Raw genomic sequence first — 72089 nt, 5'->3', positions numbered from 1 at the left:
GCCCTGTGCTGTGTGCAACAGCTATTTAACAGTATGGAATGAGCAGCTAAAGAGGAAGGGCTCCTAATTACAGTAGTATCCCACTTGTGTGTGTGTATTGGTGTGCATAGCAGTGTTCGGTAATATGTACATTCATGCATGACATTATTATTAAACCTGTAACATCCACTACACCACCCATATCCATACCTTACAAGGACATGTGATGTTACTTACTATACATGTACTTTGGAAACTCAACACACTATGAGCTCTGTGCCACCTGTGATAACTGCCTAATACTGTACTACCACTAACTAGATGGGTAGGTATTTCAAACTCAACCCTGGCAAGTGAGTGTGTGTGTGTGTGTGTGTGTGTGTGTGTGTGTGTGTGTGTGTGTGTGTGTGTGTGTGTGTGTGTGTGTGTGTGTGTGTGTGAACAGTATTCTCCGTGTGTTGGTTCAACACAAAACCCTCTGGGTGTGCGGGATTTACAAATATGAGGTGTGTTCCACCCACTACACTTGCCATTGTCCACTGTACAAGAGCTGCTGATGTCAGCCACCATACACTTACCTGCATACACCCTTCAGCCCTATAAGCTATGTGGCACATGCAGTAACTGTTATACAGACCTGTTAATTGTGTACAGCTGTACCCTGCATATGACACACTCAATGTGTTACCACATTGCCATACTCCTTGAAGATAATGTCTGCATGGCCACATCTTGCTGACACACTGACACTTAGAACACAAACAGAATACATTATGGAGACCACATTCAGTCAGCATTAATAACAATAATGCAGCATGGCTGGACAGCTACACAATCTGATGTGTAACCTTTAAACATGCTGGTTGACAACACTTTACACAGCATTATATTGCTAAACTGTACTAAATTCACCCTGTGCATCAGAACCATATTAGCATGTCCCTGCATTGATGGTATGGATGACAGGAATGTGGCACAGGTATCATCATATGTACAGGGTGTGGTGTGGGTTTGTCAGTGGCGTAGGCTGAACCATTTGGTTGACATTGTGTGTGTGTGTGTGTGTGTGTGTGTGTGTGTGTGTGTGTGTGTGTGTGTGTGTGTGTTTGGGGGGTGTTCAGTAAATGGGCCATGCAGAGGTGGTGTGTGTAAGTCTGGAGGTGACTTGGATGTGATGGTGATGTGTGTGTGTATGGATGCACACAGTCACACCATGTTGCTGCCCTACACAGGGGTATGTTGGACAGCTCTGGACTGTACATGGCAAGGTGTACAGTTCACCATCTCCAGTCATGGACATGGGAACTGGGCCTGCCAGGGGACCCACTGGCACCACCAGGCCCAAGGCCAGATACAATACTACTCCCCGATGATGATTGCTGTCTACTGGATCCGCATCCCTTTTGGGACCGGCCAGGACCACATGCCCATGGCCTGCTGCATTGTAGCATGGACAGCAACCCCCCTGCAGTAATAATGCTGGTACTGCCACTACGGGAGCGAGAAGTTGCATGGAGCTGTGGACCATCAGCTGTTTCTGGTGCTGTCCTATGTCCACGTGGCCAATGGCCAACTCCCACCACATGCTGTAACACAGACACTCCATGGTCGAGGATTGCCACCATCTCATCCAACCATCTATCCATGACCTCAGCAAAATAACAGTGGGCATCAGCAAGATCATGGATGTCGTCACGCATGACAGGAAGAGTTGCATTCATGACCCTGAGAATCTGTCTAGTGTTACATTCATTATGTGCCTGTGCCTCCATGATGGTCAGAAACATGCATCTGATGACACCTGCAGTGGCACATGTGACAGGGGCATGATGGGCAGCAGTCATCCTTTGAGCACCCCTGTCCATTTGCCTGTATGGGACCTCACCTCTTATCTGGTTATGGCTGGTATCTACAGACACACTTGCCATAGTCACCACACATGCCTGTCCCATGCAACCACCTGCCAACTGTCTATTATCTATGGCCAGTGGTGATGGGGTATGTGTGGGCATTGTGACTGTGTGCGGGGATGGGGTGGACAACAGTGGGATACCAACTAATGGCACAGATTCAGCCCCTGACAACCCTGCCTGTGCCTCACTATGACTATCATCATTGTCAGCATCTGCAAAGACACTGACATCAGTTTTCAATAGGGAGGGACCCCGACCCCCATCCCTACCTGTGAAGTGAAGACAATATATGTAAATTAATACCTGTACATTATGGTTGGCTGCCACGTACACAGGCACTTACAGGTGAGGTGGCACAAAGCTATTATGCAGACCTCACATTACCCAAAAGGTGACAATGCATGACACACAGCCCTCAACATCATGCATTGCAGCCATTCTTAATCCTTGTTACTAACAATATACATCTCTGGGATGCATGAGTATTGTTAGCAGATGATGTCCATTCCCCTGGCACACACTGACAACTACTGTACACCATACCTCACAACTGTACAGATCATTGAAGAATGTGTAGATGTCTGGCGCATATGTTTGCTCTGTTCCTCACAACCCCTATGTGTTTGTCTGACACATTACTGAGATCATATGAGGATTGATGTCACTAATTACTGACATACATTTGATTTGCAGACCTCATCACCAGCAGTGAATGTATATTCAAACAAATCCTCTTACACCAACAGCCTTCTAAGCTTAATGTGAATATGATAAATGTATACAACCTTTTTAAAATGCCAAGCTCTTGTATTATATAAAATGAGACCACAATACTGCATTCAAAAATGTTACCAACCTAAAATGTGACATATGACCTGTGCAATCCAATTGAGAAACAAACAAATGTGTTAGTTTTGAAATATACTGAGTGAGATCCGTATGATATTGTGGTTGCATAAGTGTGAACACCCTTAAACCAATGCTTTTTTGAAGCACCTGTTAAGTGAACTACAGTAGTCACTCTTCCCTGGGAAGGGGTATATCAGCAATGCATATCTTGACTTGGCATTATTTGGACAGCCTTCCCTGCAAGGGTCCCCCAACTCTGTCAGATTGCAAGGCCAGCTCATGTGCACAGCCAGTGGAGGTCACACTGGGGGTTTCTATTGGTGTTAAGTCTGGGCTTTGACTGGCCCAGTTCATACCCTTGATTGTATTCAGGTGGAGCCATTCTTAGATAGCTTTGTACATATGCTTCAGATCATTGTCGTGATTGAAACTGAAACCCCTCTACATCCTCAGCCATCTTGCAGATGCTTGATGGCTTTGGCCCACACATAAGTGTTATTTGGAACTATTCATAATTCTCTTCATCATGCCAACTAGCCTAGTTCCACCTAATGAACAGCAACCTCAAAGCAGGGCACTGCCACCAGCGAGCTTCAATGTGTGGATGGCAGTCTTCAGGTGAAGTGAGGTGTTGTTTGTGCACCACATGTAGCTTTATGGATAGTGGCTGTAAATTTGAACCTTGGTCTCATTACACCATTACACATTCAACACATGCTTTTGGGAGACTTGATGTTATGTTTTGCTACTTGTACACAGCCCTGGATGGTGTTTGGTGTGGATAAATATTTCTGTCTACTGACCCTACCCCATAGGCCAGACTTATGCAGCATCCAGGTGATTGTTGCCACATGTACTACACAATCAGTACTTGCCAAAGATTCCTGCAACTCCCTCGATGTTGCTGCATGTCTGCTGGAAGCCTCCCTGACCAGTTTTTGACATGTCTCTTCATCTGTTACAGAAGGACATCTGTTTTTTTTCAACAGCACTGTTGTCCCATATTTAATCCACCTTTTGATGACTGTCTCCACCGTGTTCCATGGTATACGCAATGCTGTGGTAATATTGTTGTACCCTACTCATAACTGATGCCTTTCAAATATGAGATCCCTTTGATGCTTTGTAAGATGTGTGCAAGCCTTGGCTGCTTCTGTTACAGGCAACTGAGCAAATGTCATGAATACTCTGCTCGGACAGCGGACTGTTATTCAGTGTTACATTGAGTCCCTGTACTTAATGGCAGGTGTGTACCCATGCAGAGTGAATGCTGTCAGTACATCACAAGCTGCTTCCACAATATGTTATTTGGTGGGTGTGCACACATATGAATCCAGTGTATTGTAAGGTTTGTATACCCCATATTTGGTGCTCTAACATATTTTTTTGTTTTACAAGTTAATTGTTCATGTTATGGTCACATTACAGGTTGGAAAAGGTGTGGAATGTAATATTTTGGTCGCTCATTGTATATATCAGAAACACTTGGCATCTTAACAGGGGTTTGTATACTGTTGTGTCCACTGTATAGGATGAATGTTTCAGACATGTCCCTACCGTAGCCCATTTGTCCCCCTGTTTTGTTGGTCTCTGTCCAGATGTCTTACACTGACAGGTTGTGAGGTATGCTACAGGAATGTTACATACCCTTCAGATAGGGCCCTGTGGTGACCACTGTAATGCACTGCAGTTAACACCACCACAAGTGAACATGCACATCAAGCAATATGGCTAGGTGTGACAGTTGTGTGCATGGCAAATAGCATGGCCTTAATATGCCTGGGGTATTGGAAAACCACAACAAAACAATTCCATACTCACCAGCTACAGGTGGCTGTCCCACTTGTAGACCAGAGGGACCTAAGTAGTTGTGGGAGAGAGGTACTGTTAGCAGATTCACATGTGGCCTTGGTATGGGGTGGAAGCAGAATTTCTGCACATTAACAGTACAACCCCAATACTACAAAATATGCTGCCCATCACCATAGATGTGCACTTCTGTACATTACAAAACCCTGTCCACAACTGCTATCTTATCTTACATATGCATGTAGATAATCTACAGATACAACTATGTATGCTACAGTACTCTAGTAATGTGCACTGGGACCTTACCTGCTTGTTCCTCATCCATTGTGTGGGTGCCAAACACCTCCACAATGCTGGATTCTGGATCCTGTTGTATGGTTGGGGTGGGTGCCCCAAGGCTGGCGAGGAGCTCCTCAATGGGTGTCAGTGGGGCCTGCATGGCTGAGACCCACCTGTGGCTAAGCAGTCTATGGCTATGGCAGCAGCCCTTCTCTGGTCATTGTGTATGAGGTCAGTTGCATGATGCCGGACCTCCTTTGAGGTTCATGCGTGCATGTCAACATCGTTTACCTGGAGGACTAGGTCTTTCCACAGGGTGGTCCTCTCCTGCATATGTTGTTGGCCACAGCCAAACATGACTCCATGGTTATGGATGATGGTTTCTATTATGATAGTTGTCTCAGCCTCTGTATACGGTGGAAGCCTAGGATGCTGCATACCACCTGGAAGACATAAACAGGAAAACACATCACAGGACCTCATACAGTTGTCAACAGTATGGACAGAAATTGCACATCGACAGTGGATATTTGTTGCTACCACTCACAACTACACCTTACCCCTCTAATCTATCAGCACAATATCAGCTTACATTGCACTCCTGGCCCTGATGTGTCATATCCTCCCCCAGTGATGGACAGTTAATTGCATAATCCTCTATTCTCCATTCATTCCTGTTGTAGAGGGATGACAGTGGCCATCCTCCATGTGGATGGGGTATGGATGGTGCCGAGTCTGTGTTTGACTACAGTGTGTGATGGAACTGTGAGCACATGGCTGAGTTCATGTAGGATGCAGACAGGGATGTTATCAGGCCCCATGGAGACTTTCTGTTCTTGCCTTTCAGTAGGCAATATGTACCTGCTCATTACTGCTGAGGGGAGGGATGCGGTTGATTTACATATCCCCTATACAGATGGGGGGATGGGGGGATGTTCACACCTAACCTGTCTGATGGAGGTTGCCTATAGCCATGGCATGTGTGTGTATGAGGTGTGATTTACCACCAGTACAGGGTGAATTGTGTTGTTGCCTCTGAGACTGACAGCATATGTGGAGGCACCCTTGTGACTGGCCTTGGCAGTGTGGATATGTCTGATTTGTACTTATAGTTAGCCTTACAGGGAGTCACCTGTGACCTTACATGCATGTTCAGATAGAGGTGGACATGCTTCCAAGTTGTTGCCTGCACCTATATGGCCCTGTACAGCCAATATAGCAACCTATTATGTGGTTTGTGTATTGCTGCTGTCCACCAAAGAGGATTACTCTACCTTGGTGGAGGTGGGTTTTACAGGTCAGGTATTGCTGAGTCTATACAACTACAGTGGATATAAAAGAGTACACACCCCTGTTACAATGCCTGGTCTTTGTGCTATCGTAATGTGACACCACACTCTTCCTTGCAGAGACAGATGTTATGGTCATAGGTGCTGTTTATCAGTACAAGTCTTTTTGAGACATATTCTTTCAACCTCCTATTTCTCATTATTACAGACCACCTACTGCATTAAATTACATGCTTACTTGTTTCACATACCTTTTTTTTTGGAAAGTACACTGGGTAATATCGTCAGGTATGGTATCTTGACTTGCAGACTTTCTCTCTCTCTCTCTCTCTCTCTCTCTCTCTCTCTCTCTCTCTCTCTCTCACCTACAGGTATAAAGCTGGTTTGCAGAGGTGGCAGCTTGATTTTTGTAGGTAATGTTCATGACCAGGTGATGGCCTGTGCCCCAGTTGGTGTTCCCCACATGCTAATTGCATGTACAGCAGCTGTGTACTTATTCCAATAGCCAATGTCATGGCAACACACTCCTATAGGTTCATAGTTTCATAGGTAGGTACTAGGCTATCTGCCCGAAAGCATTTATAAGCCTAAATGGAATGTGTTGGCTTTCGCCACCCCTTAGATTAGTTCCCTGGGCCTCTGTCCAGCAGAGCCATTAAAGTGATCCCTGGGGTAAACTTTCTGTTTCCCATCCACTCGTCAAGGTTTCTCTTGAAGAGGGTTAGCGAGGAGCTCTGCCTAATGTAGTTTGGAATCTTGTTCCAGAGCGTGGGAAGTCTCTGAAACAGGAATCAATCCCTCCAGCATGTCCTATTTATTGTTGCGGTGAGGTTTAGATCCCTGGAGCATGTGGCTCAAGGGGATATGGCTTTCTTTAGGTGGAGCATGTCTATCAATTCTGTGTTGGAGCATACCTTGTATGTCAGGCAGAGATCACCTCTGAGTAGGCAGTATGCAACTGAGTACAGCTTGAGTACTTCATGTGGGCATTGACCCTTTACTTTGTCTGTGAGGAAGACATCCTGGAGGTGTGTGAGCTACACTGTTACAGACGGAAGGTGGGAATACCTCTTACAATAAGACTTGTGAAAACAGGCTAACTAAATGGTGGAGAAGGTTCATGACTTAGGGAGAGAATGTGAGTATTGCTGTTATATGGTTTGTATACTGCTAGTTTAACAGGATTTGCCTGGATATGCTAGTTCTGCATGGATTTCAGTCTAATAAAGTTATGTGTCTGCATATCTCTCAACTGTAGGGCTATCCACATAATGGTCAGAGGTTTGCCTGTTATGTTTGGTCTGTTCCCCAGACAGGTGTTGTCCTTGGCAAATCAGTAGCATACCTTGGTGATTGCAATCACTAAATGCCAACATGCGTTTGTCTTTCTCACTTCATATCCCTCAGAAAAGATATGTCACAATCAACCCTGTAACACCAGTAACTTTCTCAGTGTATAACAGCAACAGTTCAACTATGGACCTGTTTTTGGGCCTCTGTCCCCCAATTATGTCAGGCTTTGTCCAGATGTCATGCAGTAAGAGGTTGATAGGTATTGTCTATCAATATTTAATGCTATCATTCCTGCTATCATCCCAGTGATGTTGTGGAATCCCACACATGTTGTAGGGTAGGGGCCATAAATATGAGGGCAAAGGCTGGGCAACATGTTGAACCCTGTACAGTCAAGAGGTTGGTGTATAGAGAATGCTCTTAGATGCCCTTGTAACAAATTATGTGTGGGGAAGAGTAAGAAGTGTTTTAAAATTAGGATGTTAGAACATGTGAGAGAAATTACTAATATGAAAGAAGAAAGTTCTACAGCTGTACATTTTAATACATTTCACCATGGGGACAGTAGTGGGTTACAAGGTATTGTTTTGGAAAATGTTTGTTTCTCAGTTTGAACACTTATAACAAAACAATTGTTATGTAAAGAATCAATTTAAATTTTAACATTTGATACTTTAGCCCCTAGGAGGTTAAATGAGGAGTGTAATTGGAGGCTGTTTATTTAAATATGTAATTATGTGTTAATTGCTTTTGTAGTTATGGCAAGTATGTTTTGTAATGTTTTAATACTTGAAGGCTTTGGCCAAGACATCAGATTATATTAAATATGTGTGGATTACTGGCTGGTTGTTTTTCTGTTTACTGTCTTCAGTTATTTTAGTTGTTTTGTTAAGTTGTTGGTGTATGGCCTATCCTGATTTTGTAGCAGCTTACTGTGTACTTATTATTTGGACTGTGTAGGGGGGCAGGCAGATGTCAGTGCCATGGGTCCTTTTGTATCCAACTGTGCATGCTGCTCCAGTTATGGGTGGTCTATCAGCAGTATATGTTTGTATGGACATTTTGTGACATGTCCCATAACACCCCACAATTCTGGCTACACTGTGACCTGACATATTATATGTAGGTGTACTGTGTGACTGTCATTGAGGGTATATCTGTCCACACAGCCATTATACTGTAGTATTTGGGAGGCTTAACTGCATGTAGCTGTGACTGTGGAGCAATTGTTTGTTTGTATGCACTTTCATACCTCTGTTTGTTTGTCAGTACAGTTCCATTCCTGTAGTGCATGTTGTAGTAGCTAATGCATATGCAATTCCCCAAAGCTGCTTTGGGGTAGTGATGTATTGTCTTGACTGTAGTTTGGATGTTACTTGATGGCATGCTTGTCAGCTCAGTGTAGTTTCCCTAATGTTACATAGCTGCAGTCATAGGTCTCAAACCTCCAGGTATTCATAGGAAAAACAGTTGTCTGGCTCATACATTTGGTCTGGTCCCCATGACAGGTGTGTATTGCTGACAATTCAATAGGATGATGTGTGGAATGTACTCACTACATAATGACAGGCAATTGATTTATCAGACATCTGATATTGCATTCAACATATGTTAGGACAGACAGTGTTACTGCAGCAACTTCTGCAGTTTATCTACCCAATTATTTCAAACGTGCCCCTATTTCCATACACCTGTCACCCCACTTTGTCTGGCTTGGTCCAGATTCCTTGTACTAAGGTGTTCTGGGGTATTACAGCACTGTATGTTATAGAGAAATAACATAAAAGCTCCACATATGGATAGTCGCATAAGAGTTAGCAGTAGCAGTTTTATACAGTTACATATAGATACCAGTACAGAATTACAGTATTACATGCATACCTAAAAACTTATATATATATATATATATATATATATATATATATATATATATATATATATATATTTGTCATGTTCGTTTTTATATGTTCCCTTACATATATCTGCATCCCCATACATGTATGGATATATATATATATATATATATATATATATATATATATATATATATATATATATAGAGAGAGAGAGAGAGAGATATAGATATATACACCTCAGTATTTATTGCTAATATATCTATATATTGTTATCTCTATTCATAACTATCTCTCTATATATGTATATGTTTCTTTTCATATCTATATTTGTAAATATCAATCATTCCTGATTCCACAGTGTTTCTTCCCTATTATAAACAGGCTGTAATGCGTGATATGTTTGATAAACATCTGAAAGTTCCAAAGCTCAGATGGCTTAGTGGTAAATTGCTTTGGCTGTTGTGTATAGGAACCTGATTTCAAGGGCTGTGTATTTTGTTGCTGGCAAAACAAGGATTGATGGAGACAGAGAGATTAAGTCAGTTTTGAGCAGCTTTAACTGGGTTTGCATGACACTAAGTGATGCTAATACACAGTCAAATGGATAGGCGCTTACACCATTTAGGCTTCACTTAGAGGGAGGCCTGGGTTGGGTCCCAGACATACTGGGGCCCGGTGCCATGGCCAGATGAGGTGGGACAGGTGGATCCACTGGGATCTGCCTTCCCAGAAATGCTATGGTGTTCAGGTTTTAAAAAATATGTTGGTTAGTCATGAACAACATATTTCAAATATTAGTTATAACAGCATGCATGGGTGTTCCAACTGACTCCATAAAACAGTTTTAAAACAGTTGCATAGCAAACAGAACACATGCATATATGGAACCACAGTAGGCATTATAATGGCATCCAAGTTACATTGACAGCAACAGGCCACCAATTATAGTATTTGAATGAGGTTTATTACTATTCAAGCAATTCAATATTTGTAGGACAATAAAACACAAGTTTCAACAGTAGGTTTGGAGAAAGACATACCTATTATTTATGTGTATACATTACTGATGCAGATAGGGGTAGGGGAGAGAGAGAGGGAGAGAGAGATGGCAGTTAACAGCTGTATGGGCTTCTATTTTATTTGTATACTGATCAGTACTCTACTTGTTACTCTCTGGGTCTGCCCTCACTTTACATGTACCTATGGCCTGGAGCTGGACAGTGGAAGTCTTGTACTCAGAGTATATTAGTAATGCCTTCTTACAGCTACTACAAACATTTCCTTACCTTGACAGATCTGTGGAGAAAAATTCTGTTAACAATACCTGACTTTTTCTACACATATTCACATATTGTTGTGTGACAATATGTATTCAGCTTATTACCACTGCGAGGATTTGAACTGTGTCTGTTTGTGCTAAAAAGGTACTCCACACTTGTGTTTCATCACAGTGCACTATTGAGGAATTGCTAACTCTTGTGTGACTTTTTACTCCCTACTACTCTCTGGTTTGTACAATCTAACCTTGTAGTTCTGACATTCATGGGCAAATGGTTCTTGTACTGTGTATTCATACTTTGACATATTACAATCTGGAAAGCAATGGCTAACACAAAGCACTGCTGAAGGGGATAAAAATTAGATTTTACAAATTACTATTCAAAGTTCTGATTGCGGTGCATGGCACATTTCATATAGTTGTTCACCTGTTTTACAGCTCCACAATCTTTGCAAGATGAGCCTCACTTCATTCTTCCTGTCAGAGACATGGTTGCTGTGCAGAACATGTACACATTTATATTCCTACCACAACATAATAAAGTAAACACAACCATCTGGGGTTTTTACTTTTACTGAAAGTTACGGAGAGCTTTATTGTTAAATATCCTGTACATCACTACTAATCTGCTAACGGTCCTTTATTAATTACACACAGTGCACACTTTACTTACTGGCAGTTGACATTCTACTCCTTTCTATTTATTTGCCCTGAATACCGCAAGCTAGATTTGTACTCACCAGCCTCCCGGTGCAGCCTTAGCATCCTGTTTGCATGTGCGTCTACGTTCACAGTCCTCTCATCTGCAGGTGTACAGGAGATGAAGAAACATTTATGCATACCTACCAATCACATACTCAGGCTGGACTTTGAGGAACAATAAGTGATACTGACACTTACACAATTCTGGAACATTCTGTGCCAGTGCATCTTGGATCCACTGGTCATAGACCTCCCTCTTCCTACGCTTGAGGTCAGCATAATGGTGCCAGACCTGTTCACCAGTTTGAGGGATGCCAGTAGCACTGGTGAGATCATGTGCTAGATGGTCCCAGGCCTATACTTTGTATTGTGAGCCCTGATACTCATCCTGCAGTAGTCTCCCTTCATGGTCTTTCAAAAGGAGTCCAACTATGACCCTGGATGCCCCAACGCAGTGCCCGAAAGAGTGTACCCTCACTGACATCAGCCATAGTTCCTGCAGTGATCCGCCACAACTGGTTATGGCTGTATTCTCACCTGCGAGGGTTAAATAGGGCTGAATTCTCACACTTTGCCATAATTGGATGATTTTGAATATACTGAGCTAAGCTGAGCGATGGGCAAACCCACTTAGCTAAGGTGGTAAGTGCTTAAAGGGATAGATGTTGAGCACTGTTTACGAATGCGCAAATGCACTTAGCTGGACTACTTATTACTAAGCATTTACATTTCAGCAATGCTTACACCAGGTTAGCATAGTTGAGTACTGCTTAGCATTGCTCACATTTCATTTTATTAAGTATCAGGATTGTGGGATTGATTCCTCATTACTAACATATTATAATTTTGTTTACCTTCCATGACATCCCCCTATGTGCTTTCATTAAATTATATTCTTGTGTGACTATACAGTGTGGGGGACTTGTGTTTATATGGGAGTTTTGCATCTTTTCTACACTGGCATCTCACTTTTGGACCTGCTACACTATTCTGGTTGACAAAAAGCAGTTGCTACATAATTCAAGTTTACAAAAATAATTTTAACACTACTTTCCCATAGAAAAGTAAGTTGCCTGTTTTGGTAAAGCCAGGTCTCTAACCACTACACTACCTCAGCTTGTAATTCTCCCCTGTATATTTGCATTTATCTCCTCGGGATGTTTAAGCTATGCTAAGTGGGCAGCCATAACGCACACACACACACACACACACGCACACACACGCACACACACGCACACACACACACACACACACACACACACACACACACACACACACACACACACACGTAGCTAAGCTTAAAAATTCCTTAGGCTTGAAAAAAAAGGTTTATGTTATTTTCATATTATTATGTTATATAAGTGAGCCTGGTGGTGTTCTGACAAGTCATTGAGGACTGCAATCATAGGTTCATAATGTCATTCATTTGACTTTCAGGCTTCTATCCTTCAGGGATTCCAGCTAATACATATCCTATCTATCAACTTTCTAAGTGTGTGAAGGCATATTTTCAGGCATGTCCCTAATGTATTATTTATTCCCCCACAATCTGTGCCTTTGTTAACATGCACTGCTGTAAGGGGATACTGGTATACATTTGCTTTCAGACTTCTACGCCTACATAATTCATGGTAATGCATGACCAGTTCTCTATAAACATTCTATATTTGTGGGGCTCTGTTTGTGCTTTTTCACTTATGAGGAACTTATCCCATTATGTGTGCATTTGCACAAATCTCCTGCTTTAGCAGGTTACAAAAGTGTCATGTGGCACTTTAGCAATGCAGAGAGTGTATCACAGAACCTGTCACACACTCCCTGCATTGCTTTCTTGTTGCCGTTTTTATTTCAGTGTCTGTGGACACTGAAATGATAATTTTTTTCATTTTGGTGTCCATGAACACCGAAATACTGGCATAATATTAGAGCAACGCTCTAATATTATGCCAGTTCAGCTTAGAAAAAGTGCTGTACGGCACTTTCTGAGTGCAGGTGGTGTGTTTAGTGTCCGTGCACTACTCGGACAGGTGCCCTGTACTCGCTCACAGTTTGTATTCGTGTAGATTAAACAGCAGCATGCCTTCATTAATATGCAAGGCACGCTGCTGTTCTAAATGGACATGAACCACTCCGTGCAAAAATAGTCTTATTCTTGCACGGAGCTTCGTGAATCTGGGGGATTTTCTTTGAATATGGTTTTCAATGCTGTTTCAGTGAATGTGAGTTTCAAAGGCAGAGAAGTTTTAATGCAAACTCTGTTTTCATTGTGAGACTGTATTGCTTTGTTTAGCAAATGTCTATCACTGTCTGTGCTATAAAATTTGAAATAAAAGTTTTAAACTAAATCCAAATATCTGTAATCATTATAGAAGTAAAGCATAAAACAGTATGTACATTGAGAGTTTTGAACAGTGCTTATGGCAACTGGAGAGAAATAGCCAAGTAATGGGACACTGGAATGGCTACATGGGTGAGACTGAGTGGGGATGGGGGGGTTCTCTGTATTTGCACATCATGCAAAAAATTCTGCGGGCACTCATATGCATATGATATTATATATATATATATATATATATATATATATATATATATATATATATATATGTATAGAGCTATAGTTATCTATATATATATATATATATATATATATATATATATATATATATATATATATATATATATATATATATATATATATATATATATATATATATACATATAGCTATATGGGTCTACTTTACATGGTCAGCATTTCAAAAAGTTGAAGGCCATATGACCGAGACCATATGATTGACTTACCTTCACATTGCTAGTGGGGGGCAACCCTGCTGAACCCCCCCCCGTGTGCTCCCCCGGAACTTAAATATAGCAACTCCGAGATCACACTACAGTGTGGAAGATGGAAATTTTTCCATTCCACACTGTATGGAGATGCCCATTCTGCATGGTCAACATTTGGAAAGTCGATCATATGGTCTCGGCCATATGGTTTTTGACTTTTTGAAATGTTGACTATGTGAAGGGGAACTATATATACATATATATATATATATATATATATATATATATATATATATATATATATATACACATACATAAATATATCATGGACTACTTAACACATGTTTTCCTGGTTTCTGATTTTTTGAAACTGATTTAATGACTGCAAATGAATATTGTTACAATGAGTTGTCATTTCCTTGTAATATTCCACATAGCAAGTAGCCTTTTTCAAAGTAATGGAAGATTATTATCCACTATCATCCTTAATAATTTACTGTGAGAAGTGACTTCAATTATTGTATTATTAAGAGAGAAGATTTTATTTATTTTTTCATGAGGGAGGATTTGGAGAAAAAAGAAGTATTTTTTTTTTTGGGGGGGGGGGGGGGGGTTGACCAAATGCTACATATGCTTACTGCCAACTTTTTGTTTACAAAAAATAGCTGCCCCCACCTGTCTTTTTACATAAATATTGTAATTATATGGATTAGCAAAATGCTTCTCATGACAAAGACAACTTTTGGACTGTACTCATTTATTGCTGGAATTACAAAAATAATTTCCTGTTGCGTTGATCTTTTTAACACTTGTGTTAACTTCTTTGTTGTTTGTTATCTTTCTTGTGTATGGTTATAGTTAATAACATTTAATTATTGGAAAAAAAAAAACTAAATAAATATACAAGATTATCTGTAGCACACCAACCAGAAGTTTCAGTGATAATGTTGTATATCAGATACTATAGGTATTATGGTGTTGTATGGTGTCTTCTTGCACTTAAAAAAAAAATGTGCACTTTATTCATTTGCTTTTACTGTATTTGTGTTTCCTCCTACTTTATTTTGCTTTTCTTAAAAGTACTCAATTTTATTTATTCTGCTGCATTTATTACTGCTTGGTCGTAGCCTGATTACATTGTAGCTGTTATTCTAAGTCTTTTGGTTTAAGCACTTGGGCTTCATACAGGCTGTTTTACATTAAGAAAGTTTATGGTCTGTCTTGTTGTGGCAGGACAGGTAGCTTACATCCTTCTAAGCTGGAAATTGCTGATTGAAAGCCTACTGTCTGCTCTTCTAAAAGTGTATTAGTTCTGGCTTAAGCACTTGGGCTTCAGGCCAGTTATTCTACATTAAGAAGGTTTGTGGTCTGCATTCTTGTGGGAGGAGAGGCCGGATTCTGCCCTTCTGAGCTGGGAATTTCTGGTCACAGGCTTATTGTGACTGCTTATTTGTACTGTTTCTTTCTAAAATTGATGTGCCTTGTTGCTGTAGCATAGACCAGATTCAGGCCTGCTGAATCTAGCTTTGTTTGTATAACTTGAGCACTGATCTAGGCCATCCTTTTTTGGAGAAGGTTCCCCTGCACCCTAATAAGCAGGGGTGTGCAGTTAGAACTTGTCTGATTAAAGACTGATGTAACAGGGCTCAGTTTTGAGCTTTTTTCTGGTTAATTGGGTAACTTGTATAAATCAGTTTGTTCGTTTTCTATTTTTTTATATGTGTGTGTATATATATATATATATATATATATATATATATATATATATATATATATATATATATATATATATATATATATCAGAAATTGCACTTTATTCATCTGCTTTTACTGTATTTGTGTTTCTTCCTACTTTATTACTGGGGGCATTGACTACAACTCTGATCTGCGATATATAACAATAAGTATGCTTTTCTGTGCTTTTAAACATTTTTTGAGTGTATCTACTTTATTTTCTCGAGAAAAAAAAATATATATATATACTTGTTTCCTGCCTTTCTAAGCTAGTAGTCCAGTTTTCAAGTTAGTGCTGAATTCAGGGCTGTGTTACAAATCTCTGTGTTTGCCCATACCTTACTTGGATATAAGGAAGTTTCCCTGCTCACCTGTGAGAGAGAGGAGCTTTGAGCAGCCTATCTGTCCCTGGAGGAGTGGTTTCAGCCCAGAAATTAGTAGTTTATTGGCCATTTTGGGCTAATTTCTATCTCTTTCATTTCCCTGCTATAAATACCATATTTGCCTAGTTTTGCATGCCAGGCAGTGCCGGTTAGCTAAGGCTCCACAAAGTCTCCTCTTAAATATTTCCCTTGGAACTAGACAAATTTTTAACTTAAGCACTCAAGCCATTCTTTTCTCAGCCTGGCACTTGCTCAAAACGTATAGTAAGCACTTATAAATCATAGCACTAGACACTTCTGTACTGTACAGTAGGACAAGGCTCTCTATTCAACCTTACCAGCCATCCAGTAAAACAGTTCACTGTACCTATCCAGGCATGTCCAAAGGGCAGTTTCAGGTGTACTCTCCAGTCCAACTGGTGAATCTGTTGCAATGTTACAACTGCCTCATGTGCACAGACAACACACTCCTCCTACCACCAAACACTAATACATGTGAGAAATGCAGTTATACAGCCAAAGTAGAGGCTAAGCTCTCTCAACCCAAGACTGGATCAGACAGTCAAGAGGAGAAGGGAAATACTTGCATCACACCACCAGTCTTACATATACCCATTAAACCAGCACCGGCAAAAAACACACATAAATACATGGAAACATACTCGGAGGCTTTAAATAAAAATCTGCAAAACCAACAGAGACCTCCAAAGCAAACATCCAAGCAACCTCCACCCCCCAACACAAACCATAAAACACATACTTCACAAAACCAGTGTGCCATGCAGTCACAGCCCTTAAGGCAAAATAACATACTAGTAATAGGTGACTCTATAGTCAGGCACACTGACATTCCACTCACTAGGCTGAATAAGGAGAAGGTTACTGTTAGCTGCCTGTCGGGTTCCAGGATCTGCCACATAACACAAGCACTCAGGTCACTCCAGAACAAGTACAAATATGACTCTGTCATTGTCCATGTTGGTGTGAATGACCTGAGCCGTACCTCCCTGGACTACATGAAAAGAGACATGGAAGAGCTCTCTGATCACATAGCCCAGGCCGGTATGACCCTGACCCTGAGTAACATCCTTCCCTCACCAAGAATGATACCACGGTATAAAGAAAAAATTCTCGATTTCAACAATTGGCTAAGTTTCTGGTGTCATTCAAAGGGGATCCAGTGTCTGTCTACCTGGGATGACATGCTCGACAAGCCACGCTGCTTCACTAGAGATGGCTAGCACCTGTCACCCTTAGGCTTACGAACACTAGCCAAGGCTCTTGCCACCCCCATAGTGCCTTTTTTAGGCAAGGATCAAAAGACAAACCCACCACAGTAAATAGCACAAGTAACAAAAAACTGAGGGTAATGCTACTCAATGCCAGAAGTCTGAACCTCAAAATGCACGCACTTGAGGCACTCCTCAGTATGGTAAAAATCAATATATGTGCAGTAACACAAACATGGTTTAAGGCTCCAAAGAGCACCCCAGCACTACCAGGCTACAACTCATGCCATACATTTTGGCCACAGAACCCAAACCGAAATACAAAAGTTGGGGGCGTATACATATTCATCAAGAATACCCACACCTCCAGGTTAGATACACAGCACAATGCTTCAGAGATCATCCACGTGCAACTAACAATGGGCAAAACTGCAATTCAAATTGTAGCTTGTTACAGCTCACCCACCATGTCCCAGGACCCCCATTCCGTGTTTCTGGAAACACTGGGAAACATAAAGGTCCTACCAAATACCCTAATATTGGGTGATTTCAATTACCCAAACATTAACTGGGAGAACTACTCAAGTACTAACTCCCTTTCCAAACATTTCCTAGAATTTATAAATTCAAACGCCCTGGTTCAACTGGTCAACACTCCCACCAGAGGTGAAAACATACTGGACCTGGTTATCACCAAAATGGGTGACCGGTGTTCCACACCAGAGGTCAACCCCTCACTGGTTAGATCTGACCATTACCAAATCACTTTGGATATCCATATTCTGCCCCCACCCCCGGACAAGAAAGCCACCGTGAAAAACTTTTCAAAAACAAACTTCACGTTACTTAAGACCGAGGTGGAAAGTTTCAAAGCCCCCATGCTGAAAGATAACACTGTCCAAGCTGCAAAATCATTGACTGATGCATTCTACGGGCAGCTACAAGAATGCATGGATCATGCCATCCCAAGGAAATCAGTCTGGTGGACTCCTGCCATAAACAAGCTATACAATAGAAGGAGGAAATTAGTACAGAAAAGAGTAAAATCCCAAGAAGGGAAGAATTCCTGATCAATATCGGCAAGAAACTACGATCCCCTCATAAAATCATCCAGGGTGAGCTTTGAAAGAAAAATTGCCAAGGACTCCAAAGATAACCACAAGGCATTCTTTAGCTATGTCAAGAATCTAAGTGGCAATGCTCAGATCTGCTCAGAGTTAGTGCAGAATGGCACAAAATACACTGAACCGACTGATATCGCCAACATCCTGGCAGACAGGTTCAGCTCAAACTTCAACCCCCTCTCACCCCCAAAAGGGCCCATATCCATACCAGAAGAATGTAGAGTCCCTGAAATCACAGACACTCAGGTTAAAACAGCCCTCTCCAAAGCCAAAACACAGCATCAGTGAGACCAGACGGTGTCCCAAGCTGCGTCCTACATGAGCTCAAAGACGAATTAACCCCTCACCTAAACACACTGTTCAAACTCAGCCTCTCCACAGGCTACATACCCATAGAGTGACACATAGCAATGGTTATTCCATCCCACAAAGGTGGAGCTACAACAGACCCCAGGAACTATCACCCTATTAGCCTGACTAGCTTGTTCTGCAAGGCTATGGAGCGCATCATCATGGAACTCATTAACAGAGACATTGGGAACCTCCAAACACTGGACCCTACCCAGTTTGGCTTTGTTAAGGGCAGATCATGCCTCCTAAACCTGGTGGACTTCTTTGAGACAGTTACCAAGGCTATAGACAAGAGAAAGGTGGTATACACAGCCTACCTAGACCTCGCTAAGGCCTTCAACACCATTCTCCATTCTGGTATTATAGACAAGCTCACCACCCTGAACATAAACTCTTACATCACAAGATGGGTTGCCAACTGGCTCATGGACAGAACCCACATGGTGAGAGTTGCGGGAGCTAGGTCAGACTCTAAACCGGTTACAAGTGGCGTTCCCCAGAGCTCAGTCCTAGGACCCCTCCTGTTTGGCATATACTTCTCAGAGGTACAGGCAAGCACAGAAGGACTATGGCTGACCAAGTTCACAGACGACTGCAAACTAGGGGCTATAATTGACTCTCCGGCTGACATAGACATCTTCCAAAAGGGTCTCACTGAGACAGATACCTGGTGCCAAAATCATGGCCTCAAGCTAAATGCCAAAAAGTGCATAGTCATCCCCTTTGGAAAAAACAAAGTACCCACAAACCACCACATAGGTGGTAGTCCCCTAAATACGGAAGATGTAATAAGGGATCTGGGGACCCAAGTAGATAGTAATCTCACCTTTGATAATCACATTGCAAAAGTGGTTAGAAAATCCTTCTATGTGGCCCATCTAATCACAAAAGGGTTTGCATCCAGATCAAAAGAGGTCATTGTGCCCCTCTACTCATCACTCATCAGACCCATCTTAGAGTACAATGCCCCATTTGGGATATACCTTACAAGACACCTGCAACAGCTGGAAAGAACACAGAAGTACCTCACCAAGAGGATCAATGGCCTCAAACAGATGCCCTATGCAGCTCGACTGAAGAAACTCCAGTTGTACTCGGTTGCATACCGCCTACTCAGAGGTGATCTCTGCCTGACATACAAGGCCATGTCCAACCCAGAATTGATGGACATGCTCCAACTAAAGAAAACCTTATCCCCTGGAGCCACACGCTCTAAGGATCTAAACCTCTCCACAACAATAAATAGGATGTGCTGGAGGGATAGATTCCTGTCCCAGGGACTTCCCATGCTTTGGAACAAGATCCCAATCTACATTAGGCAGAGCTCCTCGCTAACACTCTTCAAAAGAAACCTTGATGAATGAATTAGAAACAGAAAGTTTACCTCGAGGATCACTTCAGTGGCTCTGCTGGACAGAGGCACAGGGAACTAATATAAGGGGGCAGCGAAAGCCAACACATTCTGGCTAGGCTTATAAATGCCTTCAGGCAGATAGCTTAGTACCCACTTATGACCCTATGAACAGCCTTTAGTGTTGCAGACAGTCATAATAACAGAAGAGCCACAATGAGCATATCATATTAATATGTACCCTGCTGTAAACAATGTAGTCCAGCACTGAGTCCCCCCAACGATGTTGACATTCTACAAAAAGGGCTTGCACAGACAAATGACTAGTGAAAAAGCCATGTACGTAAACTAAATGAAAAAAATGTGTTATTATCCCTTTCAGCAAAGGGGAAGTCCCGCAAATTACAATAATAATAGTACTCCCCTTAGTTCAAACCCTGTGGTGAGAGATTTGAGAACACAGGTTGATAGCAACCTTAATTTTGATCACAATGCATTCACAGTGGTAAGGAAGGCCTTAGCTGTTGCACATCTCATAAGTAAGGGCATCACATCTTGAGCTAAGGCTGTAATAACTCCCCTGTACTCATCCCTGATCAGACCACTAATAGAGTACAATGCTCCCTTCTGTATGAACCTCACCACACACCTGCAGCAGCTGGAGAGACCTCAGAGCTTTCTTACCAAGATAATTCAGGGCCTTCAACACATGACCTACATGGACAGACTGAAGGCCCTGTCAATGTACTGTCTATCTTATAGACTGCTGAGAGGCGACTTATACCTGGCCTACAGAGCAGTCTCAGACCCTACCCTAATGGAAATCCTGCACAGCCACAAGTCAGATTTGACAAGATTCACTCATTCTAGGGATCTTAACCTAGCCTGTGACATTAACAGGACATGCTGGAGAGGCAGATATGTCTCCCAGAGATTGTCAGTCCTCTGAAACAAACTTCCATTTCACATAAAACAGAGCTCCTCAATGAACCTATTTAAGTGCAACTTAGACAATTGGATGGGAAACTGTAAATTTACCCCCGGGGGACTCAGCTATGTCCCTTTTGGATAAGGGCAGTCGGTGCTGATCACAGACTTGCACAGCAAATATAGACCATACAAATTGGTCAGTAAGGGAACAATGTTATAACATGGCTAAGCTTATAAAGGACTTGCGACCAATAGCCTAGTAACCTCTATGAACCTACGCAGATTTAAAGGTGTCGCATTCCAACCAGAAGTGTAAGCAAGTATTTATATTCTGTATTGTCTAGCCTTATTGTTGTCCCTCTCCTCAAAGCAGATAGCATACAAGAGCTTTACAGAGGTCTGCAACAGCTGTAATAACAGAAGAGTTGTTATGCACCACTGCTATTAGGTATTGCCAATAGCAGAAAATTAGCGAGTTGGTAAACTGTTAAAATTGTATCTCAACAGCTTGTACACACATTTGTGTTACAGGTGTTCATTCTGAAGGATATGTATTGGGCTGTTTATACAACTGTTTATGACAGCTGCCACTAACATTTTCAAGCAGGTGTGTATACACATGCCCTATGTCCTAAATCTAAGCATGTTATTGCTATGGTCAGTGATAGCTAACACACACAGAATGTTGCCACATCCACAAACACTGCACATATGACTCAATCATGTGTGTATTATTCTGCAGAAAGAGAATTCTTGCTGTGCAGTGTGTGCCTAGTTATCAGCATTAGTCACGGATTGGCATATGTTTCTCATTGTGCCCCTGTGAACTACCTTACAGGAGTCCTAGCATTCTGTCTAGCTGAAGTGATGAATGATTCAGAGGTAGGTTGACATATCAAATGTAAAAAGTATGACAGATTTTGTTATGTAATCTCACTAGGAAGTAAACACTTGACGCTCTGTAAACATAAGCACAGTACTTGTGTAGAGATAGATTAATTATCCGTCCATGAGATTAACTTAAAGGTATGGGTAGACGAGGCTGCTGACTCCAGTAACTAGAAACTGGCACATAGGGCAAGCCTTAAATATTACAACAGACCAGATTTATTTAGGTGTAATTCATCTGAAATCTGTGTGTGATGATAAGTCCTATGAGTGTATAGACTATAATTGCAGCCATGGTAGATTTTATAATATAAAATCAATTTAACAGAAAGGGGCATAGTCTAGATAGTGCTGCAGGCCAGATTTGAGTATAATTACATCATTCTCCTTTTCTGTGCAGCAGTAAAGGTATACATGTCTTGTTATGCTTCTGACATTTGAGTTCTTTCATAACCACCATGGACCTACTATCAGGCATGGAATGCATTCATTTTATTGGCCGGTGGATGACTGATCGGAAAATGTTCGAAAGCAGTGCAGCAAATTCTCATAATTGCCGACGCAATTGTTGCAAAACGCAAAATACCCCGCCCCCCCCCATTTGACCCATGGTAACACTTGTTTAGGTGGTAGAGCAGTCGGAAATGTCACATTCTGTATTTTGTATGACATTCCGACCATTCGCCACTGAGAAATTCGACATTTAAACTCTTGTGTTATACCCACTTGAGGAAAGGTTGGTCGCTCAAATGAATGTATTCTTCAGGCACATCTGGTGCCAGATGTGCTCATGCTATTTACTATCATGGCCAAAATTGCTGAATCTGGAAGAACCATGTGACATCCAATAGTCATTAGAGACTTATGGGTGTTGATTTATAAAGTGGTGCTCTCACGTTATACAAAATATTTCTCCACTTAAGCTACAAAACCTGCATTCAGATTGCAAACAGATTTGACTGTACTACACAACACTTAGCTAGCATGATCACATGAAATAGATTTAGACACAAATACACTCACAGTTTACAAAACATTGCATAGCATTTAAGCAATAAATATTATGTATAAGCATAATTATGTATATCAGCTATAATTATCTCTTATCTGTCACAGCATGTAGCAAAATCTTTCTACTTTCCGTTTATCATAATGTTTTCCAGCTCTAGAATCTATGCAGAATTATTGGTCAAAGAAGTCAAAGACAGTAAGTAATGTCGACATACCAGGTAATTGTGACTCTGTGCAAGTCATTTAACCACACGGTGCTTCTGGGTTGCCCCTGAAAAAATTACAGCTGTGTCCAGTGGGCTTACCTAGTCAACAACTAGGTAAAATATAAGCAAAATAAAAATGCAATGTCATAATATCAAATTTCAGGAACATCCTGAGACTGATAACTGGAATATTGTGGCTTCAGTACAGATCTACAGGTACTGTACAGTGCCTTTTTCAGTTACTTACTTCAGTTCACGATGTAGACTTTCCATGTCGAACACACTCAATGATAGTTCATATTTCTTATCTGAAGACAGTCTCATTTTGTACAGCTGCCTTCTATTGCACTTTGCCACCCATATTTCATGTCATGTATGTAACATCCTGTGATATCAGCACAGTTAATGAGAAGAGTTTCTTATTCATTTGAGTGCTTGTCACAAAGATTTTGCATTCCTACAACTTTTCCTGGCTAAAATGTAAACAGTAATCTGGTTGATTTGTTATAGTAACATTTGTACTTTAGGCAAGCTACTAGCCAAACCAATTTAACATGTGGTATGGCCCTGGCTGTAACAACAGACTGATGAAGCAGTTAACTTTGACTTAATTCTCCTCCCTATAAACAGATGAGAAGGTAATAACTCATCAGGTTACAGAGGAGTATTCCTGTATTTGGGCAAAGATAAGTAGCAATCATGCTTCAAGATGACAACACATTTTATCATGATACACACGCATTTGATTTGAAATATCTCAGAGTGATCTTTGTATGCTGAGTTTCCATTATTATGAAAATAAATACTTTTTCCTTTCAGACTGAGGACCACTGTTAGAAATAAGGATGTATTGAAAATCCAGAGTTCTTTCAATGTTAAGGAGGGGAGCCATATATATTTATATATATTAGATAGATATAATTATAGATATATATGTTAAAGGCACAGTCCCTATAAGAGCTAAGCATAATGCATGCTGACAAAAGCATGTTTATGTTCCTATTAAACACAGTTGTCTGTAACCTGTACTGGTCTAAAGACATGCATGCTGTACCTTTTGTCTTACTCTTTGTTTTATTCCTGTATTCATTCAACATATTTTAAAGAAACCATTTCTTTACTACAAAAAAAATAAACAAATAAATACTGGAAAAGCCCCCTTCCCGCTAGAGCAGTGCCCCAGTTGGCCGCCTAGTTGGTCTGTGCCTAAGGTCGGCTATGGCTGCCATGATGCTCCAACAGTTAAAAACCAAATGGCTACTGTTTATCTGTCCTCAAATTAAAATTATAATGTAAACAAAAAACAAGAAAAGAAAGAATAAATATTTATGTATATGTATATGTGTGTGTATCTATGCATTTGTGATTGTTTGCATACATGTGTGTTTATGCTTGTGTTCATGATTAAATGAGGATGAAAGGTAGAGAGAGAGAGCAACAGTTGTGAAAATCTTAATCGTTGGTCCTTACTGACTGACTGTAATCCATAGACTAAGTAGCACTGTGCATTGAGATCAGGGACAGTAATGGAGTGGTGGCCTGTCGCTATGCCTTGTTGTTTCTAATAAGGCAACATCTGAGAGGGTTGTTTATTCAAAGTAGTTTGTGTGTGCATGTGTGTGTGTATGTGTGTGTGCGTGTGTGTGCGTGTGTGTGCATGTGTGTGCGTGTGTGTGTGTGTGTGTGTGTGCGTGCACGTGTGTGTGTGTGTGTGTGTGTGTGTGTGTGTGTGTGTGTGTGTGTGTGTGTGTGTGTGTGTGTTTGTGTGTGTGTGTGTGTTTGTAAACATTAGACACTTACATAAACTCTATTTTAGATGTAAAATACTTGCTTCAACAACAATTATGTATACTATATCAAGTCTGAAACATTAAGTGGAAGAAGTATTCTATATCAAAAATATAAGAAAATGAAATAATAATAATAATAAAATGTAAGGCAATTGAACAGAAAGTCCATTCTCTAAGTGCAATAATGTGGGACAGGGTGGGTGTTATTGTGGAAATAATGCCCTTCCAGGGGTGTAAAGCACTTCTGTCTGTGGTGTTGGGCCACAGAATACACTGTTGGACATTATTATATTATATTATATTATATTATATTATATTATATTATATTATATTATATTATATTATATTATATTATATTATATTATTCTGCATTACAGAGATATAATATTAGTTAAGATATGTACCAATATAGGGGAATCTGACTAAGTCTCTGATAATAACTAGCTTGTATCTATTTGAGGCATGGATGTTAAGAAATTCAACTCAAGAGTGATGTGAGAGGTGTTGGAAAAATGTTTAATGTCTTTATCTCAAAGCAGAGGGTCTGATTCTAACCTTTGGTTATAGACTAGGTTTATAATAGTCTGCAAACTGATAGCCTAGCATTTATCTATGAACCCAGTTGAGAACATGTAACAACAATGATATAATTAGCGAAAATCAATTGTAATTCTTTATAGTACTTAGAGCTATGCCTCTCCCATGTGCTACAAAAGTTAGAAAAAAAAATTAAGATTACTAAATGTTTTACAGCTGTAAAAGCTATAATACACTTACTTCTATGGCAAAGAGGATGGTGACTACACAAAAGTGCAGGAAGGTCAAAGAGCAATAAAATATCTTAAACACCTCATTTACAATGGTTTTGAAGCTGTTAAAAGGCTTGTAAACCTGTATGTTCTTCCTGCCACTATTTTGTGCGGGATGCTGACTGCTGTTAATGCCCTAGTATGAGAACAGAGTTTTAATAGTGGAGGGCAGATTTTTACTAAAATCTTTCTAACCACCTTTCTGATGTCAGAAAGATACTTAATAAGGTTGTCTTTTCCTCAGTTTTGGAATGAAACCATGACAGACCATGGAGAATAAAAAAAATACAGTAGTTTTAGTATTATCACACATACAGATAGAAAGGATACAGTTGAAAAGATACTATTATGCAATGATCCCCCATTAATATTCAAAAACGTGCACGCTGATTGGTCAGCCTGCACATTGTAAATCAGAGTTATAGTAATGGAAAAAGGTCCGGTCTCCAGGAGTTTTGTCCATTACTATAACTCTTTTTTACAGCAATGGAGAACGGAAGATCGCCATTGCTTCAAACTGCCTCGCTATGTTAAACAAGTTTAACATAGCGAGACAGTGTGTAAAAAGCAACGGAGATCTTTCCTTCTCCGTTGCTTTTTTCAAAACTGTCTCGCTATGTTAAATGGGTTTAACATAGCGAGACAGCTTTAAAAAAAGCAACGGAGACTCCGTTGCTTTTTTTAAAGCTGTCTCGCTATGTTAAACCCATTTAACATAGCGAAACAGTTTGTAAAAAGCAACGGAGATCTTGCTTTCTCCATTGCTTTAGCCCACAGCTCTGATGTACTGCGTAGGCATATGCATGTGCAGTACATCAGATCTGCCGCAGAATACTAGACAGCTGCGGAAGGGCAGCAAGGAGGCATTATACAATGCCATTATTTAAGAAAAGTAATTATTTTTTTTCTTAAATAATGTCATTGTATAATAGCAATAACCCACTTCTGGGTGTGGGTAATGCTGGATTTACCCATGGTTGGCTTTGTTTGGCCACACGGGCTTCGCCCTCGTGACCAAACAACGCCAACCGTGGGAAAATCCAGCATTACCCACACCCAGGCGTGGGTTATTGCTATAATAAACACTAGAAAAATGAACAAAACAAGAATTTATATGTGTATAAAATTGTGATAACGGCCATTGCTAATTCTGCTACCTATATATAGCAGCATGCCTATAAATATTTTTATGTATTAGATATTACATATATATCCTATACAAAATAGTAACTTTCTTTCTCTCTCTCTCTGTAAATAATTATACGTGTGTGTGTGTGTGTGTGTGTGTGTGAGTGTGTGTGTGTGTGTGTGTGTGTGTGTGTGTGTGTGTGTCTGTGTGTGTGTGCTATATATATATATATATATATATATATATATATATATATGTATACACACATATCAGAAAAAGGGCGACACATAGCTTGACTGCAACTAGTGGGATTTGGCTTTACTGGCCTAACTACACCAATAAAAACTTAAAAAGTGAAAAGTCATGGTCATTCAGAAGCATTGTAGCTGAAGCACTGGTATGGCTTTAAGGGGTCATTTGCATATATCCTACAGACCTCCACTACTGGATGTTTAAGGTATTACACAATGAAGACTGTCTTAGCTGGGTCTTTCTTGTAGTGAATGATTTGCTTGGTGTGTGCCTTTAAATGTGTCCATAGAATGTTAGAATTCACACTGCATTACGGAGTATGGAAATATTCTCACAGCACATTCACTTGTTCACAAGGTCTTATCTTTGATATAAAAGGTCATATCCTGGTGGGCTAAACTCAAGCAGCTAGTTCCTCACATAAAGATTCATTAGAAAGAAGACCTGGAAGCATGGAGTTTAACCTCTGGAGAGAACCTCTGGAGAGTAACCTGCATAGCACATTCTATGGGACTAATTATTTTTAGAGCAGGAGGTTGGGCTTGGGAGAAGCCTTCAATTTTGGGCTTTCCTTTTTAATAAAAAACAGCATGTAGCCTATAAAAGCTACGAGGACTGAGCTCTGTTATGCAAGTATTGTTAGATTTATTTTGAAACTGCAAGGCCAGGTAGACTAATACTCTAGCTTGAATTACTGGCTAAGCCTGCATTTCATATATATCTTGCATTCAGTCATCCTCAGCTCAGAGCCAACCAACCGAGGGGAACCCATCCCTTTAGAGACAAAGGCATGTGTAGCTACAGGTAACTTTCAGAGACCAACAGGAGACATGCAGGGGGTGTCACAGGCATTAGCATCCAGGATCCTCCATCAATTCCTGAACATTATGCTCTAGCATGCCGGTAACCACATATATTTTTTCTATACTCTGAGGAGAGGGCCAGAAATGTGCAGGAGTTCTACCATGTAGCACACTACCCTGAAATACTGGGTGCCATAGATTTCACAGATATAGAAATTAAGGCACCACCCAGGGAACAGGGTATGCTCTACATAAACAGAAAGGGCTGCCCCTATATTAAACTGCCAAGTTGTGTGTAATGCTCAGGTAATCATCTTGAATGTGTGTGCTGGCCACCCTGGAAGTTATCACGACTCATATGTCTGGCACACCTCCCAACTGTATCAGATGTTTGCTAGGGAGGATATCCCACAGGGTATTTACAGGGGGGATGCAGTTTATGCAGTGGAACTGTGGCTGATGATTCCCATCAGAAATGTACACATGCCTGCTGAAGAATGCCATAATGAGGCACATGATCAAACCAAAAATATCATAGAACATGTGTTTGTGTCGCTGATGTTGCGGTTCCAGTGCCTAGATACATCTGGGAGAGCCCTGCTGTACAATCTATGGACATGTACTGAAATATTCACAGTATGTGCCATGCTACACAACATCATCCTGAGAAAACAGCTTTAACAGGATCAGAAAGGGGAAGGAGCACACATCTTCCCTACCAAAAATGCCAAGGTCACCACAGCCACATGCAGATGGAGAGTCAGAGGGGGAATCACCAGCTGCTGTGGATGTAGGCAGATGTAGGTGTGCTCAATATGCCCTTGCATTGGTTAAGAGACAACACATAGCACACTTCCTCACCACCTAAGGGTCTAAAACCTTCCTCCTATGCACATACATATAGTAAGACTGATGCCAAGCAACTATCACAGCCTGTGCCTCCCCATTGTTTGGCTGTGTACAGCTTGCATCAGACAGATGCAGTCCTGAATTAAAACTGTGGCAACTGCTGCATTTATAAGGTAAGTCCTGAACCTGGAGTGTATTGTGTAATAATATGAATGAGTGGCATATCCTTGTATTTCATGACTTGGCACTGTAAGCAAGTAAAAGTTGCGAGATTTGTAAAGAAATGACCCGAACATTTGACATCAGAGACTTATTTGACATATATATGTCCATTATTAAGTAGTAGGTCTCAGGCATCAAAGATTCACATAGTCATGCCTCTCAAATGTACTAATGATTGTTGCATGCACTGAGTTTAGCACCATACATTTGTACTGGAAAATCATTAAAGAGAGACATTAGAAAGTAATGCTACACATTGCAGTTTCAGATTCACAATCCTCACAAGATCATTTACAATAAAGTTGGGAAATATTGATGCTATCCACTGTCTTACTTACTAAGGCCAATATAAGTCAAAGGTACAAATACGAGTTCAGCACCACTAAGTCAGCTATGCACCCTGAGCATCACATACAAAGCTTATGCATCCCTGAATCCAGAAGATAGAAAACAGGGATATGGCACAGTTATCATCACTTCCACAGGGTGTTTTGTGTGTGTGTGTGTGTGTGTGTGGGGGTTGAGTAAGAAAGACCAGCAGGCAGACATTTGGATAAACCAGCAAATGGCAAATGAGACAAAATGAGTTGTAAGATGTATGGTTGAACCAAGTAAATGCTGTGTGTGTGTCTGTAGGAGTCCTCAAGGTGAAATTGGTGTGTGATTGTCTGCATGTGCACAGCCAATCTCTGTGCTAGCTCTACATCTTGATATGTTATACAGGTGTGAGCCATGCATTGTAAAGATGACAGGTCATTGTTGTCATTTCTGACCATGGGAACTGGCTCTGCCAGGAGTTGCACTGGCACATCCATGACCATGGTCATATGCGCTGCTGCTACCTGAACATGACTGATGTCTATGGGATGAGCTCCATTCATGGGGATGTCCAGGACCATGACCCCATGGCCTGCCACTGATGGAGCAGTGGAAGTACTGTCACTATGGGAGCATGACAGAGCATGGCCATATTGTCTAAGAGCAGATGATGTGACTGACCTATGCTGTTCCCCTCCTGGCAGACTTTCCATCGCAGACAACACTTGTTCCATGACAGACACCCCTCGTTCCAACATGTCATTCATTCGATCCATTAAATCAGCAACACAGTGGAGGCAGTCATGCATGTCAATCCCTGCCATATCTACAACCCTGAGCATTTGTCTGGGGTGGCCCTAAACATAGGTTGAGTGGCATAGGAAGAGACACTTGGATTAGGTGGATGAGGGGCAGCAGGCCTCCTTGGAGCATGCTAACAACACTCTTGTGTTGCACCTCACCCACACTTTAGCTACAGCCAGAGTCAACAGGCAGTAAAGCCGTAATAACCACACTTCCCTAATTAATTGCTTCACCCTCCACTTGTCCAATATCTGTGGGCTCACTGGAAGTGGTAGGCATAGCCCTACTGGCTATGTCTGATAGAATTGCAGGGGATGGCTTTATGTCAACCTCAGTGTCAGATTCAACCTCTGCACCCCTCAACTGCACCTCTGTTTGGCCAGCATCATCATCAGAGTCTGCTGGTACACAGATATCAGGTGGTAGAGGTCCCATACTTCCACTGTCAGGATCATCAGTGATAAAAAGCAACAAACACAGGAAAAATAAATACCTTCACTACTATACTCCAATATATGTTAACAAACTAACAGTGGTGCCACTATAAAGGATAATACAGCAATACACACAACAGACCTGACCACAACATCACCCACTAAAATATTTTTTTTAATTGCTTAGCAGTACTGACATAAAAATGCTTGGCTTACCATCTGAAGATGAGATTCTCCTCTGCAAGCCAGATGGTCCTGAAAAAAGTTAAGCAAAAGGTAAGGGCAACATCATCATAATTAACAGTAACACAAGGGGTAATACTGTTATCTCTTTATATGTCCATTAACAGTATTTTCAACAAGAACTTGGCTCACAACTCCAACTTAAGTTAAGAATGAGTTGTTAACTGTAGCAATCTACATGCTGGTGTAAAATGTTCTGCAAATGCCATGCACCCCCCACACCCCCTGCTACTTAAATATACCAACTCTGAGATCGCACTACAGTGCAGGAAAAGGGAAATCTTCCCTTTCCATACCATACTACATTAAAGTGCAATCTCAGAGTTGTTATATTTAAGTAGCAGGGGGTGTGGGGGGTGCAGGGGGCTTGCCCCCCCTGCTTAAACCCATTAGGGTAAACATTTAAAGTTTTAATCTTTTTTTTTATTTTCGAAGATGGAACTTCGATAATATGGTGGTGACTATATTGTATTTGATGTTCAGTAACTTCGATGTTATAATGTAAACCCCTGTCTGGATCCTTGACAGTGGCCAGGAACTCTTCATTCAGTGTTAGTGATGGCCCCATAGCAGGCCCTCTGCCAGTAAGCATCTAATCATGACCCATTGCAGCTGCTCTCCTTTGTGCAAATGTGATCATATCAGTGGCCCTATGGTGCACCTGCTGTGTCCTACCATGGGCACCCACAGCATTCACATCATCCACAATTTGATGCCAAATCTGCATTCTGCTTGCCATATCTCCCCATCTACTTTCAAGTAGGAAGGCACTATGTTGCCTGGCATCCACTATCCCCTGATTTTCAGCATCATTGAAGGGTGGTCTCCAAGAATTGACCTGACTGGGTGGCATACTCTGAGGTGTCCTAAAAGACAACAGAAGGGTAATATGCATAAGTATCACATAACTACAAAATAACTGTTGCCAGATGAAACAGAAAAGGTAGCCAGTCAGTATTACCCACTGGAGAAATACAAAGCAGTCTAGAGATGTGAAATATGAACAACAGGCTAGATGCAAAAAAAGAGAGTAACAATAGCAACATATCCTTTTAGTGCCATAACAGTAACACAGCTTTGCTCTCCCCCAAAAGAAGAGGCAAATGAAACATTTTGCTAACAAATCATCTTTAAAATGCTAAAAGTGCTATCAAAGTAACTGTCCCTGAAAGAGTTTTTACATATTTATCATAGAACATTTCATTTTATGGTATTGGCAATCATGTATACTTGTGAAATGCTGTGACAAACATGCCCATGGCATTAGAACACCTCTAAATAATGCATACAGATAAAAGTGTAAAACCCATTGCTTCAGATTTTTCTTAATTACATTCCAGCATATGCAGTATGCAGCTGACAAAATGCAAGCATACCTTTTGAAGTTCAGTAATCCACTGTGCAGATATATCCCAAAGTAATAGCATGCATTCACTCTTCTCCAAGTAAACAAGTCTCCATACAATCAGTTTGCCTAGCTACATGGTTGCCTTTTTACATAGTGTAGATTTGGTGCTGTTAGCATGGTAAATATACAAATGAGGTATGAACTGATTAAAATTGCTGAATCCCAAATATTTGAATTCATGTAGGAGATGTAAACATAGTGTAGGCACTCCCTCAGTGTTTGCTTTTAATGGATTGCAACTGTGAAAGATTACTGGTTGGGAGAAGGAAAATACAACAGCACTGTAGGCTGCCTTAAATGCAGTGGGTGTATCAGGTTAGATCTACAAAGTGTTAGATATAAGGCTGGAAATGTAAGTAAGCAGCACACAGGTTGTGCTGAGTAACATCCAACCTGCTCTTTATTTGTTGGCAACTGCATATGATATTATTTCCAGTTAATATCCTCACACATTTTAAGGCCAATGATATAGAATGGCTTACACACTGCATGTCTGAGATTACTGGTCAGATAACTGAAGAATGACCAACAAATACAGAGAGGTAACACAGAACTCTGAATTTTCAAGCAATTATTGTAACAGGTTGTGTGATCACTAAGTGAACTAGATCCAAATATGATGAATGTAAAATATGGTTTCATATTACTGTAGATAATGTTGCAGTTGGTTGTACGCAGAATTATTTCAGTTTCTTGCTGCAAAGGTGTTTGTGCGGCAAAGAGGGATAAGGTGCCCATCTTCTGTTCTGAAGGTTCAAAGGTATGAGAATTCAAATCCAGATCTCTGTAGACATATCTCATTTGAACCATAATTTTCTAGTGTGTATGTCATATACTGATTTTCCTCATTTCAATGATTTGTTCTTGTTTGTCTTTTTCCCCTTTTCTGTCTTGTTTTTTAAAATTTTTATGGCCAGTGTTTGTGTATTGTGGCGCTTAGTGCAATCACAGGAATGGAGAAAATGAATGTCAGATTTGGCTGTGCTTGTCTTGTTTGAACAAAACGTGGCAGTGCACAAACTGGACAACTGGACCAGCCAGTAATCAGACAGGACCCAGACAGCCAAAAATAGAAACCAGATGCATTCAATTAATTCTACTGGGCACCAAGCAAACCCGCTAAGCGGCATTGTGCAGTGGTTAACAGAGGGACCTTAGCAATGACTACTAAATTAGTAAATTTCATGTAACTAGTCCTATGGCAGCAGATGTAAGTTTAGATCTGGAGTACAGATGGTCCTATGTTCTAGTACAGAATCTTTTTTTTTTTTACTGTTGTGACATTTCAGTTTATAGCAATGAATTAAATGCAGACAACTGTTAGTTCAACTTTCTTGTGGCAATAGGTTTAAGTGTAGGACTGCCATACACATGGTCTTGGGTTCTAATACAGAATACTCCATACACTTCCACTTCCCATTATATTCACTATCACTTATAACACTTTAGATAGTGGAGCTGATGTTAATGATATGTATGAGGGATGAGACACTATTATTGTGTTATCAGCTGTATGACTGAGTGTATACTGTGTACTATATTTCTGTAAGTAGAATTCTGCTCTCTATACTTGCATGGCCTTCACACTTGCCTAAGACACATACACAACTGCCTCTATATCCAATAAACTTGTCAGGTCACACACATACAGGTTACCTGCATTTATGTATGATTCCTGAGATGGTCTGAGCAGTATTTTGTTCTGTGGAAAAGATGAAAAATCAATGCTATAGAAGAAAATGTTTTGTCTCTTATGCCTAGGTTTGAATCCCACAGTATAAAAATCAATTTTCTTAGTGTATAAAGGTAAAAGCAAACATGTCAGGTCATTACATTTATGCCCCCAGCCCATGTCTGAAAACCTAACTCACCTGACAGTTACCTTCCAATTTCCAATATATATTTCCAGGCTACATCAGTAGACACTGCTTAAACTAACACCAAATGTCAGATTAACCTTCCAATTGCAATTATTTCATTACTAACTGCTTAGCACTGCTGCTTTCTGCTTACCATTGTGCAAATGTATTGCTTAGGTTTGCACATTCCAGTAAATGTGAAAAGTTGAATTAGCTGAAAAGCATCAGTCTACAGTGCTCTAAGTCTGCTGGTAGACATGGCTGGCATTAGTGGGGAAGGTACCAGGTTTAGGACACAGAAGTGGGGTGTCCAGGAGGCCAGGATATTTATTGGACTCCGAGTAAAGCACCACAGATAAAGGCTTCTGCAGTGGGACTATTCTGGCTCCCAGTACAAGTCTGAGGCTTGGGATAGTTTAGCCCAGGCTGTATCCAGTGCCACTGGTATCCTGTGCATTGGATAGCAATGTAATCATCATTTTAATGACCTACAGAGGAAGAAGAGGTATACTCTTCACCACTGGTAGGAGTAATTTAAGACTGCAGACGTCCCACAGATATGTAAGTATTAACTAAAGAGAGTACTTGTAAGACTTAGAAAGCTGAAAATAGGCAGGACTGATATGCATAATGGTCTTCCGTTCTGTTCTGTTTTTTCCCAATTGCCAGAGATTGGTAGTTCAATGTCCGGGCCCGCAATGCTAGATTGAAGTGACTAGGGAAGCAAGTGGTATGTATGCAGCAGAAGAGAAGTATTATTGCAGCATTAAAAGTTAAAGATTGCTTTTTTGGTATTTTATAGAGTTGTGAAAAATTGAGCGTGCATATCTCAACTGTAAAAGCAAGCATGCTTGCATTAGTCTCTAGCACAAATCAATTGTAAGAGTCCAATATTAGACTGTAGTCAGAGGTTGTGGGTTCAAATACCACAATTCACAACTATATCAAACTGTTATTTGTTCAATAATATTTACATTAAATTCAAAGCTCTATACCAGTGGCACAGATATCTGCTGTAAACTGTAATCTGTATAATCAGAAAACTCATATGTGCAACATATGCACATTTCAAGGATTATTTTTGCAGCAATCTGTAGTACTGTGTGCATCTGTTAGGTGGTATACTTAAATGTAAAACTTAAGGTAATAGAGTTGCATAATTGTATTAATGCATTGTATGTCACACATGATGGTACTAATCGTATCTATTTTTTCTCTCACCCCAACCCTTATCTCTCTTTTATTTTTTTCTTATTCGTATTTTTATTTTTAAAAATGTTATTTTATTTTTTGTTTGATTTGATCTTATTTTTATAAATATTTTAATTTTTATTTTATTTTTACAAACATTTTTTCTTTTTTCTTTTTTTTTTATTACATGTCATGAAAATGTGTCCATGTCAGCATGTGTACCACATCACTAAATGCTCCACAGCACAGTGGGGTAGGCCAGCCCCAGTGGATTTGCCTGTCCCAGCCCCACCAGCTCCAGCACCAGTGCCCAGCACATCTGAGGTCAACCTGGCAGCACTGCTTCTGCTGCCCCTGCACAACCTGCACCCTCAAATAGTCCTGTCCTGGAAGCTGGTCCATTGGTACCCTCAGGGATCCATTTTGCACATGTCTTCTTGACATACTTGATTCATTCCAATTGGCTGTACAACATGATTGTATTGTGGTCAACCTTGTCTCTGGAGGTGATAGTCAAAATTCAATTAATATTCAGCACATATTTTCAGTTAACACTGTTAAAGAAATGGATAGCTATGGTTCTTTCTTACCGCCTTCCTGCACATTCCTGTCCTGCTTTCTCTTTTTTCTTCCTCTGGTTTGCTTTCCATTTCACCACCTTCCTATCTATCCCATTTTCACTCCTTTAATCTGGTCAAAAATAGAATCGCATACAACACACATAAGTTGCTGAAAAAGCAATGGATCCCTTCACTTTTAGGGCTCCATGTTTGTGTACCAACATGCAGCAACAGTGAGTGGTTGCAAACTGCTGAGGTTACCTCCGTGCCATGCTGCTTAACCCCTCTGTGTTATGCCGACACACAGCAACACATGTACTCTAAAGAATTCATGTCATTGCCTTAACAATGTTTATGTAAAAGTATTTAAAAGTATTAGATACACCTGGATTCAAACCCAGTACCATCTGGTCCCAAAAAGAAATGTAGCAATGCATTGACACATGCTGCCACAGAGTCAGTTAAGCAACACATGTGCTTCATAGACTCAATACTGTCAGACTTTAGCAATGCAGCTCACATTTGCACACTGCTTACATGTGTATACACTTTGCTAACCATTGTGCAAACCTGCTGCTTGCTGAGCTATGGACAATTAAATATTGTTATGTGTTATTGCTGTTTTATGTCCATTTCCTGTCTATAACAAGAAATTACATGTGGAAACATAACAGAATGAAAGCCCTATCTAACAATCTGTCACATATTTACAATGCAGCCATGTGCTACCACCCCCAAGTACTACCCCAGCATCACAGTACTTTTTCACACATATATCACCTGCACAATAGAAAGTAATATCAAATGTTGTGTTATATGCAATGCACATCAATCTGGTAACATGCACAACTACAGCTATTGACCCATAAGTCTAAAAAGTCTTATCTGCAAGGCTAGGGAGGGAATCAGCACAGATCTTTTCCACAGAGACATAGGTTACCTTAAACACACTTAACCTGACCCATTGTGTTTTTGTCAAGGGTAGATCTTGCTTATTAAACCTAGTGAATTTTTTGATACTGACCCCAAAGACCTGGATGAGGAATAACAGTACATACTACCTATGGTGAGTTATCCAAGGCCTTTGACACAATCCCCCATTCATGTCTCATAGTGAAGATCCCCCATCTGGGAATTAAGCATACATTATTAGATGGATAGCCAACTGGCTTGCCAACAGAACACAAACTGTCAAAGTCGGGGACTGCACCTCCACCATTAGCCCACTGACGAGTGGAATACCACAAGGATCTGTAGTGGGCCCTCAACTGTTTGGAAACTACTTCTCTGAAGCTCAGGCAATGGTAGTTGTCCTGTGGTTTACCAAGTTTGCAGATGACTGTTAACTGAACACACTCATACAGAGTCTCCCAGTGATGGTAACATATTACAGAAGGGTCTGACACAGACAAATGATTGGTGGCAAAATCACAGACTTAACCTTAAAGCAAACAATGCCTCATTGTCCCCTTTTAGCAATGAAGTACCCCTGCTAATTATGATATACACAGCACCCCTCTAAGCTCAAACACAGTGTTGTGAGACTTGGGAACACATGCTGATAGCAATCTACACTTTCATCATTATATGTCCATGGTGGTGAGATACACATTCTGCATTGTGCACCTCATACATATGGACATCACATCCAAGATCAGGGAGATCATAGCTCTGCTGTGCTCTACTGTTATCAGACCACTAATTGAGTACAATGCTCCCTTCTGTCTGTACCTCACCAGATACCTGCAGCACTTGGAGAAAACACAGAGCTTTGTGACTGGGAGAATCCAGGGCCTCCAAACATGACACTCATGTAAAGATTGAAAGACCTGTCACTGTACTGAGTATCATGCAGGCTGCTGAATGGTGACCTATGCTTGGCCTACAGAACAGTCTCAAACCTTGCCCTACTGGAAATGCTGGACAACTTCAAATCAAACGGGACAATAACAACTTGCTTCAGGGTTCTCAACCTAGCTTGTGACATAAACAGAACATGCTGGAAATACAGATATATGCCCCAGAGATTGATAATCTTCTGTAATAGGCTCCCACTGCAGTGCTCCTCAATGACCCTGCTCAAGTACAATCTTGACAACAGGTTGGGTGATTGTAGAGTCACCTCTGGGGTGGCACCTATGTCCCTCGTGGACAGGCCCATTTGCTGCTGTTCACAAAATCATTCTGCTAAAAACAACCATCTAACAATGCTCAGTAAGGGTACTTGTGTTTTTACACAGCTAGGTTTTTAAACACCCTAGGGCCATTAGGTTAGTAGCCTCTTATGAACCTATGAAGATATAAACCTATGCAGGCCACCCAACATCTTATCTCCCACATGGCCTGCTGATGTCATCTACTATAAGCTGATCTGCACTCTTGTAAAAGTCAGACTTGTACAGTGGCACTTGAGTATGACTGTGTTCTGTAGTCTGCGTACTTAGATAGGAAGGGGTCTGTTCTCACTACAGTCAACTGTGTGTGTGTTTCTAAACAGAAGATCAGAGGTGTGTCTCCTACAGTTACTGCTTCAATGCCATGGACTGACAGCATTTTGATACTTGCACATGCATACACATCCATTTAATGCAGGCCTCCCAACATATTGTCTTCCACATGTTCTGCTGATGTTATCTACAATAAATTGATCTGCACTTGTGCAGAGGAGCTTGGGTTAAGTACTGTGTTCTGTAGTCTGTGTACTTAGGTTGGTGTTCTGTTCGCACTGCAGTCAACTGTGTGTGTGTGTGTGTGTGTGTGTGTGTGTGTGTGTGTGTGTGTGTGTGTGTGTGTGTGTGTGTGTGTGTGTGTGTGTGCGTGCTCTTGCTTGACATTACAGAGAGCATTTTACACCAGCATGTAGGACAGTATTATTAGCATATTCACCTCAACAGACACTGTTGACATCATCAGCTATATCAGATTTGTGAATATGCAGTACTCCCACTAGAGCAGGGTCAGAGACTGGCATGGAGGCCAGGCAGATGTCACCTCATCCTATGCGAGACAAATTACAGTGACATGGATTATAATCTATCTACATTGATCATGGCATGGTTTATAAGCCTTGTGTTTTCTTGATGAGAAAGCCCTGTGGTCTCTCCAGTTGCTGCATGTGTTTAGTGAGGTATATGCAAAAGAAAGCATTATACTCTATTAGTGTTCTTATGAGGTTTGAGTACAGTGCTGTCATACAATCCTAAGATTTAAATATGATGGTGTGACCTATGATGTGCACAACATATGCTTTCAATACCAGTGTGAACACTTGGTGGTCGAAGTCCAGATTGCTATCTACATGTGTTCCCAGTGCTTGTATCACTGGGTTTCAGCATAGCAGGATTGTTGTCAATGCTGGGATTAACATGGAATTCCACTTTTAAGATGGACAACATAAAAAGACATATTTCTGCATTTATTTGTAGATTGTGTGCCTTTGTCACCAATCACTTTTCTGTCTTATCTCCTAATTCACTATCTTGTTATCAGTGGTGGACTCAGTGAATGCACCCATATGCAAGACTCAGCAAACTTGGTAAGCCAAAGGCCATATACTGTAGCCCAAACTGTTGAGAAATTAGATTCCAAACAATGAAGAGCCAAGCACAGATCCCTGGCATTTGTCACTGGTGGCATCTGTACTGATACAGATTGATTCACCAACTTTCATGTATGTGTTCTGTAAGTAAGAAAATCAGTTACCCATCTAGTTATCTAAGAATTAATCCCCATCTAGGAGGGTTTCACAATGATACCTGCATGGGGGATTGTGTTGAAATCCTAGGCCAGATCATGAAAGGCAGTATGCACTGCCTTACCTTCATCTAGGCCTATCATATAAAATCAATGGGCTGTGACAACATCACAGATCACTTATGGTATGACTCAGAACATACACTTTCCTGATTCAGGTGAATGCACACTTCAACACACTCCACACAGGATATATTCCCATAGAAGGGTGTACATCAGCATACATCCATCTGATTTGGGGGACAGCACCTGATGCATGCATGTATAGAGACATTCTAACTCTCCTTAACTGTAAGGTAGACCAACGTGTCATCATGGGCATCTTCTAACTAGACACTAGTAATATTCCAGCTGTGTGCAACAGACCTGTGTCAGTTGTTAATGCTACAGCATGTCTGTTACATCTGATAGATGTACTCAAAGAGGCCATAAAGGGCATGCATGATGACAACAGTATCATCTTGTGGAACATGACCAGGTCAAGGCATTTGAGAGAAATCATCATTGATGTATTAAATGAACACTGCCAAATATGCCCATAAACAGCTTAATCACCAAGTGGGTAGACCACTGTATCACATATGTGGCGTCTCACTATGTTAAAATGTGTGAAGTGACCTAAATCACAGGTCCAATGATCAGGTCCGTACATCAGGGATGTCTTCTAGGCCCTTTCCTGTCCATTATTTAACTGATGTGGTCACAGTGCTGACTACTCCCTTGAAGTGAACACAAGTACTGGGCATGTGAAGGACATCCACATCAGAAGCTGTAATACCTTCATAGCTCCCAGACTTCATAACATGACTAACTGAGTACAATGTACCCGTCTTCATGAACCTCCCTATACATCTTCCACTGATGTATAACTGAAGTGTACCACCTTTGTCAAAGTGCGCTGTCACACACCTTATTGGCCATACGTAGGTATTATTTTTGTGGAATATACATGACAGTCTGATGGTGTGGAACACCAATCAAGTTCTTACACCAGATGCATGGGTGCTACCTGCTCTGCTGATGCACACACTGCATACATAGGTGTTTGACAAAATTAATGACATCTATATCCTTCATAAAGTATGGATTTTGACATATATATATATATATATATATATATATATATATATATATATATATATATATATATATATATATATATATATATATATCTAGGTTCCCTGTTAAGTAAGCAAATGCTTCATATAGCAACGCTGTTTAATTGACAGCTAAATGTCGAAACAGCAAAAGCCTGAAGACATGGAACAGCAATTTTTTTTTCCCAGGGGAAAAAAATCACTGGACCGTTTTTGGGGCTTTGCTGTTTCCTCCATTGTGGTGCAATCTCGGAGTTGGTATATTTAAGTTGGGGGCAACATCCCCCCCACATTAGTGAAGCCCATCACTTTATTTTATGTTTGGGTTTTTTTTTGTTTTGTTTTTTTTTGTGTGGACCAGTGATTTATTTTCCCCTGGGAAAAAAAATCGCTGTTTCATTTGTTCAGAATGTTATGTTTTTGGTTTTATTTTGGTCGATTATACAGCGTTCGCTATGTTAAGCATTTGCTGCTATGATATAGACCCACCTATAGACAAATCAGTGCCCCATAACACATATATACCAACAAACACAAAATGTGCAGAATTATGCTCTAACTTGTGCTTATAAAGTGCAGTTCTAGATCTCTGACATTTTATGTCACTCAGATGTATCAATATATGGTTCTTAAAGGCCCTAGAAGTCTGGACTATATAGAACACTCCTCAATGGCACACTGCCATGTTGTTGTGTCTTTCGGCTTATCCTGGTTAGGGGTCACCACAGCGGACCTCTGGTCCGCTAATGTTTGGTAGTGGATTTTTACGTGCCGAGTTACCAGCCCTGACGCACAACCTTCAATGAAGGCATGCCCATTCACGCATGCCTCCACACAGAAGATGCTCTAGCTGAGAATCGAATGCAACAACATCTTGCTGTGAGGCGACAACGCTACCGCAGCACCACTACACTACCCATTCTGTCCTACATGTAATAAGGTACCTAATGTCAAAAACATTTGAAGTATTAACAGAAGTAAAAGATCTAGACTCAAATATAACTTTGCAGTAAACACAATTACCACAACTATTACAACCCACCAAAGTACTAACCCTCTTAAGTCCTTTAGTATCATCCATTCTTTTGTACTAAGAGAGATACTCACCCACATTCCTACCTCATTTGTAACTCTAAGACCACTGGTCACCTAGACACTGGTCAATAAAATCATCAGCTTTTAGAATATGCTAGTGTTTATCTATAATCTGTTTAATTTTATAACTGTTCATACCATATGTGGTAACTAGTCTAACCCCAGCTTGTTTAAGCCTAACAGGTCCAGGTTTTGCTTCCTGGGTACTTGTTAACAAAACCTCTCTCTTTAAATTCAGAGCTACACTTTTCTCCTTAGCATTATGGGATCTATCATACCCCTTTCTAATGAACCTGTCACCCATTTTTTTCAGCTTCAGCCGTATAGTTCTCATCCTGACTACAAATACATCTCAACCTCTGAAATTGAGCATTAGGTATATTAGTAACCATATGTTTAGGATGACAGCTACCGGCATCCAATATAGCATTTTAGTAAAGGGTTTCCTATAATGCCCCGTTACCATGGTACCATCCAAGGCTTTGTTTACATGGATATCCAAAAAATCAATAGTAGAATGCTCAATCTTATCCACAAACTTAATACCAAATTAATTAGAATTAAGATAATCAACAAATAGATGCCAGTCACCAACTGACCCTGACCAGGTGCCCCAACACCAACTGACCCTGACCAGATGCTCCAATCACCAACTGACCCTGACCAGATGCCCCAACAACCATCCAAGTACTGTCACCACATCACTAAATTATGTATGAATGGATTATTTTCACCACATATCAAGTTCTTTTCCAAAACCCCCATAAAGAGGTTGGCATATATTGGGGCAAAAGTTGTACCCATTGCTGTCCCTTTTAGCTGCAAATAGCACTGTTTATCAAAATAAAAAACATTATGTTCCAAAACCAATTTCACCAACTTTAACAAAAATCACAGTGCTCTAAAGAATACCTTTCTGAGTTAATTAACCAGACTTGTACAGTGGACAAGCCCCCATGATGAAGAATACTTGTATACAATGACTGTACATCCAGTGTACAAAGGTAGCTATTATGGATAACCTGTAAGTCACTCATTAAATACAAGAATTCATTAGAATCTTTAACTCTAGCTCTAACTAAAGGCAGTAGTGGTTTAAGCTGACTTTCCAAACACATGAAAATAGGTTCCATCAATGAACCTCTGCATGACACTATTGGTCTGCCAGGTGGGGGGAAATCCTTTTTTATGTATCTTAGGTAATATGTAAAACAGTTGCAGTTTAGGTTCTTCCACTATTAATTATTTATATACAGCTTCTGAAATATATCCTTCAGTTTTGCACTGTAAAAGTATTGCATCAAGCTTACATTTAAAATCCATAATAGGATCTAAAGGCAGCTTACAATAATATCTGCCATCACCCAACTGTCTTAAAACTTCCTTGGTGTATTCACTTGTTTCCCAAACTACTGTGGTCCCTCTCATGTCAGCTTTAAGCACTACCAAACCCTTGTTCTCTCTCAGTTGCATCAAACTTTTCCATTCAGTTTTAGACAAATTGTTGTTATGGTGTTTAAATATTGTGCTTTGATTAACATGTAAATCTTTTAACACCAGCTCCTCAAAAAGTTTCATCCTAGGGTGGTATGGAGGGTTAAAAGAAGATTTCTTAACTTTAAAACTGGCAGGTATAGCATATGTAGTCTCACAGTTGTTACTAAAAAAATATTTCAAATTTAAAGTCCTACAAAAGTTGTTAACATCCATATACGTCATACTGTCACACAAAATGTGATGGAACATAGTTCAGCCTTTTATTCAGTATACTTTTTTCACCAACTGTCAAACTAGTGTTTGTTAGATTCACTATTAAATCATGTTCATTCCCACTAGTATTTTTAACATAATGTATATCAGAATGACATTCATTACCAGCAAAAAAATCACCATTACATTCATTGCTAGACCACATTTTTGTTAAATCTCTGAATGTTTTCTCAATGGTATCCACTCTTATACTTCCGATGTTTTCTTCCGCCCTTCTAAAGTGCCAGTCTTCCCTCTGGCCTTTTTATGTAGTGGAGAAGCAGACTCTAAAATTTCACACAAATCATTATCAGTGTCAGTGTTCAGTGCATTAGACGAAAATTGTGATGTACTAGAATCAGTTACTGCATCAGAACCATGAGTAGATTTTAAAATAGGTCTCACTCTTTTTCACTTTTCTCTCTTAGATTTATTTAAAGGCCCTGAAAATCTAACAGTTTGTTTATTTACCTTCCAAGTGTAGACTATATTCTTTTTAAAGTCATTAACATCTCTGTTAATTTTCTTTAATTTCCTAGCTTTAACATATTTTTCAAAAACTCCCATTTCTTGAATATACTTGTCATACAATTTTTTATAATCTCATTGGTGCTCAAAACACTGAATTTTCTCTAAGTTAGAATCCATTTGCCCTTAATATCAGTTAAGGACTTCTCATAAAAAGTTATCAAAAGTTCAAGGAAAAGTTTAGAAGCTGTATTCTGAATAGAGCACCATTTTGACATAAAGTCTTAATCATCTTTCCCCACACGAGGTTCAACATATACTCGTAGTCCACGTGGTATTATATCAGCCTCTATATATGCCCTCAAAAGTTTGATATGCCACACTATAGAATGTAATTTTCTGGTGGTAAGATTTAAATCCTGGAAAAACGCTCCATTTCAGAGATGCGACTCAGCTCTGCACTTGTTCCTGTTCGACTGCTCAAGCTGCTAGCCCCAAAAATTGTAGCATCATCTTTATCAAGCGAAAGCTTCGCTATGAATAAGCGCAAATCAGTTCCTTCAGCCATAGATATTCCAGTATACAAAAAGCAGCTTTCAGAATTAAAGACTAAGATAAAAAGCAGCACTCAGAAAAAAATATAGGTGCTTGACAACATTAATGACATGCATATCCTTCATAACAGTTTGGATTGTGACATATATATATATATATATATATATATATAGGTTCATAGGTTCATAGGTAGGTACTAGGCTATCTGCCCTAGAGCATTTATAAGCCTAGCCAGAGTGTATTTGGCTTCCGCCTCCCTATTAGATTAGTCTACTGTGCCTCTGTAAAGTAGGTCACAGAAGGTACCCTTTTAAGATTAGTTTAATGTGCCTGTGTCTAGCAGGGACACAGAAGAGATCCCAGGGGTGAATTTGCGATTTCCCATCCACGCGTCCAGATTTCGCTTGAAGAAGGTCAGCAAGGGGCTATGTCTAACATGAATTGGGATTCTATTACAGAGTGAGGGGAGCCTCTGGGAAATGAATCTGTCCCTCCAGCATGTCGTATTTATTTTTGTGCTGAGGTTTAGGTCCCTGGAGTGTGTAGGTCTAAGGGACTTGGATTTTTTGAGGTGGTGCATGTCCATTAATTCTGGGTTTGACATGGCTTTGTACGTCAGACATAGATCGCCTCTGAGTAGGCGGTAAGCAACTGAGTAGAGCTGGAGTTTCTTTAGTCGAGCTGCATAGGACATCTGTTTGTAGCCCATGATCCTCTTGGTGAGGTACTTTTGGGGTCTCTCCAGTTGCTGCAGGTGTCGGGTAAGGTACATCCCAAAAGGGGTATTGTATTCAATTATGGGCCTGATGAGTGATGAGTAGAGGGGTACAATGACCTCTCTTGATCTAGATGCGAACCCTTTCATGATAAGGTGGGCTATATAGAAGGTCTTTCTAACCACTTTGGCAATGTGATTATCAAAGGAGAGATTACTATCTACGTTGGTCCCCAAATCTCTAATTACTTCTTCCGTACTTAATGGATTACCACCTATGTGGTAATTTGTGGGCACCGTGTTTTTCCCAAAGGGGATGACTATGCACTTTTTAGCATTTAGCTTGAGGCCGTGGCTCTGGCACCAAGCATCCATCTCTGTGAGACCCTTTTGGAGGATGCTTGTGTCAGCTGGAGATTCGATTATGGCCCCCGGTTTGCAGTCATCTGCAAACTTTGTCAGCCATAATCCCCCCGTGTTAGCCTGAACCTCAGAGAAGTATATACTGAACAAGAGAGGTCCCAGAACTGAGCCCTGTGGGACGCCACTTGTAAATGGTTTGGATTCGGACATGGCACCTGCAATTCTGACCATGTGGGTTTTATCTCTGAGCCAGTTTGCAACCCATCTTGTGATATAAGGGTTGATATTTAAGCTGGTAAGCTTATTTATGATGCCCGAGTGGGGTATTGTGTCGAAGGCTTTTGTGAGGTCCAGGTAGGCTGTGTGGACTACCTTACCCTCATCTATGGCTTTGGTAACTGTTTCAAAGAAATCAACTAGGTTTAAGAGGCAAGATCTGCCCTTAACAAAGCCGAATTGGGTAGGGTCCAGTGTCTGGAGGCTCAGTGTCTTTGTTTATGAGTTCCATGATAATATGCTCCATAGCTTTACAGACCAGACTAGTCAAGCTTATGGGGCGATAGTTTCCGGGGTCCGTTGTGGCACCACCTTTGTGGAGTGGGACCACTGCAGCTGTACGCCATTCTTTGGGTACATATCCTGTAGTAAAGCTAAGTTTGAACAGTGACTTAATGTGAGGGTTCAGTTCTTCTTGGAGCTCATGTAAGACACAGCCTGGTACACCGTCTGGTCCCATAGATGCTGTGTTTTTTGCTTTGGAGAGGGCAGCTTTCATCTGTGCATCTGTGATGTCAGGGAGGTTACATTCAGTTGGGATAGGCATTTGCTCCTTTGGGGGGGAAGGGGGGGAGAAGTTTGCACTGAATCTGTCTGCCAGCATGTTGGCTATGTCTGTAGGCTTGGTATAGTTTGTACCGTTATGCAACAATTCAGAGCATATCTGGGAGTTTCCGCCCATGTTCCTGACATAACTAAAGAAGGCCTTGTGATTATCTTTAATGTCTAGGGCAATTTTTCTTTCGAAGCTGGCCTTTGATGATTTTATGAGGGATCGAAGTTTCTTGCTAATACTTATCAGAGATGCCTTCCCTTTTTGGGATTTTGATCTGTCATGTAGTAGCTTCCTCCTTCTGTTGTATAGCTTATTTATGGCCGGGGTCCACCAGACTGTTCTCCTGTGTTTGGAGGAGTGAGTCTTGGTTTTATTTGGGATAGCACAATCCATGCATTCCTGCAGGTGCTCATAGAATGCATTTGTAAATGATTCTGCGGATTGGGCTGTATTATCCTCTGGCCCAGGGGCTTTGAAGGATTCCACCTCAGTCTTGAGAAGTGCAAAGTTGGCTTTTGAGAAATTCTTTACAGTGATTTCCTTGGCTGAGGGTGGGGACGGGATATGGATGTCCAGGGAAATTTGTTTATGTTCTGATCTTACTAATGAGGGGTTTACCTCTGGTGTGGAACATAGACATTGATTTTCTCCATACTGAGGAGAGCCTCAAGTGCATGCATCTTGAGGTTTAGACTTCTGGCATTGAGTAGCATTACCTTTACTTTTTTTATCCTTGGGTTGTCTATGGAGGTGGATTTGTCCTTTGAGCCTTGCCTAAAAAAGGCACTATAGGGGTGGCAAGAGCCTTGGCCAGTATACGAAAGCCTAAGGGTGACAGGTGCAAGCCATCCCTAGTGAAGCAATGTGGCTTGTCGAGGATGTCATCCCAGGCAGACAGACACTGGATCCCCTTTGAATGACACCAATACTTTAGCCAATTGTTGAAACTGATCATTTTGTCTTTATACTGTGGCATCATTCTTGGTGAGGGCAAGATGCTACTCAAGGTCAGGGTCATACCAGCCTGGGCTACATGGTCAGAGAACTCCTCTATGTCTCTTTTCATGTAGTCCAGGGAGGTATGTCTCAGGTCATTCACACCAGCATGGACAATGACGGAGTCATGCTTGTACTTGCTTTGGAGTGACCTGAGTGCTTGCCTTATGTGGCGGATCCTGGCACCCGACAGACAGCTTACAGTGACCTTCTCCTTGTTCAGTCTGGTGAGCGGGACATCAGTGTGCCGGACAACAGAGTCCCCTATAACAAGGGTATTTGGTGTGCTGTTTGGCCTTAAGGGCTGTGACTGTGAGGCACACTGATTTTGTGAGATATGTGATTTGTGGGTATTGTTGAGGGGTGGCTGTTGCTTGGATATCTGCTTAGGAGGTCTTTGCTGTTTAGGCAGATTTTTATTTAGAGCCTCCGATTATGTTTTTGTGTGTTTATGTGTTGGGTATGCAGATGCAATAGGCCTGTGTGAGACTGGATTTGTGGTGTGGGTGGTTATCTTTTCCTCCTGACTGACTGTGCCAGTCTTGGGTTGAGAGAGCTCTGCCTCCAGTTTTGCTGTGTAACTGCATCTCTCACATGTATTAGAGTTTGTTGGAAGGAGGAGAGGGTTGCCTGTGTACATAAGGCAATTGTGACATTGCCTCAAAATTCCCAGATTCACCAGCTGGACTGGAGAGTAACCTTGAAACTGACCCTTGGACATACCAGATTAGTATCGGGAACTGTTTTTTTACTTATCAGATTAGGGAAGGGAACTGATTTTTCACTTGATCAGGAAGGACCAATCAAGAGCCCAATACTTATGAGAAGTCAAGGAGGGTGTAGTGCTTTAGTTAGTTAGTGTTTCCTTATAAGAGCTGAGCAGGGCTTTAGAAAGAGAATAGAGTGATTACTTTGAGAGTTTTAACAGTTCTAAGGGGAAAAGTGAAGAGCAGACTTTGTGGAGCCCGGAATAGTTTAAACCTGTTTAGGTAGCGCTGCCCGACGCTGCTCATTGCGCAAAACCGCTCAAAAAGAGAGCTGTAGGGTTTTAAGAGAAAGAGATCCAGGAGTTTAGAATTGACCCAAAATGGCCAATAAAACTACAGCTTCTAGGTAGTATCCACTCCTCCAGGGACAGGCAGGCTGTTCAGTGTTAACGACTCCCACTGGTGAACACAGAAACTTCCCTTTAGCCCAAGCAAGCACTGGCCTTCTAGAAACTTCCAGTTCAGAACAGCAAATCTGTAACTGAACTTTCTTATCTTTCAGAAAGTGGGAAAAAAGCAAGATTTTTTTTTTTTTTCTTTTTGTTGTAGTTTAAAGGTAGCAGAGATACACAAGCAGCAAAATAATCACAATAGTGCAATAAATGACCCCACACTTGAGTTCTAGGTCAAAATCAGGTAAAATGCAGTTTTTAGAGAAAAAAACGATTTTAAATTAAGTGCAACACAGGAAATGCAGTAAACAGGCTCTAGATGTGTTCCAAGTACTGTTACTGTTACAGATATAAACTTTAGCAAGCCGGAAAATGCCAAAAAATAGGCAGCAAAGCAGTAAAACTTAACAAAAATCAGAAGAAAATACTTAAAATCACAAAAGTGGCTCCTTTTCTTCTTTCAGAGTTTATATATACACACTCACACACACACACACACACACACACACACACACACACACACACACACACACACACACACACACATACATATATATATATGGGGGCGAAGTTCCCCACTTTATTTTGTGCTTGTTTTTTTTTTTTTTTTTTTTTTGAGCAGACCAGCAATTATTTTTTTCCCTGAGGAAAAAAAAAAATCGCTGTTCCGTTTGTTCGGAATTATTTGTTTTCATTTTTTTTTGGTCGATTATACAGAATTCACTATTTTAAGCATTTGCTGTTATAATATAGACCCACCTATATGTATCTATATATGTATATATCTATATCTATATCTATCTATACACATATATATATATATATATATATATATATATATATATATATATATATATATATATATATATATATATATATATATATATATATATATATATATATATATATATATATCATGCACATCAGTCAACTAGCCTGTATTGCTCATAATCTTGCATATAGGCATAGCAGTGTCCCTCCTAACACCTCCAGCAGATGTTATAGCGCCAAGATAGTGTTTGTGGTTACCCTCATAGACTGTGGATGCATCACTATCATAATAGTTGTTCAAGTGTACTTGTGCAGACCCATCGCTTATCACTCTAAATCACATATGTTATGTCAGAGGCATGAGATTACTAGTGGTATTATTCTGATGGTGACCATGATTGTGGTTGGTTCTATTAATGTTTTCCATGAGCCTTTACCTGTGCCCCAGTTGCTGGTGAACTCTGCTGAGATTACATTCATATTCAGGTATACCGGTTTGCGCAGCTTCACAATGTGCCCCCTACTCCAATTGCATGTCAGATCCCTGATAGATGTCCTTTGCATTATTCGTGCAAGGATGTTTATCTCACACCGACATCTTCCACATTGTTATGCCACCTTGTGTGACAGCCACATAAAACACATTTTCACTGTATAATGCCTACTGTACCATATATAGATATGTGATTGTAGTTGCTCCTACAACCATCTTCTATTGACATCCCCTCATCTGCTATACATTAGGTTGTTTCACCTGTCCTCTTCAACTGTGTTCATTCCTACAATTCATCTGTGTGTCCCTATTCAATACACACACTTCTCCTGAGTGTACATTTTACATGGCAGTCCATGTTTTACATGACAGTCCATGTACTGTTACATATCACTTACATAACTTCAGCAATGAATATCAGTAATGGGATATCACAGTATTCTGCACTGCAGATACACTGTCTTGTACTCTGTTTGGATCATATACTTCACATTCATAGCTCTCAACTGTCCAGTTATTCCCAGGATGTCCAGATGTGTTTCTTATCAATTTTTGGCTTTCTGACTCAATATTTGCATACATTTCAGTTCATACCTCACAACTGTGCTGATTTTTGCAGAATGCCCAGTTTTTGTTTCATATTTTTGATCTTTTCCTCATAAAAAGTTGTTTTTCTGGCAAATCATTGGCATGCCATTGCAGATTAATGTCAGAAAATAATGACAGACATTTGAGTTTCAAACTTCATGTTCTTCAGAAAATTCATGCTACCGTAAAACCTATTCTATCAACCTAAGTTGTAAGACCAATAGTAAAGTCTGTCCCTGTGTTTGGGCATGTGTTCCCCCCATTATTTATGGCTTTGTCCAGATTTCTTGCCCTAAGAGTCTGAAAGGTAAATTCTACCACATTTCTATGAGACATCTATGTCAAATATGTCCCTATTTGTGATTAATTGTTCCCGCATTATGTTGGCTTTTTTGCAGATGTTTCAGACTAAGAGATTGAGAACTATCTGTATAGCCCTGGTGATCATTGTGGCATTCAACACAAAACCATGGAGTGTAAGTGCTCTGCTTTAAGCAAGATTGCTATCTGTGTTTTGACCTACATGGTTTCCTGTCTGGCAACACTGTTGCCAGCCATGAAACCTTGCTTACATGCAGCACTCAGCATTAATATGCATTGTGTGGTGGTGCAGGTTGCTGCTTACCATGCACACATGTAAACTCCATGTAATCTTTGTGGGGAACCTACACAGAGTTTATTGAATCCTGGTTTTGTGTACTGTGAAAATAACCAAACATTCTTTTCAGTGTCATTCAACAATTACAAACTTATTTTTTGAAAAATACTTAGTATTGGGTTATTCACAAAACTTTGAAATGATATGTGAAGATCAGCAAAATTTGCCATACATCTGCAACCAATGATTGTCAGCAACCAGTCAGCTGTATATCTGTGCAGTCTGCATTACATTTTACATGTGATGACTTGATGTCATGTACGTTGCAAGGGTGTACATACCGCTCATTTGTAAGCAGCACTTCACATTATTCATGACACTAGGAAGCCATGCAGCATGATTCTGCATTGCACATATATTTTGTGCTATATGTGACACTGACTGCTGCAATGCTATCAATATTAGATAATAGTGACTGTCAGGCAGATACAGTTAGTACTTAAATAGATAGTAGCTGGTACTGTATGACATTTACTGCTATCCTGTAGCCAACATAATCCAGGGTAAACAGCATACCGTGGAATATTGGGCAGTAGTTGCATGAGAATATGTAGAGCAGGAGGTTGTCCCATACAGGGGATCCCCTTTTTGCGATGCCAGTCACCAGAACACATGGTGTATTCCCGGGGTACTGTATAGTTAATTCTGTAATTTGCAGTGCTGCAACAGTTACAGATATGCAGCTGAGTATTTAAATGAAGGACTGATGACAATTGTATGCATATAGTTACGAGCTGAGGAGCACCACTGAGTATAAAAATAGTCCATTTTTCTATGATTTGCACTCACATCTGCTGTTCACAATACTGCAAAAAAGTAGCCCTAGATTGGTTGAAAGGCAGAACATTTTTATTTATTTTAATTGAAATTTGTACATTAGGTATTCCTACCAAGCCCATGATTTCCTTTTCTGGCAATCTCCAGAAGATAATACAACTACAAACAGGATTCACTAATTAGTAATTACTAATCAAATGAGTGGAAATGATAATAATACTTATGATACTGCAAAGAAGGAACCTGTCCACTATGATGATACATTTATTATGAGTTACGATACAGATGTAAATATGATTAAAAGTATTATTTTAAGAAATTGTAAGATTTTTTTCTAAGGTGTCTGACCTCCCAGGTAATTTTACAGAACCTATTTTTATTTTCAAGAAAGGGAAATATATGAAGAATATCTTAGGGAACAAGACATATAGATCTTCCATGAGTAACTCAAGAAAAGTAGGCACATATAAATGTGGGTTTTGCAGGCAATGTCCTTAGACAGTGAATGTAGACCATGTACATATCCCTGTAAGAAATATATATTTATAATAATCATCATAATTGTAATAGTAGGGGAGTTGTACATAATGCTTTATGTAAAAAGTCTCCATCATTTAACACAGGTAAAACTGAGTGAAGTTTAAGGAAAATATATGAATACCATTATTATATTAACAGAAAAGAGGAAACAATGTTCTAAATAGACATTCATTACGATGTAAAAATGCACATTTTGTGTTTTTTGTCATACAGGAGATTTCTAAAGACCGTAGAAGTGGCCCTTGGGAGATAAAAAACAGTATACAGAGAATTATACTGGCAACTAGTGTTAGATAACAGTAGAATCCCAGGGCTTAATGATAATATTACTATAGCCCCAGTGTTAAAACTTAGAGCAGCTAGGTTATGACATTTTTTTATTATCATAAAATTCCTCATAAAGTGTTAAGTATTATTTATTTATTAAGTTAGTTACTTATTTATACACTTAACCATTTACATATTTATCTAGTAGATTTAACAGATTAGGAATGGTTATGATATTTTAGAAAGTTTTTTTAATTTTTATGAGATGCTATATAGACCTTTCATATTAGTCTTTGGGTCAGCACACAACACATATGTATAATATTTTTTTTAGTGATATGAAACTATTTTTTCTCCCTTCATTTTTTTAAAATAGTAAACTATTTGATTTTATAAGACAGTTATTCATGTTTATTATATGTAAAAATATAAACCAGGGTAGTTTTAACTTATATTTTCTTTCAATGTGCCTGCACATTTTTTGTTTGGCAATGAGATAAAAAAGAAACATCCCATTCATTTGATTATATTTCTAATATTTTAATAGTTCTTTACATTCTCATTGAATATATTTCATTGTAACTGGTTTTGAAGTTTTATATACTATTTTAAGGTGGTATACAACTTTAATTAAATGAAAATGCATGATGAATGGGTATGACATAGAGAACTGGAATTTATGTATAAAGCATCCATTGAGGTCATTTAAAAAAACATTTCTAATGAAGTCCTAATAGTAGGACAAAAAAATTCAGTTGGAGTATTTTTAAGTGGTTGGTCTGGAATTTGATAAGTGGTAACTACAAGATATACTGGTGGTGATTTGTGGTAGAAGTTCATTCAGCCCTAGCAGTGTGAGGATAAAGCAATTGGTATTTGCTGTTAAAACGTGTACTGTTCTTGTGCTTTTTTCTTTATTCTTAGTTACAAATACAGTTTGTTGCATGTGGGAGATGCCTTACTGTGAAGAGCACTCCCATGAATACATTGTATATTGTGGAATGATGAACACTCACTATATGTTGCTGCCATTGTCATGTACCTGTAATTATTTTGCTATTCCAATACTCCAACTGCATACCATGTTGATGGTCACATTATTGCTGTGTGCGGATATGTTACGGGCCTGCCTACATTTCTTACATCTGAACACCATTTTTGTTTTTATTCTCATTTCTTGACCATAACTTGATGAAGACTCTCCAAAGCTTTACTTGTAGAGATAGCACCTGCGCCAGCCACCACAACCCAACATAGGTTCCCTTGCATAATCACATCTGCCACTCCAACATCCTACCCAATTAATCAATTTCCAGAAAAAAACAGTCAGGAATCATTAAGACATACTAAATCTAGTCCTCACAACCCGGTGTTTTATGTGTCGATCCATACATTTAATTTATATTACAACACCAACAGAAATAACCAAGAAACAGTTACCAACTGTGCATATATCAGCAACAACAGTCTCCACTACTGTAGAAATTATATTCATTTCATCATTTTATCATGTAAACAAAGTACCATGCCCAACTTTCTCTGCTTAACTCATAATGCATGCTTTGTTATCAGTTTATTTAAAAATCACTGTGATTTAATAATCAGACACTCCTCACTTAGTTATTGTGCACTGTAACCGCTGATGCCATACATTCTGAAGACATTCATCCAAAACAAAGACCCATGCAATGTATTAGTACTACAGATGCTGAATGTAAACACTGACAAATAATTTACCACATAACAAATACAAATAAGAGATCTGGAAAAGAAAGCCTGTTGATTGAAACCTCACCCCCCCCCCCAAAAAAAAAAAAACAATTTCAGTATTCCACAATTTCAACAAGTGGAATGCCTCAGGTTGTAACTCTGCACTCTGCAATGCAAACTAGGCAGTGCTCCACACAATTCCCTTGGAGGAAGCAGAATCATTGTTTTATCAGATCTTTCTAACATCCAAAATGAGTCTGCACACCCACTTAGTCCTTTTATGATACCTGTGCTTCTGATACCATTTACTTCATCATCGGAAATCCCAATATTAACTGCCAACTGTAATAAAATTTACTGTCTGAACATCCTGTCGTAATACATTTTGTCCTATTCCAGATTAGCTTATAAAAATTTCTCCCAAATAGCAGGTTCTACTGTCCTCTCCAAAACCACATATAAGAACTATTCATGTCTTCATTCTTCATACAGGAAAAAAAGGTCTTCCATTACTGAGCCTTTATTGGAGAGGCCTAGAAAGGCTCCTGCTAAATCAAAGCACATCATGCCCATGTGCCCTCCCACTGAGGACCTTGATGAAGAAGTGGCCAGCTCCACCATTTTCCTTTTGAAGCATCATAGTTTACATAGTATTTGCAGATGATGTAGCAAAGGATGTGGCCATAAGACCACATTCAATCTCCCTTCAGTAGACTTCAGTAAGTCTGTTGCTTAACCCTCCAAACATTTTCTAAGATACTACTAAATCAACATTGCAAAAACAAACACTTTGCAAGATACTGCTCACATAGCATGGTAAAAACTAGACACAGTAATACCTGTACTCAGTAAAGTTGATAAGGTTTCTGGCTTTCAATAGAATATTTGGTTTGACTGAATTCTTCCAAAACAGGTTCTTCATCCCTACAGTAGCCCTCAGCAGGGTCCTACCCCACATAATTTTGCTCTCTATCCACAATACAAGGAGCTGAGACTGATGTATTGATTTGAAAAGGAAGTTTTCACTTCATCCTTGTAGGCACTGAACTATTTTACACACTTGGTATATTTCCAAAGATGCATATCAAGTGCATCATATGACAGAGAAGTTGCCTAAAGTCCCAGTGAAACCAAAGATTAGGACCCCAGCTACTACCTCATCTCATTTATGCCAACCTTTGGCCCAATAATAGGAGCTGCTGCCAGAGCAGAAGGGCTTGGTATGCTATATGCAGGCATTGTCATCCTCCACAGAGTACCATTAATAGGGGCCAATGCTAGATATGATTTTTAGCATGGCTGACAGCAGCAGGAGGGTTCTGTAAAAAAGACAGTACAGTCAGTCTGATAGCTAACAAAGTTATGGACTCAGATATCAGGGTGTTCATAGCTTCATAGGAGATTACTAGGCTAATGGCTTAAGAGCCCTTACAAACCTAGCCAATATAATCTAATTTGACACTCACCAGGAAGCTGTAGTCAGACCAGGGCAGAGCTCAGCAGTTGTGAGACCTTCCCAAACTCTCATATTCTGGAGGCAGCCCAGGATCAATTCTCTATACATTTCAACACATGGAAAAAATCCCCAAGGGCAGATGCATAAAAAATAACACTAAGAAGTTGTGTAATGCATGCTCTCTCTCCTCCTCTGATTCCTTTAGTTCCATTAACAGATATAGGTTCATAGGTAGGTACTAGGCTATCGGCCCTAGGGCCCCATACAAGCCTAGAAAAAAAATGTACCCTGGCTTTCACCACCCAAGAAAATTATTTTCCTGTGCCCCTGTCAAGCAGAGCCACAGAAGTGATCCCTGGGGTGAATTTCCCATTTCCCATCCAATCATCAAGATTTTTCTTGAAGACTGCTAATGAGGAGCTCTGTTTGACATAGATAGGTAGTCTGTTCCAGAGTATGGGAAGTCTCTAGGACAGGAATCTATCCCTCCAGCATGTTCTCTTTATTGTGGTGACAAGGTTAAGGTCCCTAGAGTGTGTAGCTCAGAAGGATTGGGATTTCTTTAAGTGGAGCATGTCCAACAGCTCTGGGTTTGGCATAGCTTTGTAAGTAGGTGATATGCGATGGAGTAAAGCTGTAGTTTTTTGAGACGGTCTGCATAGGGTATCTGTTTGAGGCCAGTAATCCTCTTTGTGAGGTATTTCTGTGGTCTTTCCAGTTGTTGTAGATGTCTTGTGAGGTACATACCAAAAGGGGCGTTGTACTCTATAATGGGTCTAATGAGTGATGAGTAGAGGGGAACAATGACCTCTTTTTTTTCTGGATGAGAATCCTTTTGTGATGAGATGAGCCACGTAGAAGGATTTCCTGACCACTGTGGCGATGTGAATATCAAAGGAGAGACTACTGTCCACCTGTGTCCCAAGGTCTCTTATCACATTTTTGGCATTAAGTAGACTACCAGCTATGTGGTAGTTCATGGGTACAGAGTTTTTACCAAAGGGGGTGACAATACACTTTTTGGTATTGAGCTTCAGGCCATGGCTTTGACACCAGGTATCTGTCTCAGTGAGGCCCTTTTATAGTTTGTCCACATCATTAGGAGTTTCGATTATGGCTCCTAGTTTGCAGTCATCTGCAACTTTGTTAGCCAAAGACCTTCTGTGTTGGCCTGCACTTCAGAGAAGTAGATACCAAACAGGAGAGGACCCAGGACTGAACCCTATGGTAATCCACTTGTCACTGGTCTGATGTCAGATTTGGAATCCGCTACTTTCACAGTGTGGGTTCTGTCCGTGAGCCAGTTGGCAACCCATCTTGTGACATAGGGATTTATACCTACTTTAGTCAGCTTATCTATAATTCCAGAGTGGGGGATGGTGTCGAAAGCCTTGGCGAGATCTAGATAAGCTGTGTGAACCATTTTACCCTCATCTATGGCTTTGATGACTGCTTCAAAGAAGTCAATCAGGTTTAGGAGACATGATCTGCCTTTTACAAATCCAAACTGAGTAGGGTCCAGAGTTTGGAGATTACCAATCTCTTTGTTTATGAGTTCCATGATGATACGTTCCATGGCCTTGCAGACCAGGCTCATCAGGCTAATGGGGCAGTAGTTCCCGGGGTCCGTCGTGGCTCCCCCTTTGTGGAGTAGGGTAACTGTCGCGGTGTGCCATTCAGTGGGTACAAAGCTTGAGGTGAGGCTATGATTGAACATGGTACTTAGGTAGGGTGCCAGTTCAGTCTGTAGTTCATGTAGAATGCAGCCTGGGATATTGTCAGGTCCCATTGATGCTGTGTTCTTGGCTTTGGACAGTGTGTTTTTTACCTGTGCAGCCATGATTATAGGAACTTTGCATTCTTCCGGTATAGAGATGGGCCCTCTAGGGGGTGAGAGGGGGTTAAAGTTAGCACTAAACCTATCTGCTAGGATGTTGGCAATATCAGTTGGTTCTGTATATTTAGTGCCATTATGCTGTAACTCAGAGCAGATCTGAGTGTTCCCATTTAGATTCTTGACATAGCTATAGAATGCTTTGTGGTTGTCTTTAGAGTCAGTGGCAATTTTGTTTTCGTAACTAGCTTTGGAGGATTTTATGAGGGATCTCAGCTTCTTACTGAGGTTGACCAGGGAGTTCCTCCAGTCATGGTATTTTACTCTTTTTTGCAACAGTTTCTTTCTTCAGTTGTAGAGTTTGTTTATGGCAGAGGACCACAAGATTGGCTTCCTTTTTTGGAGGATAACACCTTGGTTCTATTAGGGATAGCATGATCCATGCACTTGTGTAAGTGCTTATAAAGTGCATTTGTGTAGGATTCGGCAGTCATACCTCTATTGTCCGTCTGCATGGGTGTCATGAAGTTTGCCACTTCTGTCTTAAGAAGTGTGAAGTTGGCTTTTGAGAAGTTTTTTACAATGGTTTCCCTAATTGGGGCTGGGTGTGGGATGTGGCTGTCTAGGCTGATTAGCTTGTGGTCGGACCTGACCAACGAGGAATTGACCTCTTGTGTGGAACACCGGTTTCCCATGTTGGTAATGACCAGGTCTAGGATATTGCTGCCCCTGGTGGGGGTGTGAATAAGTTGATCCAAGGCGTTGGAATTTATGAATTCTAGAAAATGTTGAGCAAAAAGAGTTGGTACATGAGTAGTTTTCCCAGTTAATGGTGGGGTAGTTGAAATCGCCCATTATTAGGGTGTTGGGTTGTACCCTAATATACAACTCTATCAGAAACAAGTGGAATAGAAAATCTTAAAGCTTCTTAGAAAAGACCAATTCAATATGTTCACCTGACTAGAAAGGTTTAGAATAGTATTCCAAAGCCTGTGTGGTGCTAAATATTGTAAAGAACCTCAGACTATTTATAGATCTCAGTATCCTAAATGTTTTCATCCTAAAATGAAGTTCTTAAATGCTTTTAGTTTAGTCACTCTTTTTTGCTTGGAGAAAATTGGTGTGCTGGTTGAACCTTCAGGATACCTAGATCAGAATAGCTTTGGAGTCATGGAGTTTTTTGTATTTGTGAGTCAGAGCCAGTCATTACAAATTAAGGACCATTCCAGTTGGACTCAGTTTAGCTGCCACTGAGTTCCCAAATACATATTAGCTGTTATATCAAACACTACAAAGAACAAAGATATTGTCTTACCTTTGTGACTGTTGGCTTGCTGAACCCTCTCATATAAATGTAACTCACAAGAGGAAATATCTCAACTCAAACTGTTCTCTTCTCTTGGAGTAGCAGTCAGGCCTCAGTCCAGTAGCATAGAGGGATGAAGCCCAGACTATGACCCAGATAACCTGTTCTTGACTAGTGACTCTGGTACTGAAAGGGACAATGGCAGATGGGGTTGTGAGAATGAACATTTGATGCTGACTCATCTATTCTGGGATGAGGGAGGGAGATGTGTGATCCGTGCACCATTAGCTCTATCTGGAGTGTTGAGGGATTGCTGGTAGCAGATGTTGCTCCATTGTAGCTCACACCATAAATAGGGCAGGCATGTATTTTCATGTATGCGTGCGTGGTGTGTGTGTGTGTGTGTGTGTGTGTGTGTGTGTGTGTGTGTGTGTGTGTGTGTGTGTGTGTGTGTGTGTGTGTGTGTGAGCGTGTGTGTGCGTGTGTGTGCGTGTGTGCGTGTGTTTGTATGTGTGGAGACATGCAATAGACCTCATTAGCAGCAGCTTAGCAGTAGCCATTATCCATCTTTGGGGAAGGGCTTAGCTGGGGAGGTAGAAGACCCTCACATGAACGAAGGCCTGCAGGCATCGCTCACCTCTGAAGGAGGAATGAATGAGCTGAAAGCTTTTACCCTTGCCAGGAGCAAATGACCCATAGTGCTCTAACCTTAGCTAAGGTAGTAATGGGCTAGCATTTGCCCTGGAGAGAGAGCATGAATGGGCAAATAAGAGGCAAGGGGAGAGTCCCAATGGCTAGGATAGAGGATAATCATGTTAAACCAATTCTGGCTGTCACTTTCATTAGGTGCACCTTGGATACCCCAGTTTTTTGAGCTTTTCTATCCCAAGACAGAACATTATCCTTTGAGCAAGTAGTTTATTCACTATTTATTTGTTAACCTGGAAAATGTGACTGACCTGCAGTTAGTCTCTTTTTAGCAGAGGTCTGAGGAGAAATTCTCAAGAAAAGGAAACTTTATAATGTAAAGAATAAAAAATGCATATAAAATATGCACAATGTGGTTGCTTCCATTCATTTAGCAAAATCCCTTCCAGCAGTCAATGCCTTAGGCCTCATTGCAGCTCCTACATTGCGCAGTATGGGTCCTCTCCTCTCAACATCTTGATTATTTTCCCTGTTGAATTCAGATTTTGAAAGTTTGTCAGATGCACCTTTAGACGTGGTTCATTCAGCCTAACCTTTTATCATGGAGACCACTCCAGCTCTAGACTACTCAGGTTATAGTGGCCATAGCTATGCCTACTTTGGGATGGGGGCAGTAAAATGAGCAGACCTTTTGGTGTACTTGTACATTACAGGAGTCAAACATATCGGTGCCTGGGAAATGTGAGGAGATCTTCTTTATGTAATGAGAAAAAATCACAAGTAGTCCCGAACACTCGACAATGTAAAAAACACCAGAAAAAAGTTCGAGAACCCCAAAGAAAATCACTGTGCACTGGAAATCCTTTGTTAATCGCTTTAATGGTTAAAAATTATTTAAAAGGCTAAAAAATACTTCAAGTTGGCTAAAAAATACTTCAAGTTAAGCGCTTTCATCTAACATGTAGACTTCATCAGAACAACTATTAATTCCATTCACCAACCTTTTATACTAAATTCATTTAAAAATTGCATATCATTAACCAATTAGTTGGTCCAATACTATTTAAAGTACCAGTGCTCTCTGTTCAAACAATGCCATACTAAATAAAGTCTAAAATTCAAATACACATAATAACTTCAAAAAATGAAATAAATAATATGAATATTGATTAGAAATTGATTTAGTCAGCTATATGACAAAATATATAGTAAAATATCTAGTAAAATATCATGAAATATTCCAGTTACATGTTGTTTTCCAATATTGGCTTTATAGAAATTGAATCATTCAACCCAGGATAAACAGAATAATTTAATTTAATCTGCCATCTGGTCTCTTTCTCTCCTAATACATGTTTTAACACTTCCCCCTCTAGGATTTACCTTTACACATTCAAGTATACCAAAATTGAATGTGTTACATTTCCTATTTCCTTCAAGATGTCTCCATAGTGCATTCTTAGTGTCCTGCTTCTTGATTTTATAACAGTGCTCATATATTCTATTTCAGAGACATCTATCCGTCTTTCCCACATAGAAACATGGACAGTTGTTACACTTCGCCATGTACACCACATGTCTAGTCCTACAATTCCCTTTCCGGAACCATACCGTAGTGTTATTAATATCTTCCAGGGTTACAGACGGACTACTGCTAATTAAATAACTTTGATTACAGTTCCCACACTTAGTGGTGCCTGTCCCCTTTAATGCTTTCTGGTCTGTAATTTTTCTTTCTAATTCCACTTTAAGGTTGATTCCTGTTTTTGAAACAAAATGTGGTTTATTTCCCACTATTTTAAACACATTATTATCAGTTTTCAGTATATTCCAGTTACTAGATATAATTCTAGTTATGTCCTGTGTCTCAGGAGCGTATTGTAAAATACAAGCTTTCATATATCCATCTGGGTTGTCTGATTCATTAATTTTAACATCACCCTCTTTATCCACATCTTTATTTCCTAATATAGATTTATATTTTATTCCCCATTGGTGCATGACGTATTTTATGGTGTCATAAATCAGGGCCACAGAATACCCTCTGGTTTTAAATATTTTCCCTATATATTCCAACTCATCTACTAAATCTATATAGTCTGTGGTCATCCTGGCGGCTCATACACATTGCCCTTTCAGAATACTTCTCTTTTGACTGATGGGGTGACAACCAGTATACTCTAAATAGGTGTTACTGAAAGTACTCTTTCTATAAATCTTTGACTTTAACCTTCCTTTCTCAATAATTATATGAGTGTCCAGATAAGGAATTGAATTTTTATCTATATTGTATGTGAACCTCAAATAGTCACATCTAGTGTTTAGATAATCCATAAACTCCTTAAACTTATCTGCACTTGCATTCCACAACATAAATATGTCATCCAAAAACCTCAGATAACATGAAATATTGTTCTTCCATTCTGTAGAAAGAATGTGTTCTGTCTCCCAATCAATCAAAAACATATTGGCAAAAATGGGAGCACATGCTGCTCCCATGGCAACTCCTTTATTTTGTCGATAGTATTCCCCTTCAAAAAGAATGTAGTTATGGTTTAACACTATTTCCATAAATTCCATAATCAAGGAAATATTTTCCCATTGTACTTCCCCATATTTTACTATACTATTGTTAAATCTACACAGCCCTTCCTTCTGGGGTATACTAGAAAAGAGGTCCACAATGTCAATAGTTACCAAATAAGTTTCTGTAGTAATAGTTTCTGTGTTAAGTCTCCCTAAAAAATCCCAGGAATCCACTAACAAATGCATTGATTTTTTGTATATGTGCTTAACATTACTTTCCCAAAGGTGCTATAAAATCAAGAAGCAGGACACTAAGAATGCACTATGGAGACATCTTGAAGGGAATAGGAAATGTAACACGTTCAGTCCTAGAGGGGGAAGTGTTAAACATGTATTAGGAGAGAAAGAGACCAGATGGCAGATAAAATTAGCCAACTTGAAGTATTTTTTAGCCTTTTAAATAATTTTTAACCATTAAAGCGATTAACAAAGGATTTCCAGTGCACAGTGATTTTCTTTGGGGTTCTCGAACTTTTTTCTGGTGATTTTTACATTCTTTATGTAATGACCTTTCAGGACTCCTTACCAGAGGAAGCCATTTCCATTCAATCTGATAACAGCTGTCTGGTACATCAACAAAGAAGAGGGAACACATTCCTCCTCTTTGTGTTAAGGGAAAATGTGTACTGATTGGGCATGAAGGTACAGTGATTCCTGTTAACATTATGCAGTCCAGGAAAGGCTAATTTTGTGGTGAACAAACTTGGCCAGTGGCTTCTTGTGCCATGCAAATCATCTCTGAATTACTCAGATGCAAAAAACTAATGTTCCCCTCTGGAAAACTCCAGTGTGAAATTTCTTTGCTTCTTCAACTAAACCAAGTGTCCCAGATGTTTTTTTTCTGATTGTCACCTCTAGAGTATCAGGTCATAGATGTCTTAGCTATTACTGGATAAATGGACCATTATGCACATTTTCCACAACTCCTCTCATAACACGAGTCTCTGAGAAAGCCAAACTTCTTAGTAACAAGGTATTTCTAGCAGCACCAATCAAATTTTGTTCCCTCTTTTGTAATACTTTCTCCTACAGAAACCCATCTATTATCATCTCTGCAGGATTCTGCTCTCTCAACAGACTTGTTCTGAGGCTGACAATCTAGCTTCTTCAATTCCACTGATATCTAAAGATTCTGCCTACTCTCAGTGGGTAGTTTCTACCAATTCTCCTCTCAGAGGCCTTCTGCATAAAAATGGACAATTAAACCCAAATTTCTGTCTAGGTGAATTAAACATGAAGATGTAGACACACTAGTTGAACCTATCCCCTTAGACCTTTTTTATTTTCTAAAATATTTGACAGTAGGCTTAGGTATTCCATTATCAAAATTAATTTGGCAGCCATCTTGAACTTTCATTCTGTTCTGTACTCCCCTTTTTCTTTCTTGTTTGTGAGACCTACTTAAGGAGCATTTTCTACCTCAGGACCCTGGTTTGAATCCTTGCCTCTCTTTGAGACTTTCACTTTATGCCTGGAAAACTTATTCTTACATCCTTTGAATCTGTTGCTTCAGTGGATATGAAGTTTATGTCTTTTAAATCTCCTTTCCACGTACTTATCTCCTGAGATAACCCGTCTACCGAGGCAAGAGAATTTCTATGTCTTTACTCAGTTAATTTCATCCCCATTTGAATAGAATAGACAAAAACTCCAGCAAGCAGTCAAACTTAAACTGACTGCTAACTGATAAATCAGGCAAAGTAATTGCAGTTGGATGCCCACGAGACACCATCCGTGATCACCGGCCAACATATGCCATTAGAAATTATAATAGTTAGGACAACATAATTATATGTAACAAAATATGAAGTTCAACCAAGTGCAACCTTGCACTATGGCTACCCAAGAAAATACAGTTAGAACATGACAAGGCATAGAAAGAAAACCCGTAAACATAAGACTCAAAACTTAATACCAGCATTTAGACACCTAAGAAACCTTACTAAACTCCATATCAAACTAGATAAACAAACTTATTATGATAACCTTCAAAACATACATTAAAAAAACCCTAATCTTTTTTGGTCATCCCTAAACAGGTTACTACACCCCAGTCAAGCATTCCTATTGTATTATCGACAGCTTAGGTTGTCGAATGATTAAACATCGACACCTAAGCATCGAAAGCTTACAATAGCGAATGGCCACATAATCGAATTCTTTCCTCAAGAAAGAATTTGTGTTGCCGTTATCAGGGATTTGCCTTTTTTCCAATGTATAGCGATCTCAGAGTTGGTATATTTAGTTAGGGGGTGGGGTTGCAGCCCCCTCCCACATTGGGGATTGTAGGGGGCGAAGCACCCCACTATGTTTGGGTGTGTTTGTTTATTTTGTTTACAGACGGCCACGCAAAGTCTTTCCCAAGGAAAGAATTTAGTTATGTGGCCATTCGCTATTGTAAGCTTTTGCTGCTTAGGTGTCAATGTTTTAGGATATGACAACCTAAACTGTCGATGTTATGATACAGATGCCCAGCCAAAGTACCACTCCTTCCCCAGCAAGTAGTAACTACACTGAATCAATCTCCTCACTGTTCAACAACTACATTATACACACCATACTGTCCTTATTTAATAATAACCCTGTCACTTCTATCTCTGTCCATCAATAAATCCAGATCTCACCCATCACTTCAACTTCACCCCTTTACCTATGTATGTCTGCTATAAAATAGCTGGATACTAACTGTCAGGCTGTTAGATTTTATGGGCCCTAACAGAAGTACATGTTTCTTGACACCTCTGACATTTGACTGTTGCAGATGTCAATAACAAACAGTACCATGTAGTTTAATAGCCTTACTCCACTGCTTACATGTCGTATGTCATATGGTATTAGAGATGGCAGCGCACTATGGGGGATTCTCTGCTGCACTATCATGGCTTTGTGTGATTCATAAATATTTTGCCCTTGTATCCCATAATAGCAGAGAGTGAATCATTTGCATATTTTACAAAGGAAAAGCTCTAGACGGGGAGACTTTCAGCATCAATGCATAAGGGCACTTAAAGCTTTAGTCCTCATGCTTTGTTGCCATGTATTGAATGCCAGTGACATAGGTTCCATGGTGGCATATATGCTCTTACATTTCTGTATGGATTTTTAGCTTTTAAGCTGATGTTGTAGCTCAGCAATGTTGTGTTGAGCAGAACAGCAATTAGTGTTCCTGGACCATCATGGGGGTTGTTCTTTGTTTGCTACTGCTACTAATCCACTGTTGCACTGCTATTAGATATTAGGCTCTACTACAAAGTCTAGGCTGCAGTTCCTGCAATTGTAAATTCTAGTAGACAGCACAATACTTTGTATACCCACTCCATACTTGGATTCTGCCAAGTACCCAGTAAAGTATGCATATATTCTTAGGGGTAATGGAAACGTTTGTGAATTGTGTAAAACTATCAGATGCGGTATTTACTGTGTACCACCTCAACATAATTGCAGAAGTTTTTTATTTTTTTTTTTTTAATGAACCTCACTCTGTGAATATTTGTGTTAACTTACAAAGAAGTTTATACTGAAAAGGATGGGAGCTATTTAAAATACATATTTAAACATTATACATGAAACATTTTACCCTTACTGCACTTACTTTTAGTCAGGTCATAAGATACATACCTCTGTATTCTACATGACAACTTTTGAAGTTGTTGGCAACTGATACATGCACTATATGAGAAGAGAAATTCACAAGAACTACTGTGCAAGCAATAGAACTGTGGAATCCTATATTCAAATGTTATAACTTTTTGATATAAATTGAGAAGTTAAGAATACCTTTTTAATGGTGCACGCCTGCATTGTTTATGTCATTTAGGTGTAAAGCAAAATATATAAATAATATAATTCCTGAATAGTACCAAAATAGAGATTGAATTTAATCAAATTGTGGTTTTAAAAATGTGGAGTTAAAAGTCTTTGCAGGGGGCTATACTGAACCTCTTCAAATGCTTTGGGGGCTATGTTCCATAGCCTTGTTAATTTAATATATTAACTCTGAAGCCACACTTTCACAAAGTAAAGGTAATACGTTTTTATTTTTGGAAAATCAATGACTGCCTTTATCTCTGAGATAATGTGACCTTGGAGATGTCATGCTTATTTACTGGAGAATTGGGTTCTTAGCACCTGGGGTATAGCCTGCAGAAACCCATCTTTTAGTGTTTTGTGAATCATTTAATTTGTTTGCGTTTTATTTGACAATGTAGTATATTCAAATGAGTTTGATGCCATTGTTAGATTTTCTTTTTAGACACAGGCTTTCACATATTTAAACAATTAATTGTACTCACATGTTCATGGGTAAGTAAGTGTCATCTAATTATTATGTATCACTACATTAAAATATATTTTAGTATGCAATGTATTTCAGAGATCTATAATTGCACACGTCTTTTGCTAAATTAATCTTCCATGTGATAAAATATATCAGTAGCTACTTGTGTTGATGATCTAATTAATATAATTCTAATATTGAACAAGGGAAGACTGAAAAAGAGTATTTAAATGATTTACAGACTAATCTTCTAGAATCAGAGGAATAAATGGATGAAACTTTAAGATTGTTTATGGAAGATGTAAAGCATTTCACTTTTTATGACAAAATTATATAAGGAAATTAAAAGAACTGCCGATTTTTAAATTAAATGGGTAAATTTATTCCATGTTGGTTACTGTGGTAGAAAGCAACCATAAGAAGAATATTTCTACAGAAGGCATTATAGTGAACTTGACTTAATACATAATTAACTTACAACATAACCAGCCAGTTAAAAATGCATTAAAGTGCATCTGTCTAGTGCAGAGTCAAAATGGACACCAGAAGTTGTTAGCAGCATGCACTGTAGCACATGTGATCCATCCAAATACTTGGACAATTATGCTGATGACCTGAATGATTATGACCACAAGCAAGAAGGGACACACCCATGCATAACATGCACATACCAAAAGGAGTTGTACACAGCAACACTGTTGCCATGACTGTATTAGTGTTGGGCATTCCATAAAAAGTATATACTAAGAACAATGCACATCAGGCAGTTTTACAGATTAACACAAAATGAAAGCACGTGATGACATAGCTTTCATATGTATCTGTAAACATGCTAAGCCACAACAAGACCTACACATATCCACTTAGTAAATGGGGAATGTTTACGTGGTGGTGATGTAAACTGATACCTGTACAGTTTTAGTTGCACTAAGGTGAGGACCAATGACATGTAGGAGAGGATGAGTCACATCTGCAGTGACTCTCCCATCTAAGACATAGCCAAGGCTGCACCCATTTTCCAGTTCCAGATGCTGCTTGTCACATAGGGGTGGCACAATGAGATGCCTTAATGTGGATCTTAACTTAAATTGCTGATTATGGTAAATGTCTATGTCACTGCAGCACAGGACTCAAAGGGGTGTCTTCTACTCTTCCTACATCACTTCTCAGTGCAGCAGTTAGGAAAACTCAGCTAATGGCCCATGATATATCATGCCAATGTTCATGTGCATCCAAGTTGCACATTCTCTGGGCCACAAGTTCACATACCACCTTCTGATGATCCTCTATACCACAAGCCACATGGGCAAACCATTGTTGCTTTTACCACATATCATCTATTCAATCATAATGGTACTATGGGGGTTGCCACCCAAAACAGAAGGATCTTCACCACCCTCATCATAGCTGTCTGGAGTACCATCATTTATCTTGTCAGTCATTGGACTTGGGAAGAAGAAACTGAGCTGAGGGCAATTCATGCCATGCAAAAATCTCACAGGTTGCAAGGTTGAAGGTACCCATATTCAACCCTCACCTTTCTAGAAAGCAAACCTTGGATATGTCTCATAGACTGGCTTATTCTCCAGTGGTGTTACCATCTAGCACAGATATCTGGCTGAATCTTCAGCTTTTCTTCTCAAAGAAATGTATTGTCAGCAGTTTCTAGACAGTAGGCTCCACACTAGTTATGAAAGCATTGCCTTTAAACGTTCAAGTACAAGGAGTCAATAATTTATAGCAAAGAAATGTGGGGTGCCGTTGTACTACAATTATTATATTGTTTTGCATTTATCAAAAACTGTATAGTAAATTGCTGATGAAAAATTAATTGTGACAGATTCATTGAAAAAAAATGCTTAGGTATCCTCTGAGATGACTTCATCTATCCTGATGTCATTGCCATTGCCTCTATCAGAGGAGCTAAACACAGAGTCCTGTTATGTCAAACCAACTTCTTTTGCAATGGGTAGCCCCCTACTCTGAAAAATGTTGGCAGTATGGGCCTACATAACCTATAGCTGTCCTACCGTGTCCTGTAGGTCTGAGATGATGTACTTTATGGTGGGTTTGTCATGACTCCAGAATGACCCTTTTCAAGAGTCTTTGCACTCACAAGTGGGTTTCTGATGCTAATTCTTCATCTATTCCCAACTGTCTGGCTACCAATGATGTCAATACCTTCTAGAGGCAAACAACACATCACCACTTTCAGATATACATAGTGGAACATAAACTGCCCTTCAGTGGTACCACAGAATACATTATACATTATATCTGTATATCACAACTGTCAAGAAAACTTTACCTGATGCGGCAATAGAACTGTGAGCAAGATCTGGCATTCCTGAAAATCAAATATCAGGATAGAACAGCAAGAGAATGCTGTACATATACGACAGCTCCATCTCTATGTGGCATGCATGCACACTACATACCTAGTCAACTCATATGGGAATCGAATGTGGGGATATCTGAGCCCCTGCTTACATGCACTATTGACAGGCAGAAACAATTGCACTGTTAAATATATATGGCTCTGTACTAGCTCACTGTGTCATATATTCTTCCCATGTCTCCTAGCACACCCAGTTTCTTCTCTTCTTGTTGGAATGCCAGCTTTACTGTTACCACCAGATACTACCTGGCCAAAACAAAATCCTGAACTCACTAAGTCACCAGGAATACTTCAGTGGCAGTCAGTAGCTTGAAGTTCAACTGCCCATAGCATCATTGTCAGTAATTATATGAAAGCCTGCAAGCCCAGTCTTGCATGTCATTGAGCTGCTTGTAGTATGCCTGACTGTCTGGGCACTTGCACACCAGTCTCTTTCCTGCAATAGGATGCCAAGAAAGGCTCCTGGCCCCATCACCCAAGAAATGTCAGGAATGCTATCTTAACACATGCATCAGAACTACGTTCTTTTTGACAGAGATGTTGCCATCTTTCTGGTGCCTTGTTTTGGCTGCCATCTCTGTTATCTATATGTTATGCAATATACAGTATCTGTTAAAATTTGGCCCTTCTTTGTCAAAGACATAGGCTTTTACAACTTTATGCATGCTGCACTAATTTATTTTCTGAAGTTTGCAACTGGCATCCAAATGTCTAGCAGATCACCTCTAACCATAAATGGAAAAACAACCCCATCCATATTTTGAGCACTTTTTTTCATTTCTCCCACATGCAGAGATGTGGTGTTCACTGTCCTCAGCTTTCTGGATCTAGCTTGGCTGGTAGCCATTGATTCAGTACCAACTTTCAGGAAAGTATAGCATTCACCTCTGATGAGGTCTGTCTGTATTGTTCTTGTTAGATACAGTCATTTACTTATGGAGTAACCCTATACTGTGGGCTTTTCTGGTTAGTATAACAAATCAATAGGATGTATGTATGCCCACAGCCCTGAAACCCCATGACACTGACCCGATGACTAATTTCATTGTGCTAGCAAAATTCCCATACTTTGCATATTTGGGATACTGCTCTGTTTTATCTATGTGTGTAACTAGGTTTCTCCAGAGAGTATTGCACTGTTCAGGATTTCTCCACTAAATCTATTTTATCTGCCATGTGTGCATGCTGTGTTTCATGTGAACATTTTTGTTTTCCTCTGTTTTGGATTTCAAACCATCTTATATACCTATAGCTAAGGCTTACAGACATAGCTACTACACATTGGTCACGTGCCTTGCAGCTGTGGAATGTTGCTGCATGCTGTTACCTCATGTATGGTAGTGTTCTCCCTTATGTGGTTCATTGCACTTGTTTGTGGCATGCAGTTCTTAGTTTGCCTCTCCGTTCCTTAGGTATTCATCATTACTTGGTAACTAGCACAGAGCACCATCAGTGGTATTTAATAGTGCTATACAGCACTACTACTACTAAAGCTGGCTCATAATAAAAATATCATTAAAGGTATGACTATGGTAAGCAGAGTAAATAATTAAATTTATTCTTTTTTGCCTCTGTATAAAGAATTATTTTTTTATAGTTATTGCTGGACTATTACTTCATTATTTAACTAGCTTGTAGCCTAGTTATTTTGTAGAATTCAAACAGTATATTTGTATATGTATACCTATATCTATCATATGTATATATATGGATCTATATGACTACATCGACAAGTGAGTACATCGACATCCACATTGTCGACTCGAAATCACTGACAAATTAAATAAGCAAAATGTCAGATTACCGACATTTACATGTTCGACAAACACGCAGTCACAAATAAAATGCTCCTAACAGCTGCACAAAACCGCTACCCTTACTAAACCATGGTATTCATGCATAGCTAAATGAAAACTCTGTTGCAGGAATATAAGTTGAATAAACATCTCCAGGTTTTCAGCAAATTGACACGTAGTGTACAAGGTCAATACTCGCGTTACTGACAGCGGTATGTGCTCTGTACCGAACAAAGATAGCTATCAAGTAGTAACATCGGGTTCATCTTTTCTGAATGTGCAGTATAATACATACCTCCTATTTCCCCAGGACTACTCACCTGTGTATTTGCCATTGTGGTTCGGTACAGAGCACATACCGCTGTCAGTAACGCGAGTATTGACCTTGTACACTACGTGTCAATTTGCTGAAAACCTGGAGATGTTTATTCAACTTATATTCCTGCAACAGAGTTTTCATTTAGCTATGCATGAATACCATGGTTTAGTAAGGGTAGCAGTTTTGTGCAGCTGTTAGGAGCATTTTATTCGTGACTGCGTGTTTGTCGAACATGTAAATGTCGGTAATCTGACATTTTGCTTATTTAATTTGTCGGTGATTTCGAGTCGACAATGTGGATGTCGATGTTCTCACTTGTCGATGTAGTCATATAGATCCATATAGATATATATATATATATATATATATATATATATATATATATATATATATATATGGATCTACTTCAAAATATCGAATTACTATAATGTCGAACCTCAAAACATTGAGAGCACAGCACTGAAAACACAGAACACTGAAAATTTTAAACAACGAAACCACATGCCACTGAAAATTTAAATTGTTGAATCCCATAACATTGAATGTTACAATGCACACATTATTAGTACCCCCTCCACCTCAAAATAATTAAACCTACCAACACACTTCTTTCAACATTTCTGAAGGGAGCAAGCACCCCTTCACCCCCCACCCCCCACAAATTAAATATACCAACTCTGAAATCCCACTACAGTGGAGAAAAGGTAAATTTCCTAATCTCCACTGTATCACAGTCTCCATACGAATGTCCAAATATCTCAAATACATACCTGCATTTTCCTGAAAACACATACATACTGCCAAAATAAAAACTTCCTCCCCTACTCACTTATCTCGTCACTTTCCACAACACTAACATGACATTGTTCAAACTAATAAATCTATCACTCAGAAGCAGTGATGCTTAACCATTATCTGATAAACTTTTACTATACAACGTGACAACTTGTCTTAAACCACAAAATGTACCATCTGCC

The sequence above is a fragment of the Protopterus annectens genome, chromosome 2.part1 (genome assembly GCF_019279795.1).
Source record: "Protopterus annectens isolate FY-2018-M chromosome 2.part1, PAN1.0, whole genome shotgun sequence".
NCBI classification, from domain to species: Eukaryota; Metazoa; Chordata; order Ceratodontiformes; family Protopteridae; genus Protopterus; species Protopterus annectens.
This window is presented reverse-complemented; position numbering follows the sequence as displayed.